Source organism: Candoia aspera, chromosome 1 (assembly GCF_035149785.1).
Source record: "Candoia aspera isolate rCanAsp1 chromosome 1, rCanAsp1.hap2, whole genome shotgun sequence".
In the NCBI taxonomy this organism is placed as follows: domain Eukaryota; kingdom Metazoa; phylum Chordata; class Lepidosauria; order Squamata; family Boidae; genus Candoia; species Candoia aspera.
Window position 1 is genome coordinate 238,335,786 of NC_086153.1, and position 68,658 is coordinate 238,404,443.

General features: G+C 42.2%; 1 protein-coding gene across 1 annotated transcript; it reads right to left on the reverse strand.

Moving 5' to 3' along the window:
- Positions 1–9,979: 9,979 nt before the first annotated feature.
- On the reverse strand, positions 9,980–37,945 carry CDHR5 (cadherin related family member 5). Its single transcript, XM_063317801.1, has 15 exons — positions 37,758–37,945; positions 36,766–36,956; positions 33,538–33,588; positions 32,345–32,437; positions 30,250–30,348; positions 29,383–29,493; positions 28,763–28,933; positions 27,847–27,937; positions 26,005–26,102; positions 25,123–25,332; positions 24,091–24,207; positions 23,463–23,571; positions 21,877–22,047; positions 10,884–11,020; positions 9,980–10,518 (listed from the first exon to the last, which is right to left on the reverse strand). Exons 1-15 carry the CDS (start codon positions 37,834–37,836, stop codon positions 10,012–10,014), a joined length of 2,235 nt encoding a protein of 744 aa, XP_063173871.1. The 5' UTR covers positions 37,837–37,945; the 3' UTR covers positions 9,980–10,011.
- Between the last annotated feature and the right edge of the window lie 30,713 nt (positions 37,946–68,658).

Consider the following 68,658-nt stretch of genomic DNA (forward strand, 5'->3'; position numbering starts at 1 on the left):
GTTTTATTTGCTTGGTTATATTTATATTGCTGTGATGTCTATAATTCTAGAAAAGGTGGAAGGAAAGGGAAGAAGAGGATGGCCAGCAGCAAGGTGGATGGACTCAATTATAGCAGCGATGGGTGCACCCCAACCTGTCAAGACCTGAAGGAACAGGCTGGGGACAGGTTGCCCAGGAGAAGGTTTATCTGTGCAATCACTAACAGGCAACACTGACTTGATGGTGCATAATCAAACTGCCTTGAGTTATTGGAAATAAGGTGGTATAAAAGTGATTGTGTAAATAAACAGCTGCTGTGGATTAAAGCCACATGCTGCCATATCTTCAGTTGGCAGATGAGTACATGTAAATATGTGAAGGCATACAAACACACAAACACAAACACAGAGGGAAAAACGTGTAAAATGATGAGTAGGGCAAAAAGATCATGACATTATCAGACATATCTGTACAGGCCTGGCTCTTCCCCCAGGCACTGGGGGCAGGATGTTAGTTTGAGAGCTCTGGCCTGGGCATGTGTGCCGGGCGGTTTGTTTTTACTGAGCCTCAGTGCAGTTTTAGTTGGTTTTTGTTTTAATGTAATTCTCTCTTTTGGTTTGTCCTCTGCCCAGAGTTTATTGGAGAGATGGGTGGCCATATAAATTGGATTAATAAATAAATAAACAATATTGTATTTCCTGGATTTCCACCATGTTGCCCAAGGATGGAAATGTGCCTGCCAGTATCTCCTCTGATGCTCAAAGGGGTTCCTGCCCCACATGATGTTTTATATTATTTATTTGTCTGTGTGTGTGTGTATAAATAAAAAAAAAAGGGACGGTGACATGCCACAAAGCAACCTGCGAGCCTTTTCCAAGGAGTCTTGGCCTGTCTTTTGTTTAAAATAAAAAAGTTTGGGAGCTGCAGCCTTCTGCTTTGTTTAAAGCAGTGCCCACCGGCTCAGAAAATGGACAAAGGTAAATTATTAAGAGTGTCTTTTGAGAGAAAGACTCTGGGAGTGACAGGTCATAATTGTCGAAATCAATGCTTTGCAGCTGGTCAGAGATGTCTGCAGGGTTGGGTCAAAAAGGTCAGTTGGCATCCACAACTGGGTCATTGAAGCTCCACCCATTTTAATGTCCATTGCAGAGCTTCAATCACACCATCATGGCCTCCATCTTGACTTTTTTGACCCAACCCTGTGGACACCCCTGTGACTGCTTATGTCATCCCTGGCTACCCTTTTGTGAATAGGAATGTTCTCCCCAGAGTCCATTTTGGAAAAGCATCCACAACAGGTATGTAAAATGCCAACGGTATCACCACTTCGTAAAAGGTTAGGGATCCCCATTGTAAACTAATAGCCATACTTTCACTGTTTTCAGCCAATAACCTGAGAAGAGAGTCATAGCATGCTTAGGAGAGTGCAACGAATCTAAAACACTTCAGCTAAATGCAGTGCAAATGTACAGCTTACCTTGAGGGCTGTGACTGAAAATCAGGTTCTGTTTGTTTGTTTGTTTGTTTGTTTATTAAATTTATATCATCGCCCATCTCCTCCAATGGGGGACTCTGGGCGGTCTCTTTGATCAAGGGCATGTTATATAGCACCTGTCCACACACTTCCTCCCATCACTTTACTTTACTTACACTTTACCTTGCCTTTTCTATAAATTATTAAAATGTTAAAAACCTACCAATTAATTTAGTATTCAGTTTGTGGGCATATATGGAAGTAATGTAAATCTGGCTTCTTACCATAGATCAGTGTTTCTCAACCTTGGCAACTTTAAATTCTGGGAGTTGAAGAACACACAGCTTAAAGTTGCCAAGGTTGAGAAATGCTGCCATAACTGAAGAATTTTCTTACCAAAAGTGGATGAGAACTGGAAATTTTATTGATTGATTGATTGATTGATTGCTCAAATTTAGCCACTGCCCATCTCCCCCAAAAGATTAAATGTTGAAGACAGGAAGAGAATTTTCTCTAGCATTTTTTGCCCAGGGAGAGGGGTGAGGGGGGAAAGAAACATGGGCTAAACTGAAATACTTTTTAGAGTACCATTTGCAGAGCTAAGGTCACCTTGTTACCATAGGAACATAATTTGTATAATGAAATATGTCATTTGCTCATAAAATGAAAAAAATTGCATACTAAATTTTAAAATGTGGTTAATTTGTACATTTTAAAAAAATGGTGATAGCCTGATTATATTGCCACACATTATCACAGCAGTCAGAGTTCCATTATTATTTACATACTGTAGACAGTATCCTGACTATAATCTGTTTCATTAAATAATATAAGGATTTTTCCTTCACCTGCTTTGTGCACTTCTGTTCTTTAGTGGATCTTATTCAACCCCTAAAATCTTTAGACTCCCTCCACCTCCTAGACAACTGAGGCGGTTCCTCATTTCTAACCTAATCTCTGCAAAAATCAGTGGACAACTTATCTGTCACAATATTGGCATAATTTGCATAGATAAAATACTAACTTTGATTTTATCGCTTTGAGTAAATATTATCAGAGGTTTTCTTCTTTTTCCTTTATGATGCTTTGCTCTTGAGGAGCTCTCAAGGGCACTTCCTTGAAATTGCAAAATCTTTAGGCTCCTAAACTTTCTGAGGCAGTTCCTCAATTTTTAATCTGATTTCGACAAGAATCAGTAGTAACAGTTCTTCTGAAGGCCCACCCTTTCTAGCTGATCAAGATGTTCCTGTGAGCACAGGGATGGGAAGCCGGCTTTTCCCCTGTTCTGTTAATAAATAGCTATTACATTGTCATCCTACACTGGGGAAATAACTCCTATTTATGTGTAGATCAACCAAAGTGGAACTACTAGCACTCAGGAAGGCATTCAAACTAGAAAGACAAAGCCACAACAGAGCCAGGGGTCATGATAATTCAATCTTAACCTTTGCTGGCCAATGACTGAAATAAAACAACTGTCTAAGTCTTAACTGTGGTCAAATTAGGGACCACTTGGACTTACTCTTTTGTTTTCAATGAGCAAGGATACTAGCAACTTCACAAGGGCCCTGAGTGTCACATGCTCATCTCCCCGCTCATAAAGTACTTCACATTCATCCCAGCTCTTGTGGGTTGTCAGTATCTTAGGACACAGGAGCCAAGCCATGTAGGCTTTATAGATAAAACCAGCACCTTGAATTGTACCTGGAAACCTATTAGACCAATGTTTCTCAACCTTGGCAGCCTTCAGATAGGTGGACTCCAACTCCCAGAATTCTCCAGCCAGCCAGGCTGGTTGGGGAATTCTGGGAGTTGGAGTCCACCCATCTGAAAGCTGCCAAGGTTGAGAAACACTGTATTAGACACACATATGCACATGTACACACACACGGCGGGGGCAGGCAGGGAGCACACACCCTGATTAGTTCCAGGAGAGAAAAAGCATGCGCTGCAAAGGTGGAACCACCAAAGAAAGTACAGATATACCCACTGGCCACTGCTAGTAAAGGAGTTAGCAACCATGCCCTTGCATGCTTTCTCAACCTTGTTTATTTATGGAATTGGGTTGCAAAGCCTCTCACAAACCTTTTATTGAACTATGTAAATCAATAATCAGTTCATGACTTATTATTTGCCATGATCATTTACCTGTTCTATAGACTCTGAGGTTTACATACTGTAATCTTTTATGGCCAAAGTTCCACAAAAATTTTCATATGCGGAAGTCATTCCATATTCAGTTCAATGTATGTTCCTCCTTCTCTCAGCAATTTTCCAAAGGAGGAAAAGCTGGCTTAAATGTGTATCATCTCTCTATCATCTATTTGATTGTCTGTCTGTCTGTCTATCATCTATTTCTGCAGCATTCCTGGCCTTCTTATTGCAACAGGAACCTCTGCTGCACTTCTGCAGCCTATGAGAGTGTTTGCTTTCCCCAGGAACAATTTCTCACCAGGCCTCCTGCCTCCATCCAGCTACATTTAGCCTTTTTCTCCCATCTGAAAAGAGCCATCTGCAATCAATCTTCTCCCCTCTCCCGCTGAGCTTCAGCATCTTCTGCATAGAGTTTCCAACACCAGCTGTTTTGTATGCATTGCTTACAGCTTATTTTCTTCACTCTCCCCCATCCCTCCCCCCACAAGGGTTTGTGTACTGAAGCCAAGCTTGGGCCAGTTGGAGGGGCTTCTCTACAAAGCTTTGTTACTGTGCCCTCATCGCTGCAGCCACTCAGAACGGTTACTGGAAGATTTCCTGCTTTATCATCACACCCAGAGTTGCTTCATCCAGGGAGTATTCATTTACTGTACTTGCTCTACCATCAGTCTGGATTACATGGGGCTACCTTTGAAGACCACATGGAGACTGCAACAAGTACAAAATGCAGCAGTTTATACTATATTAGTGCATCACAGTCATTACACTTATATAACTGTTTTACAATGATATAACAGTTGCTGTATTGGTTACCAATATGTTTCTGGGTGGAATTCAAAGTCCTGGTTTTTATGAAAACTTATATGGCTTGGCATTGAGGTACCTTCAAGACCATCTTCTCCTCCAAGAAGCAGTCCACCTGATATGTCCGCTGCACCCATATTGCTAATATCTTGCAATGGTCCCCTAAGCCCATGATGTGAATTGGATGGGGCTAACAGGCATTGTTTTTCAGTTGTGCCCTCATATTATGGAACAGCCTCCCTCTGGTAGGCTGGCACTCTCATTGTTGGCCTTCTGGAAGCTAATAAAGATCAAACTGTTCCAGAGGACTTTCAGGGAGTGAATGGTCACCCTTGTGCCTCCTATGTTATGGATTTGCTTCTGAGTCTTATGTTAGGTTTTTATTATATCTTGAGTTTTTTATGATGTAAACCACAAGGAATCACTCTGGAGTCTGGGACTATTAAAATACATCACACAATCAGCCAGTAGAAAATCTTCCCTCTCCACCAGTCCTCACTCCGTTGAAGGTAATTTTGTTCCATCTTCTTTTTCCCATTTGCCAGTCAAATTTAGATAAATGCAAGTATTGTAAATAAACTCATGGTCTGTGTAGGCAGAGCACTAGCAAGTTAATTAATTTCCTCTTTTTGAAAGAGGGATGAGAGCCAGTTTGGTCTAGTGGTTAAGCCTTCAGGTAGAAACCAGGAGACTGTGAGTTCTAGTCCTGCCTTAGGCATGAAAGCCGGCTGGGTGACTTTGGGCCAGTCAGCCCACAACATCAGGCTCAGGTGACAAGCTGGTCAGTCAATTCCTGTCAAAACCAACGGATCAACATTTGGTTGATCTGAAAAGCAGACCCTGCACCTGTGGGAAAAAGCTAGGAAGAAAAAAAGAAAGAAAGAAAGGGTATTTGTTAAATTTTCAATCCCCACAAAGTCAGATACAATGAGGCAGGGACCTATGGATATATACACAGGATCCCCAGCTATTTGCCAACTCAGAGGCAGCCAGGAGGAAGGCTGATTATTATGCCCTACAAGTTCTAGACTTGCAAGCATGTAGACTATAGCACACTGAAAGTCAGCTGAGATCAGAAAAAAGTAACGTTCTTAAAGATATTCCCATTTAATGTAAATGTGCATTGGAAAGGCTTGGGAAATGGATGGGCCGATGGCCTTGAAAGAGTATCTTGACTTCAAAGCAAAGGCTGAGCTACGCACTAACTGGAGTGGTAAACAGAAACACATGAAGAATGTGTTTTAGTAATGGTGATTTGGTCTGCTAACTACTATTTCAGAGGGTAAAAATAAGAATTCTTTATGGTGGAGCTGCATGTAAAAAACAAATAGCAGACATAGGATTTTCAGAAGTTGCAAGATGAAATTGCTGCTATTTTCTTATGCAAATGTGTGAAAGGCAAACTCCAGTAATCTTTTAATTTAATGGAATTTATTGTTGACATCCAAAACAATAATGCATTTTCACATTATTTCCCCAGGATGGTGGCAACAGCACATCCATTAACTATCCAGCATTGCCTTAACAAGTGATTAGCAGACTGAACTAATTGTCAAGGAATCACTGTCTCCCAGTAAATTCACAAGAATAATTTAGTATTATTATGTATTTATTACACTAATACTGCTGACTACTGGGGTCTGTTGGTGGTGTAGAGTGCTAGAATGACTGTTTTTGATCCAGTAAGTGCATCTCTTGATATTTTCACTGAGGCAATGACTTTGGAACTATTGTCATAGCTACCTGTTGCATTGTGTTTATGACCTCACTGGGAAAAAAAATCTTCTCTGTCACACTGTAGCATTTCAAGTCTTCATCAATTTCCTATTAGTTTGCTCTATTCCTTTGCTTGGAAACTAGGAGACTGATTGACACTGGTTAAATTAAATGAGAGCAGCAATCAGTTCCACTTCCCAGGAAAGGAATATCTTCAAGGAAATGTCTGCTCTCACATGACCTTTAGCTGATAGTGCACTTTGGAATAAATAATAGAAGGCTACTAACAAGAGAGCAAGTAAAGCATTCAAACTCTGAATTGAGAACTGTTTTGTGATCACTAAATGACTTCACAAGGAACCCAACAGTTACATGGAAAAAACAAAACAATGAAGTACACAGCTTGAGGATTATATGGTGCATTGAAACATTTTGTAACAATATCACAATTAATAGCACTTCCAGAAAATGGAAACACCAGCATGGTCACACTTAGATGTAAAATTTGACGAACTGCAAATTCTACAATATGCAAACCAACATTTCTTCTGAGTGTGAGAGGATTTTTTTGTTCATGCAGCTACAATGACAGCAATTATCTCGTCACTGCCTGTGCATTCATAAGGATCTATTTGTTTGATTCCCACCCGTATCTTAGTTGTGCCATGGAAACAAGAACAAGATAACATACACAGATTCCAAAGTACAGGACTATCCAGAAATACTGTTAAAGCAGAAGGAAGATAAAAATTATAACAATGTTCTGCTGGGATGTCTTACCTAATAATTTGCTTTTTCTCACCATTCCATGGGACTTCAACAAATGCAAGGACCATAAATTTCATGTGATAAAGGGGGTGCTAATAGGGAGCTGTGCGGCCCCTAAAACGTATTGGATCAAGGCCATTTCTTTTGCATGATTCCTATCCTGCTGACCCATGGAATTGTATAGCGTCTATCACAAATGGGACATCTGATATTCCCATTGTATCCCACCCACAGTACATCATACTTCCAAATGTGCAGGTTTTTCATCATTGCCCACTAAATAACAGGCTAGTTGTTCTGTAAAACCCAATCAAACAGCTACTTTGAATAGCTACAATGAATCTCTTCACCTTGAGAACCCTGAGGGACTAGCTGTTTGAGGAATATTTTGCTCTGTCTTGACACTATACCTTGCCCAGGAGAATTTGCAAGGCAAATCTATCCAAAACAGGCTATCTCATAAGCTATCTCCAACTGTCTTTTGATGACTTTCAGTTTCCATTACATCCCTAATATGGTTGTCAATGGGAGGTTGGGGAGAAGATTTCAAGCCAGTCATAACAAGGGGCACTACCACATGCCAGTTCAAACTGCTTTGAACTCTGTGCTTCCCCATAAGCAGAGTTTGACAACAGAGCCAATTGATTTCTGCCTCTGTTGCCATGTAACCCAAATCACCCTCCTCCTCCCAAAAAAGGTAAAATGGTTTTCAAAACTACAGTGGTAAAGATCTGCAGAACTTGTGGCATTTTATTTCTCCACTGGAGACAAGCCTTACCTCACTCCCCTCAGTGGGACTTTTAATATGGGAAGAATGATAGCTTTGTAGCCTGGCATCTGCATCTTGTTGCAAACACTGAAATAGATTTCTTGCAAGACATGTGCAGCAATTTATTTCATTTCCTTTTTGTGTGGAGTAGGATGCAGGGAATTTTTTGGCTGCTCCAGGAGCTGCAATAGCTTGTGTGGGGCACATATTGTTTCCGTGTTTTCCTATTGGTCAGTTGGAAGGAAAACTCTGATTGGGTCATGGTGTCCTCAGAATGCCAATGTCAGCATTCTTTGGAATAAGACTTTTGGCTTTGGAAAGATAAAGTGGAAATAAGTACTGTGTGTGTGTGCTTACAGTCTGGCTATGGAAGCTTTGTGTGTTCAAGCAAATAAGAAGTGGATGGGCAAAATGAAGAGAGAGAGGGAAAGAGAGAGAATAAGAGAGAAAAAAGACTCAATCTGCTTATTCCCAGTCATCCTTGCCTTCTCATTTCTTTTATTTGGGGCTGATAACCTATGACATTTAGCACTTCCTGTGTTGCCCCCAAAGTGATGGCTGAAACAGTATGAATGACAAGCATTGATTTATCAGGTTGTTCATAGAAATATGTGAAATATCATCATCATCATCATCATCATCATCATCAAGCTGTTTATTTTGCCATCATCAACCTTTAATTTCCTGGGGGACAAGAGAATCATTACCCAACTATCAAGAAGACATCCAGGAGTCTGGGATGCCTTGAAGCCATTGCATTTGGACTGTGCAGGTGGTCACAACATTTGCCAACATTTGCCAGCTGGCAAGAGTTCTAGAAGTCAAAGAAGAATTGTTGTTATTGCCATCATCTTCTCTAGATTCCTTGATGCTGCCATGATGAAACTCAGCGGATCAACTATTTCTCCAACTAACCACTGAGAACTATCCAGGATGCAGTTATGTTTTCATAAGTAGAATCTCGCAAGGGCACCGTGTCTTTCAGGGTAGGTTAAAAGAATAAACTACGTAGAGGTATGCATGTGTGCATGAACAAATAAATGAATGAGACCTCACAATTTAGACTGATGTTTATACTGCATGAGAAGACACCTAGTTCATCAAGTATAGGAGCTATATGTCATGACCAGCATCTGAAATCTTCCGCACCAATTTTACTTCCTATGTAAAGGACTTTAGTGTATTGCTGTAGATCTGAAATAGCGTTTCTTTAAAAAGGCTTTCAGGTTAATATATTAACATTTTCTCTATGTAATTAGCACAGAAAGTCTAAATAATTGACATGATTAAATGTTAATATATTTCCCTCACTGCATCTAACATCTGTGATCCATCTTACAGAGAATTTATTAGTCTTTTGCCAAGCTTCTTTATTCATTTTTTATAACTAGAGTCTTTCTTTGTCTACCGTATTTCTCATATTTTTCTTGCTGTTACATCATAAGAACAGATTCCAAATATTTCTTTTTTTTTTTAGATGTCTCTTAAATAAGCTGGGAAGAAAAGTGGGGAACTTATTCATCCATTTTTTTAAAAAGAATATTTCCTTTTATCAATAACTTACCTGAAGAACAATTATAAGGAAAATGTTTTTTCTTTTTGACATTTTCATAAGTTTGTGTTACATTTCTTACTTACATTATTTAACCATGGTTGGTTTAATACACATAGGCTCATCACAGCATATCATCATGTCATCCTCTGAAAGTTATTATTCTAAAGATGTGCCTGTTGAAGTGTCAATATGCTATTTTTCTCACTATGCTTTTTTAATGCCAGCATTGAGAACAGCTTAGTGTAACTGTTGATGTTAACCAAATCTAATGTGTGACTTTGGCTTTTTTAAAGTTGGGAAGATTTTGTATAATTTCCTTACAAGCCATTGTTCAGTAACAACAAAAGTTACAGTATGCATGAATTCAAAAAGAAAAAAGAATAGCATTAATTTAAATAGAAATCCTATGGCAATTCCATGTTGCTCAAAAATAAATCCCAATCCTAGATAGTTTCTTTTCCCCTGATGAATATACTTAGATATACTTAGAATCACTCCCTTACAAATCCTGTACTTATTTTTCTCAGAGTGATTCCCATTGGCTATGCTTGCTGGTGCTGACTGAAGATGGAATCCAACCCAATCTGGGAAATTATACATGCCCCAGTGGCTGTTCTGATGCAAACAAAAATCTGCAAAAAAAAAAGAACCCCAAAACTAATACTAGGTTTCTTTTGCTTTACAATAATGCTTTTGTTAAGCAAATAGCCATAGAACCCCAGCCAAAAAAATCCTTCCCAAAATCCAACCTTCTTACAATATCTTTGAAAAGCCACTTTATTTGGTTGGTTTTACAAAGCATCATCATTTTCTTCTGCTTCTTCAAGAGACTGGCTGGCAGAAGGATTAGTGTTGAGGAGCTGCGCTCTTCCTGGACTCACATTTATGTCGCTGTCACCTCTGCCGCTATCAGTATCATCACTGAAATCATCCTCAACAGCAGTACTATCATTCTCAGACCCAGTCCTGCTCTGTTCTAGGTCACTGTCATCTTCAATCATCACTATATCACTCTTAGCTTCTGGAACAACATCTTCTCTAAACCACACTGCCTTGTAGCCATCATCTTCCATTTTCCTTTCTTTTGTGAGGATGGATCTTACTTCCTTTTCACTGTCTCTATCCACAGTTTCTTCTTCTTGGATTGTTTCAGGAGCTGTCTGGGTTTGATTGCCTTCTGGTTCCTTCTCCTCTGCATAACTCTTGGACATAATGCTTGCTGGTGATTGATCATCTTTTCCACCTGAGTTAGATGTCTCATCATCCTGGAAGTTGGCATTGGAAAAGTCTTCTGTAATCTGCAAAAGAGAGACAAATGTCTGTACAGTTCTGCAAAGGCAAGGGGAAACTGATGTTCAGCTAGGACAACTAATGGCCTTAGAAATGATTAGATCTGCTCTCTTTATAGTTAGATAGCTATTTCTGAGGAAGAAGACTTGCCAGTGTCCCTTTCCCTTTCAGGATATGCTAGATTCATGCTCTCCTCAGTTAAAACTGCTTCTGCAATTCCCAGCTAATGTCTTCATCGGCAATGTGGTTTTGCCATAATTACAACTTTGCAAGTTGAAGACAACCTAAATATTCTTATAAATTCCCCAGCACTGTGGTTTTTTTTAAAGAAAAACCACTCCCTGAAACAAATAGAGGGAGAAGCCCAACTTACTTTCAGACTGTCTTTTTCAAGTTCTTTTTTTAATTTGTAATACTTGCAGGACATCAATGCAAGCAAGGCTAGTGCAATTGCGAGTAAGCTCCCCAGTGTGGCTCCCAGAGCAGCCATGTCTTCTACACTGTAGGGACCTGTAAAGAAAACAAACAGACCTCCTTATATACCCAAGCATCTCGTGCAATTATTTCACAACAGCTACAGAGGAATCTTTTGACTTTGAAGAAGCAGGGTAGAATGAGTATGGACCCTTTTGAACTTTAGCGTTGGAGAAGACTCCTGAGAATACCATGGACAGCCAAGAAAACAAACAAATGGATCATCAAACAAGTCAGCTTAGAGTTCTCACTCGGCAGAAATGACCAGGCTTCAATTATTTTACTTCAGACAGATTATGTGAAAACCCAGCTCTCTGGAGAAGGCTCTAATGCTGGGAAAGGTGGAAGGAAAGAGAAGAGGATGACCAGCAGCAAGGGGGATGGACTCAGATAAGTGGTGATGGGTGCGCTATTGGAAGATCTGAAGGACCAAGTTAGGGACAGAAAGTCACGGAGAAAGTCTATGTGGTCACTAAGAGTCAACACCAATTTGATGGCACATAATCAAAAAGGAGATTCAAACAGAGCCATCAACCCCTTGATTTGCCAGAATTTCTTGTGTCCTTTAAATTTCAGCATGATATATTAAGAGTAAACTGAGTGACATTTTTCCTGGCATGGAGATAAAACTATAGGGAAAAATACACACACTTAATTTCTCTGTCAGGCTACTGTTAAAGACATTGTAGAAAATGAACGCATGAAGAAATTGCTTTCTTGGCTTCTGTGCTAATTTTCTCAGTATAGTAAACCTAAAAACCTTTGCATTAAGGTAGTTTTTCCAGGTCTGCAGCCACCAGAATTCACCATTAGCATGGCCAACAGTTACATTGTCTAGGAATTTTGTGAGTTAAAATACTAACACATCTTAAGAGCACTGTTTTGGGAGGTTGAACTAAGACACTGAATGCTGAACTAGTCAGCAGCAAATGGCTGTGCTCCAGGTTTTCATCTTGCTGGAAGCAAAGGTCAGTGCTGTACTGGTATCGGTTGCTAGAGAGATTTGTACTTTCCCATATCACACTTCACAAAATTGTGCCATAATTACAAAGCAATTTCCCTGAAAGTTTTATGGTATTAATAACAATATGACTGTGATATCTTGCAAAGTGAACTCTGAAGTAAGTGCAAATTTCAGTTGCTCCTGAGAGTGTATCATTAACATGAGCTGAAATAATTGGTTCATAGATTCATATTCATTCCAGAAATAACATCAATCCCATAACGTCACAAAATAATTGTGATAATCACAAAACAACTGCTGCAGAAGTATTGGCAACAAGTTACAGCTCTGCTATTTTTTCCACTGAATTAAGAAAATGCAATGCAGTATATTGTATTAATTATTGCATTGACTTGCTTTCCGAGGCATTATGTCGGAAAACCTCTTGATAAATCAGCTGAAGAACATCGTCATAAGAATACAGACAGAGCTGGGTGGATTGTATTCTTCTGGCAGACTAGTATGGTTGGTGACCTGCTCTGGTTGCCTCTAACCACCTCTCTCACCATCTGCCTCTCTTCCCTTGGCGCTGCACCCTGGAAGAGGCTTGCCTTCTAGGATTATGCGACGGGAGAAAAGTTTCTCCTATCCCACTTTTCTATGCCTTGCACATTATTTTATTCAATTCCATCATGTTTCTCTTTACTTATAGCTCTTTTTTTTTTTGTCTAAAATAACAAGCCCAGATGTCAGAGACTCTCCTCACTGGGTAGCTGTTCCAGCCTTGTGGGTCTTTTGTATTATATTCTGTATGTTTAAATCCTCTTGGGGTGTTATTTGTTTCTTCTTATTTCATTTGTTTCTGTTTAGTAGTAGAATCTTCAGAGAGTCAAAGCCAGATGGTGTAAAGCAGAGGACCATGAGCTGAAACCCAGAGCTGGGATGTGTCTAGTTCAGAGGTAGAGAAGATACTTTTCAGGCTGGAGGTCCCAAAGTAAAGGCTAGGAGTCCAGGATCTAAAATACCCAGAAGCCAAGATGTACAGTGCCATGGCTAGTCAAAGAAAAGCAATAATAGATTAGATCAGGACTAAAGGCCCTGATGTTAATTAGTAGCATTCAGGAAAAACTACTGTTTACAGAATTTGACAGAAGACTCATTACTCTGATATGGCTGGAGCTGAATCTGGCTACATGCAGCCCAGAAAAGAAAGAAGAGGGTAAGTGAAACATTAAACATTGAAGGAAGTGTCTTCCTTTAAATGATGAAGCAAAGCCAGAGCACACTCAATCTGAACTAAGCCCATCAGAGTTCTTCCACAGGAAAATTCCTTGAAATAACTGCTGTAATAAGGAGAATTATTAGGCTCAAAACCATTCCAGGTGCCTTGTTCACCCTAAGTATCAAACTCAGACCAGCTCCCATCTGAAACAGGTCACAACATCCAGCTCCTTCCCCTGCCATCAAACATGCATCAAACCTGCCATTAAACATGCATGGCTCTGCATGGGAGTGGCAAAGGGGCATGGACATGGTAGCATTCTTCTTTCCTGCTTTGGAAAAGGAAGAAGGAAGGAAAGAAGTGGCATGGCGTTAAAAAGAGAAGGTGCCCCAAATTTAGAGAACCGTGCATACAAAGGAACCAGGAACCTGGTGTCTCCAACAGTATCTGGAGAGCTTCGGATGGTTAAGGTGTCACTTCTGAAATCTTGCCAAGAAAACTGCAAGGACTAGTTCAGGCAGTCGCCAGGAGTCAACATGGACTCAAAGGCACCAAAAAAAAAAAGTACAACTATTAGAAATAGATGTGTTATTGTTATTTGGAAAGCTCTTTTGAAATCAAGAGGTATACAATCATCTGGCAAGTAGGTAACCATAGAAAATGAATGAATGAATGAATGAATGAATGCAATAGAAGAAAGTAAAAAATTGGGTTTTTTGTAGATAGTAGGCTGTTTACCACCATCTGGTGCTGGGCTTGTACCTGCAATGGGAGTCTTGGTAATTGCAGTTTGGGAAGATGTCAGTGGCTGGACAGTCCCACCATTTGTTGTCACAAATCTACCTGTTGTGGGAGGCTCGGTGGCTCCAGGCTGAGGAGGTGCTTGAGTGGAGGCGCTTGAGGTCCTGACTGATCCCAGTGTTTGTTGGCTTGTCCCTGTTACAGGAGAACCAGTGGTCAGAAGCTGTGAAGAATTACCTGTGCTGACAGGAGGCTTTAGGGTAGTTACAAAAGGTGGAATAACTGTCATGATCACGGTTGCAATGCTTGTGACATCGCAACGGCTCACATAACAATACAAAGAAATGAGCACCGGGCAGATTAAGGAAAAAGGCAACTAGCTAACAAAAGAGAGCAACAGGTGCTGGCAACAAAGTATTGATTCTAGCTGGAGGCGCGGAAGGAAGAGATACAATGTTGCAAAGGAGGTAATTGACAACACCCGACCACGAGGCACGCCCGAACTGTCAGAAAGATTACAAGCCGGATTGCCCAGCAATGACCCATCATCGGCCGGGAAAAACAATTAAGAAAACACCTGAGGCACAGGAGGGGCTACACGACCCCTCACCTACCGGCAACAGAACCAACGGGGCTCGGGGCACACTCGGAGAAGGAGGGATGGAGCGCGGACCAGCGCGGGCTATTTAAATCCCGTTCCGGCGCGCTCCACTCACTCTCAGCTTTTCCAAGGGTATGCATTCTATACTCAAATAAAACCAGAACCTAAAGCCTACATAGTGTCTGTGTTTTACTGGGTAGTAGGCAGAGCCTGACATAAAGCTGAGAGTCACCAAACCAAAATCGCCAAGCTCCACCGGACGAAAATTTTTCCGCGGGAGAGACCAACTGGCGAAAAACGGAACCGGGGACAGCGATGGAGCCAGCACTTCGCACCAGAGGCGTGAAGGAAGGCCCGCAAGAGGCAGAGGCGACCCAACGGCGGCTGGAGGCAGCACACCCCAAAGGAAACGCGGACACCCTCCCTGCCCACACCGCCCCCCAGTTCCAGACCTGGAGCTCCAACCCAGACGGGAGAACCCCGACGGAAGATGAGGTCGGGGACCAGCAACTCCTCACTTGGGCCGACGGAGCAGGATCCCGGACGGGAACACCCTATTCCACCTGGAGGCTCCGCTACCCCCAAACGCTCGAGCAGGAAGGCGCAAGACTACATACTGGACAGCATCTGGCAGCACCGACGTCAGATGACCAGGGCACGCCAGACAGGGTCACAGCCCTGGAAGCCAGGGTACGATACCTTGAGCACCTGCTTCTGTCCCTGCCAGCAGCAGATGAGGACACGACCCTGAAAGCCAAGGTACGAAACCTGGAACATATGCTCCAGTCCCTGGCAACAATCGTCAGCGAGCGCTCCAAGACTGAGGCGGCACAGGGGGTAAGGGGATCGGGGCAACATACCCACCCCGTCAACAACCCGAAGCGGAAGGGGCCAAGCACGAGACTCTGTTGCAGGGATTCGCGGCCCCAGGCCAGTGGGAGCCATCCTTCAACACCCACAGGTAGGGGACCCGCAAATTGGGAGGTTCGCCAAAGACTTCACCATACAATTTGACGGGAACCCCACAAAACTGTCCTTCTTCTTAAACAATGCGAGGGACTACATGGCCCAATACGGCCATTGCTTCAACACAGAAGCCGCCAAAATCTCGGCGGTGGCCACCAGGCTCCAAGACAGGGCTGCGGACTGGTACGTACAGATGTACAAGTCCGGAGCCCCAGCTTTGGCCGACTTCCATGACTTCCTCGCCGAGCTGAAACATTACTTTGAGGACCCCCTGGCGAAGGAAAGGGCAAAGTGCACACTCCTAGCACTGCGGCAGGGAAAAAGAACGGTGGCCGACTACACCCTCGAATTCAAGGTCCTCGCGGGCAAAATCACGGAATGGTCGGAGGCCACCCTGATCGACATGTTCAAGCATGGCCTCAAACGGGAGGTGCTTCAATGGGCACTCTACAGGGATGACCCAGCCTCCCTTCACGGGTGGATTTGCCTAGCTGGTAAAGCAGAACACGCTCAGCGCACATTCCTGCTAGCAACCGCAGACGACAAAATCCTGCCCAGCACAAGAGGACCAGTCCCACAACCGGGTCCAACCTGGCACGCAGACCAACAATGGAGGCTTGCCCGTGGGCAGTGTACCAGGTGTGGGAAAATGGGGCACCGAGCAGCGGACTGTTTCATGAACAGACCAATGGATCGCCCGCCCAGACCCACACCGAAGATGCCGCACAAACCATCCAACCCCCCCAGATGGCTGACAGGAGCGTTAGCAACCCCGGAAGAGGACGCGGACGCCTACCTCGCAGGGGACGCCCAAGAACAGCCGGCGGAAAATGCTCCCCACCTGCTCTAAGCAGCGCCGCTGGGCAGGTGGTGAAGAAGGGGCGCAACAACCCCAGGGTGAGTGACGATTGCTCCATCCTGGCAGGGACAATTGAACTTGCTTACAGCCCTAGAGCCATTGCGGCCGAAGCTATGGTGGATTCTGGGTGCTCCAGAAATCTGATCCACCCCGATATTGTCGCTGCACTAAAACTGCCCTGTTTCCCCCTCCCCAAACCGCTGGTGTTCCAGCAACTAGATGGTTCTACAGCGGGGGGGAGACCGGCCACCCAGAGGACCGGAATGGTCACCCTGACAATGGGCACCCACAAGGAATCAATAAACTTTGTGGTGACCCAGATAGGGAATGCCATAATAGTGCTGGGGATCCCCTGGCTAGCACGCAACAACCCACATATAGACTGGAGGACACGCTCCATCAAGTTCAAAGACGGGGTCTACCAGGCACCAACACCAGACAAACCAGCAAACTCGCCGGTTGGAGCACCCATCCTATTTCGGGAAAAGAAGGACGTCACCCTGAGACTATGCACCGATTACCGCGGATTAAATTCCGCTTCCCTATCCAACAAATACCCACTACCCCTCGTAAAGGACATGCTAGCACACCTGTCAAAGGGCAGGGTGTTTTCCAAACTCGACCTCCGCGAAGCATATTATAGAATACGCATCAGGGAGGGGGACGAGTGGAAAACGGCATTCAACTGCCCCTTGGGCTCCTTCCAATACAAGGTACTACCATTTGGCCTCGCGGGGGCTCCGGGGGTCTTCATGCAACTCATCAACGAGGTGCTGCATGAGCACCTATTCAAGGGTGTACTGGTTTACCTGGATGATGTCCTCATCTACACGAGGATGCAGAGGGAACATGAGAGGTTGGTGAGGCAAGTCCTCACTAAGCTACGAAAAGCCAAACTCTACGCTAAGCTGTCCAAGTGCGAATTCCACAAATCACGCTTGGACTACCTAGGGTACAGAATCTCTAACAAAGGCGTAGAAATGGACCCCGTGAAGGTCCAGGCAGTTTTGAGCTGGGAATGCCCACGCACCAGGCGCCAGCTTCAAAGCTTCCTCGGGTTCGCGAATTTCTATAGGTCCTTCACAAGGGGGTTTGCGGAAATAGCCCTACCCTTAACCGATTTGCTCAAGACCAAGGGCGTTGGGGAGATGTGCAAGGTAAAAAACCCGGGGGCCATACTTAATTGGACTCCTGCCTGTCGAACTGCGTTTGACAGGCTGAAAGCACTGTTCACAGCGGAGCCAATCCTAGCTCACCTGGAACCCGAACAACCTTTTGTGGTGCAGGTGGCCGTCTCTGACTTCTCCATAGGCACCATCCTGTTGCAAAAGGATTCCATGGGAATCCTTAAGCCATGAGCCTACCTCTCGAGGAAATTCTCGGAGACAGAGAGGCGATGGCACGTATGGGAAAAGGAGGCATTTGCGGTTAAAGCAGCGCTGGTGGCTTGGCACCACCTTTTGGAAGGGACAACTTGCCTGTTTGAGGTCTGGACAGACCACCGCAACCTCGAGGCGCTCCGTACGCCCCGATGCCTCAGCCCCAAGCAAATACAATGGGCTCAGTTCTTCAGCCGGTTCAACTTCCAGCTGAAGTTCATACCAGGCAAAAGGAACTTCCTGGCAGACGCGCTCTCCCGACTGCCCCAGGATGCGGAGCCTATCTCCGACATTGTAGGGATGGTGCTTTCCGATTCCCAGCTGGGTATGGCAGTGGTCACCCGGGGTCGAGCTCGGGGACAGCCTGCCCCCCCTTGCAAACAACTACAATGCAACCTGCCCCCAGACGCAGGCAACCTCAATTACCAGGTGAGCTACAGGCAGACTTCATAACGGCATTGAAATCTGACCCCTGGCTCCTCGCCAACCCCAACAAGGTCACCATGGACCAGGACCTCGCATGGGCGGAGGGAAGGCTGTATGTACCCGACTCACAGCGGCAGGCGATCCTCAACAGATCACATGACAGCAAACAGGCTGGTCATTTCAGGTTCTTGAAAACCCTACACCTGACTCGGAGGCAGTTTTGGTGGCCCTCGCTGAGGAAGGACATCAAGACGTATGTGGCATCTTGCCCAGTGTGTGCTATGGCCAAGTGACTGGCTGGCAAACCCCAGGGGCTGCTGCAACCCGTAGCTGAACCCTCAATGGACTTTATAGTCGACTTACCGCCTAGCCAAAAGAAAACGGTCATTTGGGTGGTAAAAGACTACTTTTCAAAACAAGCGCATTTCATCCCCTGCGCCTCGATTCCGTCAGCCCAACAGCTGGCGAAACTGTTCCTAGTCCACGTGTACCGCCTACATGGATGCCCCTCCCATTTGATGACCGATAGGGGCACACAATTTACCTCGAGGTTTTGGTGGGCTTTTTAAAAACTGATAGGTACCCAGCAAGCCCTGTCAACCTCCTGGCATCCCCAGACAGACAGATCCACAGAGATCCTTAATGCCACACTGGAGCAATTCCTCCGCTCCTACATAAACTATCACCAAGACGACTGGGTAGACCTCCTCCCGTTTGCGGAGATCGCATACAACAACGCGATACACCAGAGCACCGGTAAAACCCCATTTGGGGTGGTGTCAGGCCGGGAGTTCGTCCCCATACCTGAACTACCTCAGCCCCCATCCCCAACAGTGGCCGCTTGTGATTGGGGTGAGAAAATCGCAGAATCCTAGCCGGTCATCAAGGACGCGCTTAAAGAGGTACAAACAGCGTACAAATCACAAGCGGACAAGCACTGGCGCCAGCAACCAACGTTTCAGGTGGGGGACATGGTCTATCTATCCACCAGATTCATAAAATCGCCGCAACCGTCAAAGAAGCTGGGCCCCAAGTTCATTGGACCATTCTGGGTGACACAAATAGTGAACCCAGTCATGGTGCGCTTAGACCTGCCCCATAATCTTAAGAGACTGCACCCGGTATTTCACTGCAGCTTACTCAAGCCAGCAAGTGATCCCTCCCGGTGGCACCCACGCACGCATGCCCCCCACCAGTGATGATAGACGGACAGCAACACTTTGAAGTAAAAGAGATGCTTGACTTCCGAAAGCAGCGGGGCTCCCTCCAATACCTCGTAAAGTGGAAACACTTTCCACACCCTGAGTGGGTCGCTGCCCGTGACGTCCAGGCACCCGACCTGATCCGCACCTACCACACCACCTACCCCTCCAAACCCACGGCTTAACCTTCCTGAAGGGGGGCAGTATGTCATGATCACCGTTGCAATGCTTGTGACATTGCAACGGCTCACATAACAATACAAAGAAATGAGCACTGGGCAGATTAAGGAAAAAGGCAACTAGCTAACAAAAGAGAGCAACGGGTGCTGGCAACAAAGTATTGATTCTAGCCGGAGGCGCGGAAGGAAGAGATACAATGTTGCAAAGGAGGTAATTGACAACACCCGACCATGAGGCACGCCCGAACTGTCAGAAAGATTACGAGCCGGATCGCCAACGGGGCTCGAGGCACACTCGGAGAAGGAGGGGTGGAGCGCTGACCGGCACGGGCTATTTAAATCCCGTTCCGGTGCGCTCCACTCACTCTCAGCTTTTCCAAGGGCATGCATTCTATACTCAAATAAAACCAGAACCTAAAGCCTACATAGTGTCTGTGTTTTACTGGGTAGCAGGCAGAGCCTGACAATAACTGAGCCAGGCATAGTAACAGTCACAGGATTTCCTGTAATCTTTGTAAGGTCAACATTCCCAGTTGTACTTGGTGGAGGTGACATGGACTTAGTGGATCCAGAAGAAGTGGCAGGTTGAGGACTACTTATCCCAGGTGGCAAAACTGACAGCTTTGAACTAGCGGTCCATTTCTCTGGGGTGGCAGGGGAGGTTTCAGTGGAGGCAGTGGTAGCTACAGGTGGAACAGCTGGAGCTGAAAAGGGACTGTTTAACGTAAAGGGACTGTTTAACGTAATGCTTCTATATCTAAGAGTCAAAGCCTTCATTTATTTATTTATTTACCCACTCAGGCAGAGAGGGCATGCTACGGACTCTGTCCATGAGGGGTTGCCAATTGGCAGGGTCCAGAAGGAGGGCCTTCTCTGCCACTGTGCCCGCCCTTTGGAATAAATTACCTCCGGAGGTAAGACAGGCCCCCACTCTCCTGGCCTTCAGGAAGGAAGTTAAAACCTGGTTATGCCACTTGGCTTGGAGTGGGAAGGGTGATAGCCATGCATGGAGGTGGTTGGCACCTTGATGGTGCCAACAGTAAGATCTAGATTGGCCATCTTGTATTTATACTTTATATTTGTATTTTTATATTTATATTATATGTATATATCTTTATATGTATATTGGATTTTAATGATATATTATTTTTATTATTGTAAACAGCCCAGAGTTTTTGCATATGAGTTGGGTGGTCAAGAAGTTCAATCAATCAATCAATAAAGTTTGACTACTTTCTTTCTTTCTTTCTCTCACTCTTTCTTTTTGTAGTTTTGAACACATAGTGGAGATTTTGGCCCTTAGCTCAGCGATTTAAATTCTTATCTATGTTGTTAAAACAATTTAATGTATTTAATGTATTTAAATGTAATTTAATGTTTCCCATGATTAATTTCTAATCAAAGATACACTGAGCACTAAAATAAAACATAAAAAATAGTAAGCCAAAGAAATTAAAGGCATGAGATAAGAAAAGGAAACAAAACTAAAACATACTCTCTCACCACTAAAGAATTCTACCTGATTTTGGTCAGTCTGTCCATCCATCCATCTGTCCATCCTCTATCTATTGGCTATAATTATTATATATTATGATGGGAACAAGCCTAGACTCCCTCCCCCCTCAGGCTTACACGCCCCTTCTCTCTTCCTGAAGCACAGCTACAACTATAAACAAGCATTAGGAAACTTTTGCCTTTAACAAACAATGATCTCTCTTCACCAAACAACTCTAAACCATAGGTTATGAAGTTGGCTTCATTCAACATCATATCATAGTAATCACAGTTTATACAGGCATAGTATATACAGGTTGCGATGATTCAAATTAACACTAGATGTCAACAGACAATTTTCTATATCTCTTTGCTGCCATCTAATGATTGTTTGAATATTTGTAGCCCAAACATAGTATGCCTAGTTCAGGACATACTTCCATTTTCTCCTTGTTTATGAACCAAGGAGAAGATGAGGGGTGTTCTTATTCCTATATGCATGATTTACCATGACTCAAGGGGACACGGTGGCACTGCGGGTTAAACCGCTGAGCTGCCGATCGGAAGGTCGGCGGTTCGAAACCGCGCGGCGGGGTGAGCTCCCGTTGCTCGTCCCAGCTCCTGCTCACCTAGCAGTTTGAAAGCATGCAAATGTGAGTAGATCAATAGGTACCGCTTCGGCGGGAAGGTAACGGCGTTCCGAGTTGTCATGCTGGCCACATGACCCGGAAGTGTCCTATGGACAACGCCGGCTCCAAGGCTTAGAAACGGAGATGAGCACCGCCCCCTAGAGTCGGACATGACTGGACTTTACGTCAAGGGAAACCTTTACCTCTCTTACCATGACTCATGAATGCAATCTTAATAACATAGACTCTACCTTCTGGACTAGTTGTAGAAGACATTGGAGGATTGCTAGGTTCCACTGTTTTATGAGATTCGTTTACTGATGGAGTTACTTTACCTTGGGTACTAGGCTTTTTAGATGATATAAAAGCTGCCTTTGAAGTTACATATGATATGGTAGTCCAGCTTGTTGCAGGGGAATTTGCTATGGAAGATGTGCTTCTTGCAGTTGTAGAGGGTAGTGAAGCAGAAGGAACACTTTTTGCTGTAGAAGTACCTTTTGTGGAGGGGTTAGTGATTCCAGGCAACGGTATTCCAGTAGTAGGGTGTTTACCACCATCTGGTGCTGGGCTTGTACCTGCAACGGGAGTCTTGGTAATTGCAGTTTGGGAAGATGTTAGTGGCTGGACAGTCCCACCATTTGTTGTCACAAATCTACCTGTTGTGGGAGGCTCGGTGGCTCCAGGCTGAGGAGGTGCTTGAGTGGAGGCGCTTGAGGTCCTGACTGATCCCAGTGTTTGTTGGCTTGTCCCTGTTACAGGAGAACCAGTGGTCAGAAGCTGTGAAGAATTACCTGTGCTGACAGGAGGCTTTAGGGTAGTTACAAAAGGTGAAATAACTGAGCCAGGCATAGTAACAGTCACAGGATTTCCTGTAATCTTTGTAAGGTCAACATTCCCAGTTGTACTTGGTGGAGGTGACATGGACTTAGTGGATCCAGAAGAAGTGGCAGGTTGAGGACTACTTATCCCAGGTGGCAAAACTGATGGCTTTGAACTAGCGGTCCATTTCTCTGGGGTGGCAGGGGAGGTTTCAGTGGAGGCAGTGGTAGCTACAGGTGGAACAGTTGAAGCTGAAAATGTAACAGGCAAAGGGACTATTTAACGTAATGCTTCTATATCTAAGAGTCAAACCCTTCATACATTCAAGGCATCGAGACTCAAGCACTATGAAGAGATAATAATACTGGAAGAGTTTCCCTATGGAAGAAGCTTCACGGGCCCTACATAGACTAAATCTCGTCAGCAGAATCTCTATTCCAGCTTCTACAACATCACTCTACGACAAAAGAGGGAATCGATCTAGTGCAAGGGCTGGATTGTTCTCTCACAAATCACCAGTGAATTGAGTAAAATCAGAGGCCAGTCTTTCTCTAACTCCTCCTCCCACACCACATTCCCATATCAGATTATCTTTATTGGTGAGAAACAATCATGCCTGGCCACCTTCTATAGAAAAATGAATTTCCCTTAACACCTGGAAATGCTCTGCTTCTCAGCACTGGGGTGGGGTGGGGGTAGGCGATAATTCTTCAAGGCTCAGAAACAGAGCATCTCTGAGCACTGATACCTTTGTCAATGATAATGGTAGATCATGTCCATGGCAAAAATTATATTAGGAGCAGGGGGGAAACATGCCTTTGAAATGGGAACAGCTAGATGCAACTTCCAGCTGCCTCAGCTGTAGTCAGGGGGTGAAACAGGCAATACCATGAAGACATAGTACATAAACCTGGTTACCAGGCCATGGTTGTGCTGCATAGAGGGATAGGGGGATAGGGCTTTTGCTTAATGTGCTTCAGCAATTTCTGTGATTCCTACATCTCTAAATTTCATCTGCACCATATAAGACATGAAGAGAGCATTCCCAACATACTTGCCAAAGGTGCGACATCAACTGAGATCAGTGTGCTTGCTTCTTCCAGAGTATTGGTGTCAGTAGCAATTGCCTGTGCCAACAGGAAAGGAGGTGTTAGCCTTTCACACACATGTGCTGATTCTATCAGTCCATTAAAAAAGACAACATACTAATTGGGATGGAATTACACCTGGCAGAGATGGTGGTTGTGCTGGCTGCCCCCTGCCCGTGTGCATGACCTGGGTTACAGATGAGACCTGCTCAAAGCATGTTTATGAGTGTGGAGGCCAGTGCTTCTCTCATTTATCCAGTCCCTGTTTTGCACACCCTACAATGTGAATCTACTGCCTGCAACAGAGCCAATGGGAATAGGACGTTCATGTCATGATTCAATCCACTGTGAAGATGGGCGTTTAAAATCAAAAGATGGTTCAGCACAATGGTTGAAAAAAAATATTATTTTCTGTCTTTTATCTATTTTAAATCTGATTATTTTGAAGTGACAAATGATAAGGAGAGAGACAGCAAGACAGCAACTCAAGATGACAGTGTTGTTTGGAAGCCTCAAGCTAAAGAGAGATGTACAACCATTTTAGGAAAAATTACCTACCGAAAGGGTAATATGAGATGATACATTCAGAACTACAGTGGTTTGGATAAATCCGTCTGCAGTGACTCTGAAATCTGAACTGTTTTGTATTCTGTATTTGATATCTGGGTTGATTTTCTGAAAGCAGTGAATAAAAATCTGCATTAGGCCTTTACCAAATAAATGGCTTCACTAAGTAAACTCTGTTTCTACGAATTTGTTATATACTGAGCATCCTATCTAATATCCTAGATATGATCTGGATTACTTATCTCACTTTTCTGCAGCCTGGTTCCCTCAGAAATACAGAAGTTCAACTCTCATAATCCCCCAGGCAGCATTCCCCAGCCTGGTTTATAGAACTGGCCCAGTTTTGATAATCTGAGAGCAGTTCCTTCCGGTTTCACAAAAGGGCCTTCCAGTGCAAGACTGTGCTGGGCTACGATTGGTGACACTTGCCCCCAACACCCCACAGTGCGGTGGAGTTTGCTTGAGAAGCTGAGCTGATTAACAATGAGTTCAGCTCTTGCTCCAAAGGAAATGTTGCAAAGCAGTTTCCCATTGCAGGAATGTTTGCCCTTTGGCTCCTGAATTTTTTCTTTGTCTCTTGAAAGGGGCCATGGTGCTTTTTCACCATCTCTCTCTCTTCTTGAGGTACAACTTATGTGTTCCCCTTGCTCTGTTACCAAGGTTAATTTTCTCCCTCACCCACCACAAAGCAAATACAGTGAGCAAACAGTCAGAGTGACTAGTGCTGCCACTTTTTCTGCTCCCACATTTCTGACCAGGATGGCCTTCCCATCCTCCCTCTTTTTCATCTTCCTAAGTGGCAGAGAGGACACTCAAAAAGGCAGCACAAAACTGCTCCAGAGGTTAAGAAGGTTTGACAAGTACAGGAAAAAAAATGCATCACTGGAAGGGATCTGAAAATAAGTACAACTCTCTACCCCAATATAGGTTTCTCACATCAACCTCACACAGAAACTGACTTCATAATTGCTATCTTAACAGCCTTTTCTCCTGTGATATTCAACAGATCTTGAAATGACTAACATCTGGCAAGAAGTCATCATCTGCTGCAAAGATCTGCAGGGGTTCTGAGGATGTGTTTGTTTTCATGATCAGAGTCTTTGCAGGCTGGTCCACAGACACTCTTCCTGTGTAAAAGGTTTTCTCAAAGTAGGGATGATTATCATTTTTCCGTACAACATCAATTTTCACTGTTGTCTGAGAATATCTGAATGGATTGTTGTCTTGGGAAGCCTGGAGAAAGAGAATAAGAAGCATAGATCTATTCTTCTTAAGGGGTGAAATGCAAAATTTTAATGGAAGGTTGATGGGGAGGTTTTCTGGAACAAGGGTGGGGGAAGGAGAATTTTTTTTTTTCCGTCAAAGAGTGGGTGGCGGCAGGAGGAATTGTGGGGAAGGGCTTAGGGACCCCCACTTCAGGGAGCCAGAGGGGCCAACCCACCATATCCCTTACACCCACCACACTCCATTACAATAATAATAAGTAACTGGTAATTAGCCCTTTATAAAAAAGACAAATTCAGTGATATCAGAGTAGGTTATAGCTTTAATAGGATAATCTTTAACTTGCTTCACGGTGTGTTATAGCAGAATGTGGCAAGGACTCAGAGCTGATGAGACTTCCAAATTTTGTTAATCTCAGTAGGAAACAGCAAGGTCTAAATTTTATTTCTCTTGGAACTAATTAATAGGCATAGCATCTATTTTTCAGTGCCTAGCTCAGCCTTGTCCAGTCTAGTGCCCTCTAGATGTGTTGGATTTTAACTCTCTTAATTCCTAACCAACACAACGCATGGCACCAGATTGGGAATTCTGGCCTTGCTAACTATGTCCTCCTGGCGAACGTATATTCAAGAGTCACATCTGATTAACAAGATACTAAACTTACTATATCAGGAGACTTACCACAATATACAACGTGAATGTTTTCAGAGTGTTTGCAGACTTGTTCATGGTGATGTTTCCAGAATCTCTGTTTATTAAGAATGTGTCATTATCATTTCCTAAGCACAATTGGGAAAAGAAAAACTTGGCATGCATGATTACCGCAAGAAGAGTAGGATGAAGCTTTCTGGCTGGTAAGATTATGGGACCGTACATTAGGTGTGCCCTTTGTGAGCACTGAACCCAGGGCAGTTCCAAAACAGGCAGAGTCCCCATTTTTCATGTTAGGATTTTGTATTTTATTTTGTAGCTACTTTATTCTTATATTTAAGGTACCTAAAAAACCTAATACTATAGAATGGCCTGGAGATCTCAATTACTTATTCCTCCAGAGATCTTTCTCAAAGCCTGACTTACTGCTACTGGATCCTGGCTTGGAAAAATGGTAACCATGCAAGGAAATTTCACTTGTATTTTATATTTTTAAATAGGACCTTCAACAATTTCTCTGTTAGTAAATGATTGGGGCAGCCTTGTTTAAAAGTGGGATGGCTCAGATGCTATCACATCCATGGCTGCATTCAGGGGCAAGTAACTCAGCTGTTACTTGTCCCTAAATGGAGGCCCAAGGTCACCCAGCTGGCTTCATGCCTAAGGCAGGACCAGAACTCATGGTCTCCCATTTTCTAGCCTGGTGCCTTCATCGCTGCACCAAACTGGCACCAGTTATATTCGGATCCTGAAAACAATTACACAGATTCTGCCAGCGTTTTTTGTGTCTTTGTGTGTTTAGGTCCTGGGAAAATTCACATTACTACCATTCCATTGGTGTGTGTACAGTAAAAAATAAGAAGTTCCAAACTGAAGAAAGAAAGGGGAACTAACATGCATATGTTCTAGAATGGCCTAGATGTATCTGAAAGTTAGAAGCTGCATAAATGTTTGCTTTACTCACTGCTTTATCGGCTTTGAGATTTCAACATCCATTGCGTTAATATTATTTCCTACATCTTTTGCTTAATCCATTCCAAGCACAGATTGAAATAAAGACTATGTAGAAGTTGCTTGAATTGAATGAAATAAATATATCCCTATGTATGTATGTATTATGTATGGATGCATGCATGCATGCATGCATGAATGAATGTATGTATGTGGTCCCCTTCCAACATCGCACTCCCAGCTATAATGTAATCTTTGATTTGCCAGGATTTATTAATAGCATGTTGTGAGAACTCAACCAGATATAGGTTATTCAACAAACCAGGTTAAATATTCCATGGATGAACACATTGTGCAAATGTAATGTATGTGGTATATTACAGGGGAGGGCAAACAATGGATCCCACTTGGCCCCCCTCACTCCATCAGCATGCCCACAGAGACACTGCTGCTGAAATTGGGTGCCAAAATGGGTTTGTCACTTTGGGTGTTTGGGAGGGCAGTTAGTTAAGAATAAGGGTGGAATGGGAGTGAGGCCTTTGGGGTCTGTTTCCAACCTCTAAAGCCCAAATCCTTCCAAAAGAATACTGAAATCATGCTGTGGAGTTCAATCATTTTGTCACTAAAGTTCAACAGCCCGAATTGGGGGCATTCTGAGGGGGGGATTTAAGAGTTGTCATGGGGATAGTCTGTCTCCAAGAAGTTGGATTACAAATCTTTCCCTATTTTATACTTGGGAAGCTCCATATAGCTCAGCTATATGGAGTATATATGTAGAATATATGTAGAAATGTGGCATTATTATTAAATAATTTCTTCACTAAGTCCCTGAATCTTGATTATACTTGGAAATATCAAGTCTAGAAAATCAGTAGCTAATGTAATTGTTTTAAAGGTGTTTTTTTAATCTACTGTACTCACCAGCAGCAATTTCATATACTACTTTTTCATTCAAACTTCTTTCTCCATCAATAGCATACAGGGGTCCTGGCTCCAAGATCAGTGGCCCACTCTGCAATGACAAGAAACTAAATCCTTTTCTGACAGTTCCAAGAATTTGTTCACCTAATGATGCATTATAAATTTGGCCTCAGACTGAGGTCTGTTGGAACCTATAGAATGATACATGAAATAAGACAGCCTCAGTTACATAATTTCACAATGAAAAAGTGGCAATATTTCCTGACTCTTTAGGAATATGTGGCCTTTGAGGAATGCTATGTTCAGCCCTGTTCTTTCATGTCAACTTCCCTGCCCGCTCCCAGTCCATGCATCCCTGCTTTCTGTCATGTCAAAGGGACACTCTCAGATATTTGCGTTGCCCTGAACCTGCTGGTCTGAATGCTATAACAAACCTCAAAGCAGTTATGGGCTTACAAGCAAAAATTCATCTGGGTCTCCCAATGAACTAATCCAGAGAGAGAGGAGTTGCTTATCTCCCCACTTTTCCTAGACATATATTATGTGGGACATTATTCAGACTGGCTACAAGAACCAAACAAGACGTTCGAGTCTCAGATGGGGTTCCATTAACTGGATTGTAAAAGATGGAAACATTCTATGTTCATAAGTTTAGCTATTTCAGCTACTTCTCTTACTAAAGGTGGTACAAGGGCTGTACATCAGCTACTTCTCATATTAAAGGTGGTACAAGAGCTGTTGTCCTCTGGGTTCAACCAGGCAAGCTGAGGCACCTGTGCCCAAGACATGGCATTGCTATACCTTGAATCCATGGAGGTCAAATGTAAAGAGCAACACAAGCCCAGGGAGAGGCAAACCAAAATTAAACAAGGCAAGTTTTGGGTGGGGGCCCAGTCCAAGAATCTTGTAAACATACCACATATTCTGAGAGATTGACTTTGCTAGTGTAGCCAAGGCTGATACACACTATGCGGCCTCCTAAGGCAGTACATGGCTGAAACCAGGGAGGTCTGAGGTCAGACTCTACAACCCGTATGGATATTGTGGCTGTGGCTGTGTGTGTCCCTGCTGCACCAGCGCTCCCATCCTATGCAAAAGAAAAATAAAGGAGAACACATGGGAGAAGTTTCATCAGCTAAAAAGTATCGTTGAAGTATCAGATCAGCCCCTTCTAGTACATTTGCAAAGTCCAGCAGGACAGATGATGATCTAAGAAGTGGCATTGCTTATACCACCTATTCGGTAAAACCAACGCTGAGTGATGAAGGGCCTCAGGTGATCCATGGTGTGGATGTGCAGTTCTGCAACAACCATCTTCCTCATTCTCCTCATTGAAAGGGGCAGCTCTCTAAGCTCATTCATTTACACATGGATCAGAGCTAGGCACCAAATGAATGGGGAAACTTTTGCTATCTCAAGACACCTAAGCCAGACCTCTGAGAATTGGCAGTTTCAGCTTTATCTGTGAAACCATAAAGGAAAATTAGACTAAAAGATTATAGAACATGCAAATATTTTGTTTGCAATAAAACTCACCATGGCACTTAAAGTAAACTCCATAAAATTAATGGCTTCATAATTCAGGGCTTTACGCAAGTAAATTTGTGGGTTGTTAATTCCTTGTATATTGAAATAATCCATTGCCTCCTATCAGTCAAGAAGAAAGAGAGAATGCCAGTTTTAATCACGGATACAGGAAATAACATATAACATATACAATTCTGAGCTAAGTATATGGTTTGTCATCTTACTTCCAACTCAAGGAAAGTGAATCGTGGAGATTCTATACTGTTTTTCTTCATTCTACAGAATAAATGTAATTGTCCATATGTTGATGGGTTCTTTTAATCTTTTTTTTTGTAATGACAGTTTCCATTTCTTCTGATGAGAGACATCATTAATTATATTGATTAACAGAAGGATACAACTGGCAGGGAATCCACTGAAAGGAGAAACTCTAACGCAAGTTCATTTTACGGTTGGACTTTTCTTAATTTATCAGGGGAAAATAACCCTCTCCCTTCCAAAGAAACATATTTCAAGGCTGAACTGTTCTTACTGTTATATTCTATGATTTATCTAACATGACCTTCCTGTAGATTAAACCTGCTGATTTCAGTCCAGAAACGCTTCTTTTCACCCCCACTCCAAAGAAAACACTCAGATGAATGTGTGGCACTGTTCTGTCTGATAACGGAATTACTCAGCCATTTGGTGTGAAGCAGGCTTTCAGGACTGATCCCTCTGCTCCCCAGTCTGGGCAGAAAAGGAAGCCATCTTCAGAGAAGAGAGAGACAATGTGTGTCCTGCTTTGCAAGATTGCTTGTCTGGAAGAAATTTAGCCCTTGATATAGTTGAAATTATATTCCACATCCCAAGAGTTCAGTTGAGCTATATACTGACTGGTGGGCTTCCTTTAAGGCGGTAGAACAGTACATCAAGGTCAACATCAGTAGCAGTTACGTTCGCCAGGGGTACGACGATTGTGTTCACTTTTGTATCCTGGGAAGGGAAAATGTATCTTTAGAGGTTTTTTTGTTCGATCCACAGAAATACACATACACACAACATTCCCAAAAGACCAAGCAGCTCCAAACCCAAAACTACAGCCCAGAAATGAATTCAGGACAAAATTAGGCTTGATCTTAATTTCATTAATGCAATCCACATGTGGTAAATAACACCCAGGAAGTGGCCTGAGCAACGTCAGAACAAAAGAGTGGGTGGTACAAAGGTGGGTCTCTATCCCAGAAAAAAAAATGTTGCTATACTGATTTGCATTTTAGGAAAGTTTCCATTAGCATCAATGAAAGCTGCTCAGGCTTCATCTTGCTGACTGGGACAATAAAATTAACATCAGATCCACTTTGCTTCTGTAAATTCAGTCTCTGAATCAATGAGAGCCAAAATTAAGTTTCTAAAACAGCTGAGTTCTATCTACAGTTTACTTTTTCCACACTAACATTATTTTAACCTCACAGAAATCTTATTCTGATCAGCAGAATAACTGGATGAGTTTTCAAATCCAGCGCAACTCCAGGCCTGCTCAATAACCAAGATAAAACATCAGCCTCTTAATACTCAGTACCAAAATAAACAAGTGTTAATTATTCATAATACATTAGAAATGCTAACAAAACTGGGACATAGGGCAGGGCATACAGTGTGATAATTTATTGTATGTAGGGGGGAATCTGAGCTGTGATTTAAGGTTGCAGTAAACATACTTGGCAATAGCATTTTAGAAGATAAAGTGTGTGAAGATCTGTTTGTCATATAGAAATAAATCTATAAACATTATTTAACACGTTAAAATTATTGTGTCCTCTTCAGTTAACACTGGAACTGGTTGCATTTCAGTACTGAGCTGATTTATAATAAGGGAAGGCATTTACCTTCTTTTATATGTTACTTAATTTGTTATAGAATTCTTTTAAAGGCCTTTTAAATGGTGTCCACCTTTCAGCTGAATGCATACTTTGGCAGAAGGATTTCTCCATCCTGACCCTGGCCACTCAGGAGCAGATTTGGAGGGTGGAGGAAGGAAGGAAGGAAGGAAGGAAGGAGAAGGAAGGAAGGAAGGAAGGAAGGAAGGAAGGAAGGAAGGAAGGAAGGAAGGAAGGAAGGAAGGAAGGAAGGAAGGAAGGAAGGAACAAGGGAGGGAGGGAGGGAGGAACGGGCATCTATACTGCAATAACTTGGATGTCACTCTGTGTTTCTGAAGTTCAAAATATAAATGAAAGGGATGAAACCTGACACTTTGCAGAGACAAAATCTTAACAGCAAAGGATATATATTTTACAAATAACCTCATACGAAGATGTGATGTTATCCTTTTGGAAATACTGATGAATAAAAGGAAATGAGCATACCGTATTAAAATAAAGAGATGCAGAAAATGCTTGGAAAGAATCACAGCTGCCCCAGAAATTTGAACTGTATTACAACAATTCACTGAGGAAGGCATGGGTTATAAATGTATTTGGTATCTTAAATGTTTTTTCCAAATTATTGCCATAATTTGTATCCAGCACACAACTGTATTTATTATTGTTTATGCATCAGTGGTAATTTTAATGGCACTTGGTAACAATGTTCTTTTGGAGGCTCCCAACATAAAACAATGAAATATGACATTAAAATGCACTCTCATAATGCAACTACTGCATAACAAGTAGTTTAACTCTGCATAAAGAGTTCTGGCAAAGAGAGCAATAAAACCAGCTTGTAGTTAAGATGGGCGATTAACAAGATTAAGAAGCACGTAGGTTCATCTCTCTTGCCAGAAAAAAGCTTCATAAATTTGGCGAGTTTGTTGTGTAAAGTAAGCATTTTCTTATTTAATTTTCTCTAACTCTTGTTGGTACTCATGGATTTTGTTTTGGAATTTTGGACCTTTCTTTGCTTCTTTACCTCTCTCAGGGTCGTTGACTCATCAGAACTGTAAGTATGACCTTATTACCACGTGCTAAAGAGACATATGAATCAAATGGTTTACCTCAGCAACATCAACAGTGATGTTAGTTTCCTTGAACACTGGAGCATTATCATTCTCATTTCCAATCGTTATAATAACAAGTAACTTTTTTACCTAGGAGCAAATAAAGCAGAAGAAGGTTATCTGTGGATTGACAGCTCAAAAACACTGAAAATCAAGAGCAGAGTATTTAGCCTTTTTTTCCTTTTCTTCTTCAAACTTTTGCCTCTGCCCCTGCTGAGGTCTTGACTGAAACCTATCTCTGCTATCTGTGCTATCTGCTCTTCACAGTCAGAAGAAACTGTTGGGATCTGTTACTACTGAATTGTGTCAAAACTACTTTGGCCAGATGTGTCTGTGAAAACAGGTATTCTGTGACCCGAAAGAGGCACAGCCTTGCATTCTAATATACACCTCTCATTCAAAAGCTTGAAGATGATGATTTCATCATCATATCCATAATATATTTATGAGAGCCAGTTTGGTCTTGTAGAAACCGGGAGACTGAGAGTTCTAGTCCCACCTTCAGCATGAAAGCCGGCTGGGTGACTTTGGGCCAGTCACTCTCCCTCAGCCCAACTCACCTCACAGGGTTGCTGTTGTGGAGAAAATAGGAGGAGGAAGGGGTATTAGGTATGTTCCCTGCCTTGAGTTACTTGTAAAAATAATAAAGGTGGGATAGAAAATAATAAAAGTAAAGTAAAGTAAAGTAAAATAAAATAAATAAATACCCACTATTAGCCCCTTTCCTTTGCTGCTCTGAATTCTCAGCCAACGTATATATGCACATATATATCCACATTCTTTTGGCAAAGACTCCACAGAGGTATTAGGGAGAGGAACTCACAAACACCCTTTTTTTTCTGTGCTTCTTGCATATTCTACTTACGATCCGTCCCTCTTTTCTTAGGAGAAAAAAAATTCATAAGGGTCTTCTTGACACCGCAAGAGACATGTATGTGTCTTGCTGTGTGTGTAACTCCTGACATAAGAGTCTTCTGGGTGTGCTAGACTTCAGCTCCCATAATCCTCAGCCATATAGCTGTTGGAAATTGTGGATCATCATTGCTGAGGGATTATAGGAGCTGAAGTCCAGCCGACCTGAAGAAGGGTGTTCTACAGGACCACTATCGAACTTGCAAAGAGGTTTCTTCCAATGTATTATACACTGGCAGAATGTAATAACACAAAGAGAAATTTGAAATATTACTCACTTCCTCATTCCCTTTCCAGCATATCAGATCCAGCTGAATCACTGATATACTCTGCATTAAAAACAAATATTTTAATATAAAGCAGCCCTTTGTGGCACAACTGTTTTTTACACATACAGTTCCTGGCAAATGTGGTTCCCCTGGGCACTGCAATGGGATCGTCCTTCTTTGCAACCACATAGCCATTTCACTGGGCTCAGAGTACATGAAAGCAGTAGAGTCATAGTGATAAAGTGCATGCTAATAAACAGCACCCTGACACTCTAAAGAGCCTCATATCTGATATTTCCAAAATCCCTGGATCCCTTGAAGTCAGATGGACGTCCTTGAGAGCCAGTATGCTGTGCAGCTCGTTCGGCACTGAATACCCTTCTGTCATCTGGCCCCAAACAGCTTCCAATGGGAAGATGCTGGCCTCGGGCTTGGGAAAATGTTCCCCAGCTGCTTTTATGAAAAATACATAAAACCCAGCCATGCTTCAGATCTCTCTCTCCCCCCTAGTGTTTGTGAAGTTAAGTAAAACCCATCCCTCAGGGGCAGGGCAGTGTTTCTCAACCTTGGTAAAATGAAGCATGGCTGGCTGGGGAATTCTGGGAGTTGAAGTCCACCCATCTTCAGGTTGTCAAGGCTGAGAAACACTGCCTTGGGGAGACTGGCTGTTGTTCTGGTGCAACAGAAGTGGAGAGGTTGCTTGACAATTTTACATGCATCTGGAATATCTCAGAGGGGAGGTGATTCATTCACAGGCAATCCTGAGTTGAAGATTTGATTAAAGTTACTTTTACTATAAGATTTTGGAAATAATTAAAATAAACAACATCTTGTGGGAACCAGAATGTTTTGTCTATCAAGTCAAAACAGAACCTTGAGACTTTATGATTTCAGAAATTGGACACTAGATGGGAGTAAAGATTCCTGGAAGAAAAGGAACATGAGAAGAAGAAGAAAAAGTAAATGCTCTCAATTTTTGGTTAATGTGGGGATTTACAAAATGACACAAAATGCTATAATATTAGAGATACTTCAGGAGATTTTCAAAGAATGGAGCCAGACATTAGCCACAGTAGCTACAATATCACAATTGTCAGCGATTATGTCTGGTTCTATGGATAGACTATGTCCAAAAGATGTTAAATCTGATGCAGAAATACTAGAACCAGAAATATGGAATAATAAAAAAGTGTGGATTACAAGATAGAGAAGGCAGTTAAAGTAGAATTACAAATGATAAGCCAAGAGAATGACCTTGATAAGGACTTTTTACTGGATATACAAAAGAAGCTAGTTAAAGCTTTGAGGATACAAATGACAAACCAAAACAATGACCTGGATGATGACTTTTCACATGATTTACAAAGGAGATTTGTCAAAAGCTTGAAGAAGCCTCTGTGATTGGAAAAAGAAAAATTGAAAAGAAACCAAATCCTATGACCTGAATGAATTAAAGATCAAGATTGTTCGAAGTAAAAGAAAGGAAAATAAAGATGGTTTGTTTGATCAAGACATATTTTTACAAAGCCCTGGTAACCCTTTATCAACTTTTTGCTGACACCAGGACTGAAAAGTTGATGACTTATGGTTTTGCATATAGTAGGGATGGGTTATGGGAAGAAGAGATATTTGTAACTTTATGGGGGTGAAGAGTTATCAAATTTGTTTTTACTTGGGATGAAGATTGGAAGTCATTTCTTATCTTCTTTTTCTTTTTTCTTTTTCTTTCTTTGCACTTTTTATTCTTTCTCCCTATTCCTTTTTCTGAGTTTAATTTGTACTCACCTTTACAACTCCTCCTCTTTTGGGGGAGATGGGTGGTAATTAAATTTGAATAATAAATAATAAAAATAATAAAAATAATAAAAATTATGAAACAAAAAAGGTAATTGTATTCTAATGGCATTGCATACAATAAAATAGCTTAGGTTTCTTTATTACTGTTCTTTAAGGACTTGTACTCGTCTATGGAAGGGTGCAGTCCATCCAGCAATTACTCCAGGTTTCCGTGTCTCTTAATCTCTGCTCTTATTCTGTGCCCCTATTGGAGGGCCTGTTGACGCAAGGGAGAAAGATTTCCATAGGGTGCTCCCAGCACACTGGAGGCACTGAAAACAGCTGCTCAGAGGCTGAGCCAGTAAAAATAAGCAGGCTCATGAATTACAATACCAAGCATGGATAATGTTTAACTCTGAGAGGGGTAAAAGAGCTTTCATGCAGCTTAGTCTCTAATTCTCATATTTCTATGGGCTCACACACACCTAACAAGTACATGGGACACTATTGGTATGCCAAATGGGTTTCATTGGACTCAGACAGCAAAGAGGATGAGAGATGAGAGATAATGAGCATCTTTGAGACCTTCCACTGAAAAGATTGGCTCCTTCCCACTGATAGGTTGTGTTCATAGAGCACCCTAAAACAGATTACTGAATTAACTCATCTTTTGAGCTCACACAGATTTTTCACCCAGAAATTGATAGATGGATTGGGCTCACAAAACAAGCTAAGCCACAAAAAGCTCAGCCCGAATTATTGCTAGCTAAACTTAGCATGCTGTGAAAATGGAGCCTCTTGATTTTTAACCATCCTAGCTAAGTGTAATAGGTGATCCCACACCACCCCTGCTTTACAACACTGGAATCGCCTCAGGAGGGATTCCCTTGCACGTAGTCACGGAAGAAGTCTTAGGAAGACAGAGGCCCCTTCAGATTTTAGGCAGGTGAGGCTCAGGGATGCCACATGTCATCCAGAAGAGCTCCCTACTTCCTTTAAACTTGGTAGCTGGTGTACCTGTACAAAGAGGAGGGAACATTGGGAGTTTTCAACTATCTTACCAAGATACATTGACATTTGTCTACCAATCTTTGGGCCAGGAAGAAATAGCTTTAGGATAACTGATAAGCACAAAACATGTACTGCATTTACTAATACTATGTATTAATGACATCTTACTATTGAATAGTTTTACTATGTGTCCCTTGTGTTAATTCCCTTGCATTTTACACAGTCTTTACACACATACCCTAGATCCCATCATGTGATCTCCCTGGATAGAGGCCACTCTGGCTGCTCCTAGACCAGCCTCTCCCAAGCTTGCATCCCCTATAGGAGTTGGCGTACGGTTCCCAACATGGGAGTTAGAGGTCCAGTGCATCTGGAGAGGGCCGGGTTGGAGAGGCTTCACTGTCACCTGTTTCCTGCTGGATTTAAGGCTTTCCCCCCCTATTCTATTACCTCAAAATCCACACGCTCATTCAGGATGAGTTGCGAGCCCTTTATTTCAAACCATTCAGAAGTAGGAGAGCCTGCTGCTGTAGAAGGTTTAATTGTGACGGTAATGCCAGGATCAGCATTAATGTTAGTAATCACCAACCCTGGATGGTTGTTCTCCTTTATTTCAACAAACCTGTTGTCTACCGAACACTCTGGTAAAACAAAAGAAAATAAGTTATATCAGCAACAGCATTAATTTAATAAACAGAGTCATAAGAATTCACACTCTGAATATAGCTAGAGTTTTACTAGGGCTATTAGATCCAGATGGCAGTAAAAAGAATGTTATATCTACTGGATTTTTTAGAGCCTTGCTCTGGAAGCCCTAATTTTGCTACATTCCAGTGTCTCCTCTCTGATGAGTTTGTGCCAAATCTCACAGCAACAGGAAAGTTGGTAGAATAGTTGCCTAATAATCATTTTATCCAATCTGAGATCCAAGTACATGCATGTCAAAGCTTATGTAGTGTCAGAGAACAGTTAGCTTGTCAACATCCTTGTGAAATCATCTACTACCTTACAACTCAGGCAATCTAAAATAATACTTGTTAAGTAAACATGAAACATAGTCTCCTATGAAATGGAGTTGTTGTTTTAAAATTTTGATCTAGACTCTTGAAAACTTTTATTACACTATTAATCGAACCATTCAAATGTCTACTAAAATATTTACAGTATTAGAAATAATATATATGTTCTTCCCTTGACAAAGTAGAACACGCTAACTTCCCAGGCAGTAAACTCCGGTGAACATGACCAGCCTTGCTTCCAAGTAAGCCCAGGTGAATGTGTGTGCGTGCTTGTGTATATATCACATCCAGACTTGCACAGCACATTAAGAGTCCTGATTACTTCTTTTGTGTGGTGCTATAACTTAACTTAAGCAATTCCCAATCACCATTTTTTAAAAAATTGCCCCATAGAGAAGGCTTTGCCCATACTTAGCAACTTACCTGCATTCTGTGTCTGAACATGTGTTACTGATACCAAGAGGAAGAGCACAAAAGAACAAAGGGGGTTGAGAAAAGCCATCAAGCGGATGAGAGGCAAATCCAAGAATTAGGGGGAAACAGTCCATCTACTTTTCTTCATGGGTTGTCACAACTCATCTTCCTTTCACTGTTCTATGAGGAAATAAGGTTGCAAATTACACCGAACTGACATGGTAGTTTAACCTTTGTACCCCAGTTTATTGATTCACTTATTTATGACTTATTCACTGCCATCAGTTGCTGAAAGCATTTGACAGTTTGCCCTGCCTTGCAGGCCGGATTATTGCTGCCATCTCTGGCGACCTGCTCAGTAGGCAAATCTTCCAATTTCATTGGTTACAAGTTCAGGGTTTCTGTCTTCAAGATCTTCTGCATATGAGCAAAGCTGTCTTTGGTTGTCTGGAGTTTCGCAGCCCAGACCCAGTAGCTCTACTTAAAAATAAGAAGGTGTAACTATCTCTGGAAGGTATGTGTAATGATTGCCTATCCTAAAACACCATCAGACTCATGAACAGGTTCATACAGATATCTGATTTATTAGAGAATAGTATGCAGGACCACAAAGAAAGCTGAGAATGGAAAAAGCACTCCAAATGCAAACTAAAAACCCCTCGGTACAAACAAGATCCCTCCCCTGGTAGAATCTTCCCAGGCTCACAATCCCAGGTGCTCCTAATGGTCCGCGGGAAAAGTCCTTGAGTAGACCATATAACCCAAACACATTCCACAGATACAGAGCTTGGCACAAGGTTAGACAGCAGCTCCCTCCCACCAAAAACGCGCGTCAGCGCCATGGCATGTGAAACCTTACAATGTACATTGCACATTGAAACAGTGTACATGACATACCGCCCCCCCAAAAGAAAGAAAAGTCTAAGCGGCAGGCTTCAAAGGGTAAGCTAAGTGGAAACGGTTAACTAAATCAGGAGCGTTAACGTGGCGAGCAGGCACCCATTCAGGATGAGGAAAGTGTTTCCAGCGAATCAGGTACTGGAGGGAGCCTCGAAGCTTGCGAGAATCAACGACCTCCTTGACTTCAAAGTGTTGTTGCCCATCAATCATGATCGGAGCAGGAGGAGGAGGTTGGGGATGCCATTGGGAAGATTGGTGGACAGGCTGGAGCAGGCTGCAATGGAAAACAGGGTGCAAACGTTTTAAATTGTGAGGCAAATCCAACTTCACAGTAACCGGATTGACAACGCCCACAACAGGGAAAGGACCAATGAATTTGGGAGCAAGCTTTTTTGATGGCTGTGGGGACTTTATGAATTTGGTAGAGAGATAAACCTGATCCCCAATTTTGAAATCGTGTTGCAGAGAACGGCGTTTATCAGCTTGGAATTTGTAAGCAGACTGGGCATCAGCCAAAGCCTGCTGAATCACTGGCCAGGAATCAGCCAGCTGAGCAGCCCAGTCAGTGGCAGAACAAGGCTGGGGAGAGGTTTGTGGCAGCTCAGGGATGGGAACAAAGTCGTGCCCAGAAACCACACAAAAAGGGGTCTGTCCAGTGCTCTGATGGACAGCATTGTTGTAAGCCACCTAAGCAAAGGGCAACAAGTCAACCCAGTTGTCTTGATGGTAATTTATGTATGCCCTTAGGAATTGTTGAAGGGTAGAGTTCAAAACCTCCGTAGATCCGTCAGTCTCAGGATGCGATGATGTGGACAACGCCTGTTTGGTGCCAATCAATTTTAAAAATGATTTCCAAAACTGGGAAGTAAACTGTGTCCCGCGGTCGCTGACCAAATGGGAGGGGCTACCGTGGAGATGGTAGTTGTGGATGAGAAAGGGGCGGGCCAATTGCGGGGCCAACGGGATGGACGCACATGGAATGAAATGGGCTTGTTTGGAGAAAAAATCCTTTACAACCCAGATGACAGTTTTTTTCTGACTGGGAGGCAGGTCTACAATAAAGTCCATAGAAATCTCCTCCCAGGGATGAGATGGGCTGGCTACTGGCTGAAGGAGCCCCTGTGGCTTACCCCCTTTCCGCTTTGACATGGCACAAACAGGACAGGAAGAAACATAGTCTTTTACATCACGCCTTAGAGTTGGCCACCAAAATTGACGGCAAACCAAATGCAAGGTTTTGACAAAACCAAAGTGTCCAGCAAGTTTATCATCATGGGAACGCTGCAAAACATCAGCTCTTAAAGTTTCAGGCACATAAAGGTGGTGTTCCACCCATGCCAGACCATTTTCAAAGGAAACATTGTCTCTATTAGCTAGCAACCAAGTGTCAGATTTCAGTGCCTGGAGAAAGTCCTTTTGTAACTGACAAGAAACTTGCATTTTCTGCTTCCCAGACAGAGCTGGGGGTGGGGTTGCCTGCGCACGGGTCTGGCTCCGGGTGACGGCAACCAAGCCTAGTTGTGGTTCAGTGAGAACAGTCCCAACTATATCTGTCACATGGTCAGAGTCCTGAGGCAAATGTGACAAAGCATCAGCTAGAAAGTTTTTCTTTCCTGGAATAAATTTTAACTGGAAGTCAAAGTGACTGAAAATTGAGCCCAGCAAATTTGTTTAGAACTAAGACGCCGGGGTATGTGGAGGGCTTCCAAATTCCTGTGATCGGTCCAAACCTTGAAAGGGCATTTAGCGCCTTCCAGGAGGTGACGCCAGGCTTCCAAAGCGGCTTTTACAGCAAAAGCCTCCTTTTCCCAAACATGCCACCGGCGTTCCGTTTCAGAAAATTTTCTGGACAGATAAGTGCAGGGTTTTAAGTGATTTTCAGAATCTTTCTGTAACAATATAGCCCCAATTGAGAAGTCAGAAGCATCAACCTGGACCACAAAGGGGCGGTCAGGATCGGGGTGCTGTAAAATAGGCTCAGCAGTGAAAAGGGTTTTTAACTTTTTGAATGCTGCCTGGCATTCAGGTGTCCAATTCAGCACTGCCCCAGGATTTTTCACCTTGCATGTCTCTCCCAACCCCTTGGTACGTAGTAAGTCAGTAAGGGGCAAAGCAATCTCAGCCAATCCCTGGATAAACTGTCGATAGTAATTACTGAACCCTAAAAAACTTTGTAATTGCCTCTGGGTGCGGGGGCGTTCCCAACTTAAAATCACCTGAATTTTTTCAGGGTCCATTTCAATGCCTTTGTCAGATACCCTATAGCCTAGATAGTCAAGTTGGGTTTTGTGAAATTCACATTTGGAAAGCTTGGCATAGAGTTTGGCATCTCTAAGCTTACTTAACACCTGTTTGAGGAGGCGTTCGTGTTCCTCCTTGGTTTCAGTGTAAATTAGAACATCGTCTAAATAGACCAGGACCCCTTTAAACAAATGATCATGTAACACTTCATTAATCAATTGCATGAAGACCCCGGGTGCCCCTGCTAACCCAAAAGGGAGGACTTTGTACTGAAACAATTAAAATGGGCAATTAAATGGGCAATTAAAAGCAGTTTTCCATTCGTCTCCATCTCGTTTGCGAAAATAGGCTTCACAAAGGTTGAGCTTGGAAAAAATCTTGCCCTTAGACAAATGGGCTAACATGTCTTTCATTAGAGGTAGAGGATATTTGTTGCAGACCGTGACAGTATTTAACCCCCAATAGACTGTACAAAGTCTAAGCGTGCCATCTTTCTTTTCCCGGAAAAGCACAGGGGCCCCAACTGGGGAATTTGCAGGTTCAATAAACCCCCTTGACAGGTTTTTGTCAATAAAGTCCCGCAATGCCTCAAGCTCTTTCTGAGTCATTGGAGAAATTTTTGGCTTGGGCAATTGGGCGTTGGAAACCAACTCTATTGCACAGTCAGTTTTTCAGTGGGGGGGTAGCTGATCCACTTCCATTTCCCCAAAGACGTCTGCAAAGCCTTGGTATCAATCTGGCAAGCCTTCTAAATGTGTCAAGCTAGAGCGCAGCGTGGCAATTGCAGCCCTTCCAACCCCCACACATGAAGCTCTGTCCGCTGTAGGGTCTTGGTAAAACCGATCCTTAAAAGTCACAGTTCTGTGTTCCCAGTTTATATATGGGTTTCGATAGGTCAACCAGGGAATCCTTAAAATTACCAAGGGATTGCCAACAGGGGCCACTACAAATTTTAAAGATTCACGGTGGCTGCCCATTTGCATCGCGACAGTTCCAGTGAAATGGGTTGCCGCTGCACCCCCCCCCCCCCATTGAGCCATCCAACTGTGTGAAGAGGCTGCTGGAGGGGGAAGCTAGGCAGGTCCAGAGCAGCAACCAGATCAGGGTGAATCAGACACCTGGAGACACTGACCCCTCGCATAGCGCTGATCTCTCTCCTCTTCCCAGGCTCTGTAGCCTGGCTGGGCAGCAGTTGCGCCACTTTGGGGTCCCCTCATGGTAGCTGGTGGCTTTTCAGGTCATTTAGTTTGCATGTAGGTATGCTGGGCATGCTCAGTCTTGCCGGCTAGACAGATCCATTCGTACAATGTCTCTGGGTCGTCTCTGCACAACGCCCACTGCAGGACATCCCTATTGAGGCCCTCTTTAAATCGTTCTATTAAGGTAGACTGGGACCAGTCAGGGATTTTCCCAGCTAAAGCCTTAAACTCCAGGGCATAATCAGCTACAGACAGTTGGCCCTGGCTAAGATCCTTCAGTGCCCTTTTAGCTCTTGCTTTGGCTAGCGGACCTTCAAAGTGCAGCTTTAATGCCCACATAAATTCCTCAAAATCCTCAAGCTCAGGGGAGCTAGCCTCGCTTAATTGAACATACCGATCAGCCGCTCGTCCCTTCAGCTTGGTGGCAATGGCACTTCTTCGGAAGGGAAACAGGGTCCGAACTGTTTCATATAATTTTTTGCATTAGTGAAGAAGAAAGACAACTTTTTTGGATCCCCATCAAACTTGACAGAAAAGTCTTTCACCCCCGCTCCTGTTGGAGCTGAATTAGCGGCTGTTTGAGTGGTTGGGCCCCAGGTTACAGTAGTTCTCCCTCCTCGGGGTGGGGACACTGATGGTTGAACTCTGCGGGGTGGAGATTCATCCCGGCTTCATCTCCAGCCCCGCTCCGCCGGTGGTCCGGGTGAGGGGTTGGCAGATGATTGCGCGGAGCTGGAATCTCCTTTGTGCCTCAACTGCCCCCCCCCCCATGACAAAGACAGGGCTTTTAGCATGAACTCCATCGATTCTAATTTGGCCTCTACCACTCTTAGCCTTTCAGGGGTTTGAGATACCTCCTTCCAGGATACCTGAGACATCCCTGGCTGGGGTTCTCCCATTTCATCCCAGGAGATTAACTCTGCGGCCGATTCGCGGGGTGCCGGTTGCTTTGGTGCTCTCTCCTCTTCGAATCCCTCTCCCTCCGAGCTGGAACTCGAATGCTGCCATGAAGCTGAAGGCTCTGGGGTGAGGCTCCATTCTTTGCTCCTGACTGTTGACTCAGGCATCAAGCTAGTCGGCTCCTCGAGTCTCCCGGTCGTGGGTTTTGCTTTGGCCATCGTTAACTGTTTTCCCTCACAAGAAACTAATCTTGGCAGGAACTAACAGTAAAACTTTGGGCATTCTCAGCTTTATGTAATGATTGCCTATCCTAAAACACCATCAGACTCATGAACAGGTTCATACAAATATCTGATTTATTAGAGAATAGTATGCAGGATCACAAAGAAAGCTGAGAATGGAAAAAGTGCACCAAATGCAAACTAAAAACCCCTCGGTACAAACAAGATCCCTCCCCTGGTAGAATCTTCCCAGGCTCACAATCCCAGGTGGTCCTAACGGTCCATGGGAAAAGTCCTTGAGTAGACCACATAACCCAAACACATTCCACAGATACAGAGCTTGGCACAAGGTTAGACAGCAGCTCCCTCCCACCATAAATGCATGTCAGCACCATGGCATGTGAAAGGTTACAATGTACATTGCACATTGAAACAGTGAACATGACAGTATGACCTCCAAAAAGACTGCTGTTTCTCTATCTATTAAAACTGAAATTACTGATTTCAGAAAAGGCTACCTCACTAAGAAATAGCTGGTTGGAGCAGTGAGAATTTTGGGATGACGTGACCATGTCCTTTTGGGGTTTGAGATACTGCAGAAAGAGAAATTGGGGCATTGTCATACATGCACATTTGATTTCAGGAGAACCAACATCAAGAAGCTTCGAGCAGTACTGTGAGATCCCATGGACAGAAATCCTCAAGTCAAAGAAAGCCAAGGAAGATGAAAACTTCTCAAAAATAAGATACTGGAAATACTACGCCCCAACACTATCATACACCATCCCAGTGAGAAAAAAATGGAGTGGGGGGAGCTTAGGAAATTATTGTAGATTTATAGGGAGCTCTTGACCAAACTAAGAGTTAAAAGGACATAGGACATATATAGGACATAGAAGAAAGTTAAAAATGCTAGAGTGCAAATAGAACTAAAGCTTATAAGGCTTATAAAGACTAGGAACTCATCCTCACATACTGCTTAGCCCAACATGATAAGGGACATGTCTTGCTTCCTGCTCATTTCCAGCCTGCTACAGAAGCAGCCTGTTATCTTTAGTTGTACCACTGTTAAAGTGATGTTTTCCTTCTTCTCCTGATACAAATCTTGAACAAACACTCCAAGGCACTCATTTCACTAAGAGACCAGATACCTAACTTATGCAGGGTGTTTCTTTGCTTGTTTCGACATGGTAATATTGATTTCCTGGAAGACCAGAGCTTCCCAAAGGAATGTAGGTCTTCCAGGAGATCAATATACCTATAGCTATCTCCACCCTCCACAAACAGCCCTCCATAAAATCTTCAGAATTAGAGAGTGGAGAAAGGTGGTACATAGTGGACAACAAGCAAGTTTGCTTCCATGATAATTTCCATACCTCCCCAACCAGTCACTTAGGAAAACTTTTTGTCTGTTTGTTTCTTTGACATAGGTACTGTATAGAATCTTTCTGTTTCTTCTGACATAGATTTATCAACCTCTTTTCTTTGTTGGAAGGAAATCTTGCCAGGTCCATTCCAAGCCTGGAATGAAAGTTCTTAGGCGATTGCTTGCACTGGGGAAGAATGTTCACCTGAATGGGCTCTGCTAAGAAGGGGCAGTCATTTGTGCGACAAGGTCTCTGATTAAGTCTGAAGGGAATCTTTTGTCTAAACAGGCTTCCTGTCACATTTTAACCTCTTGCATCCTCTCTGTATGAACCCATACTATTTTGTAGCTTTTAACCTTTTACCTTGCTCAAGGAGGGGAAGCAATGGCAGGAAGACAGCGTTCTGGGGGGAGATAACATGGCAGGCAGGGAGAGATATTAATTTCTTCCCACATCTTTGACAAGACTAGTCCTTTGAAAAAAATGCCATAGATGCTGCCATATAGAAGTCATCTAGATTCCTGCAGCCCAGCTCATATGTGGGGAGGCTTTACTGGAAAGTAAATACAGGATTGTAGTCTAAAATGGGGAAAGGCAGAAGGATATTTAATTCCAGCCAGCAGAAAACAGCAGATTCTTCTGAAGTGTTAATGTTCAGTAAATGGAGGGGAAAAGGTCACTCTTCTTAGAAGGAAGACAGGGCAGAGATTGGTGGCATTGCTAGCCAAAAAGGCTGGAGCGCAGCTGTGTCTTCTCCTTGATGCTCATCCCACAGGGTACGATCAAGGACACAAGAATCGCACAGACTTCAGTCACTTTAATGCAAGAATTAGGGGTAAGGGACAGAATCTTAGAAACACTTTTATTAGTGAGTTCATTTAGGCAAAAACTCTTTGAATGTTTTGAAGTTCTTCCTGAATTGTTTGCACCCCAGACTGAGCTGCAGTTTATGAGATAAGCTACTAAAGGCCTCTTCTCCCAGCTGTTGGTTGTTGATATCCCATTTCTTTCTCAGGTTCTTCACAATCTCTCACACACACCTGATTTCAGACAATTTTCTGCAACTCTCCCTCCCTCCTCTTCACCTAATTTTCTCATACCCACTAGCATCTGCACCCAAGTCCACGCTTTCTTGCTCCTTCTCACCCCACCTGCTTGGAAACTGGAAAGTGGCTAGGAGACAGAAACGTTCTTGTTCATCTCCCAGCAAAAAGCCAATACACAAACTGTCTAGACACAAGCCGTGCAAACAGTGGAGATTGATAGTCCTATGGAAAGCTTTTTTTTCCAGCTGATCTGTTAGCAGGATGCTTGAGATGAGTGGAAGTGAGCATGACAGTGCCCAGTTCTGATTGAGAGATCACTTTTTTGGCATGGGGGAGGGAGAAGTGTAGGTGTATTTTTGTTTTCCTATTGGACTCTCAGTCTCCAAGGACTGATATTCCTATGCCCCCCCCCCCAGTGTTGACTGGCACCCAGAGCCCCCGATCCCACTCCATCACATGTTCTGGATGAAGTGATGCAGATCTTATGCAAGGACAGTGCTTCCCTCCTTTCATTAAAACAGCCAATTTTTTTCCTGGGCTCCACACAAGCCTAGAAAGTTGTTACTTTTTAATGAACCAAATCATTAAAGCAATATGTCTGTATTGCACCTCTTAAAGCAGCTGCATCTTTTTTCAGGCTGCCTAATTGAACCACAGACAGGTGCTGTGCTCATGTGAGCTGTGAAGCAATTCATCTGAATAATTTGAAATGGGCACAGCCCTATAAGGGAACTTTTTATCAGCAAATGGCAGGGAAAGTGCTTAGCAACCCTGGCTGGCAGAATATTGGTCCTGTAGAAATTAGCTCAGTAAAGTAGCTTCCATAATTAACAGAATGAACTATGCCCACTGCAAGGGGTTTCCCAGATTTTCCACTCTTCCCACTCAACGGTAATAAGTGACTGATGTGGAAAGTATTTTCAGTCATCCCACAGCATTTCCATGCTAAGATTCTGCTCCAGTTGAAGAAAGTTCAGGACAGAAGCAGTCATAAAAAGCATGATGGCAGCAACGGGACAGTACATATCAGGACATCATCCTGCAAAGGAGACAGCATAGCACTTGCATCATGATATCTGACACAAATATTTGAATTGCATTATTTGCATCAAGATGAAATGATGCATGTGTTGTCATCTGCCCACTTCCTCTGCCTCTCACAGACATTGTGACTCAGAACCTCAGTGATTCGACAATGTTAGCTCTGCTTGATAGCTGAGCTGATTTATTTTGGATTTGACTGGTGGATTTGCGACCACAATAAAAGAAAACTAGTGTTTTCTTTGAAACGCTCCATTCCTGTGGAGCTTGAAGGCAGTCTACTTCCCCATTTACAAAAATTCTTATTTTGCCAGATTTTATCTCTTGGCACCTGGGCTGCATGTCTTTTGTGGGGAAAGGTATCTTGACAGCTTTTCATCTCCTGCTCATAAGAACCACTGAATTTTTTTTGCACATGGCCAGATGCATGTGTCCAGGCTGACATAAAGACATGTATAGGGGAGTGCAAGCAACTGATTTTATTACTGTTTTGCATGGAGTTGGAACAAGGGGAAGGTGACAGGATTTTAGATACTATGGGATTTGCAGAATCTTGGTGTAAGGCAGCAGGTTTTTTGGACCTTGATTTTAGTATTGCAATGTTGGGAGTGCAAGGCCATCACAGATGATCACACTCTTTGAGAGATGGGTAATGAAAGTCATGGTGATGGTGTGGAAATACCCACAAAGGCAAGCAGTTGCAGATTAGGTTGGTGAATGCAAAATTTCTGGATCCTTGCTATGACATAGAAATCATCTAGAGGTATGTTGCTACTTGGTTTTGGGAAGTGAGCTGAAACTCAGACTAATATTCTTTTTGCAGCACACAGATCAGCATAATATAAAGATATTTTGATGCTTTTTCAAGGTAGATTAGAATTACTTAGCTTATTCATTTTGCCAGGTTTTATTTTTTATGCCAGGCTATATCTAGAAGTTGAACAAACTGGAATCCAGAAGCCACCCAGAGCTGTCTGCCCGCCTTTATTTTGTCTCCCTTGAAGTATTTGCCCCAAGACCATCTTTTAAATGCCTAATTTATGGAGAATGCATTTAGATTACAAACTAGCTTGTTTTCTCTAGATTTGATTACCGAGTATCACATACAAAATAATAATAGAGACTGTTATTTTTGTTTCTTGCCATAATTCTTTTATTGGATTTTGGAGAAGTTGAAAGGAGATGAAAGAATTCTGCCCTTTGACTTCTTCTAAAGCCTTAATCTATTTCTTTCTATGTCCCATTCCCCTTAATTTACAGTGTCTAGACAGCATTATTTAAAACAATTTCAAGAGTTTAGCTATTTGTCTCTTCTGAAACTACCTTCTTTTACACACGAAAAACAGAAGTGGCAATTTTCTTGCATGAGAATTCTCCCAGTTATTGGATACTTCATTCTTGACTTCCATCAAGTGCTGCTCCAGATGCTACTTCATTCATTTCTGCAATCAATTGGCAAACAGAATGTATAAAGGTCTGAACTGCATCATTGGCTGCTTTGTCTGAAAAGCTGTTCCCAGACAAAGGCAGATAAAATAGAACACAACTGAAATTGGTCAACATGCAGTACTGGCCTCTGCCTCCCCATCTTTACTAAATCTAGGTCCTCCTAAACTGGACAGCCTCACACCCATCTGCCTTTTCTCAGGGGCTCAGCCCACGCAAGCCCAGCATGGATAGCTATATGCCTAGGTTCCCACAGTGTTACGGATCTTGGGAAAATGATCCGATTACTCAGCTCTGCTCCAAAAACAAAACTGTAAAGACAGATCTGTAGTGTTTCTGCATGCTGTGGGGCTGGTGTCCACATGGTAGAAATTCCCACCTCATCCTGCCTGTCAGCCCCTGAGACTCCCCCCCACCTTGTGCAAAGGGCTTGCGGCACCTTGACATCACTGCTGTACGCTCCCCAGTGGCTACAACAGGCAGTTTTGCCACTCCCCTGTACCATGGCCAATTGAAGGTGGTTGTTTTCTCAGGGCCATGAGGAAATTCAGTGAGAGCATGGGGCAAGGTGGGGCAGGGCTTTGGCTGGGGAAGGGAGTGCTGGCTGACTCATTGGAAGATGGAACATAACAGAGAAGACAATTCCATGTTGATATAAAGCTAAAGGTCAGTGGCTGAGGGGAAGTGTTAGTGGCAGACAGACATTCCCAATGTTGCTGCCTCTGTCAGCCTTTCTAAATAATCTCTGGCTTCACCTTCACATCTAGAAGCAGCAGATCAGATAGCCAGCTCCTCATCCTTTTTTCAGCATTTTCTCCTCCTTTGTAACATCAGCTTCTCCATTCCTCCTCCACTCCTAGTTCCTGACTTGAACCCCTGCATGAGACCTACACTTCTTTGCCACTCCAGGCCAAATTTAGAGAAATGGCAAGATGGGACAGGATAATAATGGGTTTTTATTATTTATTATTATTTTTATTTTTATAATTATATAATTATAATTATATAATAATAATAATTATTATTATTATTATTTATAAAAGAGCCAGTTTTTTCTAGTGGTTAAGGCTCCGGGCTAGAAACCAGGAGGCTGTGAGTTCTAGTCCCGCCTTAGGCATGGAAGCCGGCCAGGTGACCTTGGGCCAGTCGCTCTCCCTCAGCCCAACCCACCTCACAGGGTGGTTGCTCTGGGGATAATAGTAGGAGGAAGGAGTAGTAAGTATGTTCGCCGCCTTGAGTTATTTATAAAAATAATAAAGGTGGGATAGAAAATAAATAAATAATAAATAAATAAATAACGGGTTCTTTGCACAGGAGAGTAGCCAAGCGATGCCCCATGCTGCTTAATACACAACTGGTAGCTGAAGGTGCAAGTTATTTATGCCCTTACTTGGTTGCCTTTCTTGCAATGTTCAGAGGGGACTTTTTCATTACATTGCAATGAACCTAGAAGTTCAAGAAGCCCCAGTGTTGAAGAGTGGAGGGACAGGGAGAGGGAGAGGGGCAACTTAGTTCTTTCCATACCAGCTATTTGTTCCAATTCCAGAGCCCAGCACCTTCCTCCTTTGGGATCATGCATGAGACTTCAGTGCATTCTGTCCTGAGACACTACAGTATGCACTGGCTTTGATGCCAGTAAAGTTGTTGAATCAATTGAGTTGATTCAGTTTTTGCATCTTCCCCTTTGGCAGGAAAAGGAGAGACATTGTTTGTTGACCCCAATATTACTGGTTAGAGATGTTACTAAGAAGGCCTGGGAATAGACAGTGTAGACCAGCACAGAGAGATGATATGCTTGGGGGTTGGGGAGGGAGGACACAAGGGGATGGAGGGTCACCTTTTTAATTCCATGATTCTATTGTGCCGACAAAAGTAATATAAGTATACTGTGGCAAGTGAAAATTCTAAGCTGGTTACATAGAATGAAAAACATACTTATGCTAACTCAGAAAATATGTCAGCCAAAGAGCAAATACTTGTAGTCCTCACTTAGTGACTCCAATTGGGATCGGTAACTCAGTTGTTAAGTGAAGTTGTCACTAAGTGAAACCACAACTGTGCTTATGGTCTTACTTCAGCTTTCCTTTGCTTTACAGATCTGCAAAGGTTGTAAATGCAAGGATTGGTCACAAAGTTACTTTTTCATCACCGTCGTAACTGCAAATGGTCACTGTACAAGGCAGTTGCTAAATGAGAACTACCTGTATGGTTCAGTTGCAGCTGCTTCCATGGATGTTTGATAACAATAGGGCAATTACATATAAGTTTAGTGGCTGGGTTTCTAAATAAAAAAGTCATGCACTTTATACTCAGATCTGACCTTCCTAACATTACGAAAGCATTCAGTCTCATGATTCTGGTTTTTTCCTTCCTACTTCTCAGTATTTTCAACTGGAAAATTAGAAGTTGGCAAAGACCTTCTGCTGCTCTTACCTTGCATCAGTATTCTTTATATATTGCAAACAAGTTTTCAGCTTAAGGAGTCTGTCTTCTGAACTCCATGAATCTCTGGTGTCTTTATCAAAGAAGTCAGAGTCATCCTTTGCTCCAGATGTATTTGGGGTGCTTGTGTACAAGGAAAGAGCCATATGCGTATCGTTAAGGCTAAGAAAACCCACTATGTACCCACGTATGTTGTGATTCTTCTCTCTTCTATAAAAACTCACATCCCACCCACCCAAAATCAAGGTGTAAATTGTAAACTGATTCACATCATAGAAATAATTCCTAGAAAATTATTTAATTAAACTTGTAATTTCCCCATTCCTCAAAGCTAAGGATGCTCCTGACTTCCTGAAGCAGATTTCCCCAGCTTACTATCCTCCAAAGTATTAGGACTAAACCTCCCAGAATTTCTGGCATTCCCTGTGTTAATAAATTCATCTGCTATTGTTTGCAGAGTTCCTGCTCAAGAAGAGCGGGAGAAAGAGGGAGAGATCCATCTATCACTATCTTCTGAAAGAATTGTAACTATGATCCAAAAATTTGGGAATGTTACGTTTGAGATCCATCAGATCTGTCAAGTAAATAAAAACTACCTGTCTATAATTATAAATAGTTCAGCAAGTTTTTATGTATCATCATTATTTTTACCTGCGCTTGTAATTCATCAGTGTTTGAAGTAACTTGGCAGCTTTTTCATATTCTCTTCTCATTCCTGCATCATGCATCAATTTGAGTTCAACTTGCCGCTGGTGTCTGGGATTGACAAATAATAACTCTAAATTATACTTTATACTTGCAATTTTTACTATCTCGGTGATAACAAAATATTATATATCATTCCTCTGCTATATAAAAACTAGTTCACTAATGTTTGGACTTCTGTTGTCCTCCAGATTTTTAAAAAAAGAGGGGAAAGGGGGTTTAATGGTGACACTATGCAGCTGAAGAGTTGGAGTTATGAGGCTCATATACTGTATGACCTCTCCTTCAATTTGTATTATTTTTTCTTAAACCAAGTTCCCCAGAGTTTAGCAACTGAACATTTGCAAGTGGATCTATTTTAAGTGTGTCTGGAGAAGGACACCATGGGTGCTTTGTTCTCTGAGAGTGGGAGAATGAGCTGTCAATTTGGAAGATGGACTGTTGCTCATATCTTTATCATGACACTTTCAGTTCTGCAGGCTTTTTTAACTTTGAAAAACTTGTAGAACTAAGAAGTAAGTAATACTTCAACTCATTTTTATTTCTCTGATGAAGTATTGTCTTTCTTCAACCACCTATATTTTGAATTAACTGTCCTGCAATGCATACTAATTAAATGTTATAGTGGCTCAAATACAGCAGCCTTCTTCCTGGACTTTTAGCTATGCAGAAAAAAGACTTCTGTTAATCAGCAGCTGGTTTGGATTAATTGGCTGCTGGTCTGTGTGATGCACAGGAGAGAGTTAGAATAAGTGACTAACACAACTAGCCCAATATATAATCCGAATATTCAACTGTTTTAAAATGGTGAACAGATGCTGAATATTCCAAATGAATCAGATTGCCAGTGTTGGTGGGGGTGTGGTTTTCTCCTTGGTAGTTCCTTGATTAGGGTATTGTTTTCTACCTGAGCAATACTCAAGCAATAATCAAAAATATTCAAGCAGAAAACAATACCCTAATCAAGGAACTACCAAGGAGAAAACCACACCCCCACCAATACTGGCAGGGCAAGGTACTGTATATAAACAAAGAGCAAACCCCACACTCACTAGCACTGATGATGTTACCTAGTCGGGTAATGAAACATCTGTAAGCAAACAGCCAAGCTCAGAGACCACCAAGGACTCCACAGTTCAACCCTGAGCTACATATATTCCCTTCTATTGTAATCAGATTTTCAATGTGTCTCATATCAGTAAAATCATCTAGGATGCCTTTTCTCTCCTTCTGCCCTCTTTTTGCAAATTTACAGAGATGAGATGGCTGATCAATCAAGCATTTATCGGTTGTCCAAGTGCACCACAAACAATGGAACATATCCCCATGACTGCCAACATTGTTTGATGTTCCTCTGTGGAACCAAGACAGCCCCCAGAGTATTTATTTATTTACTTATTTCTCACATTTCTGCACTGCCCATCTCACCAAGTGACTCTATTTGGGAAAATGTTACCTATCACTTTCTGTCTAAAATCAGATAATCTTTGAACTGTTAAGCAAATCATAAAATCAGAAACCTGGTTGGAGGAGCTATAGAAGGGAGTCATAAAAAGGAGTCATTACCTTTCCAGTGAAGGAAACGATGCAGAGATGTGAGCCAAGATCATCACTGCCACAGCTAGCTGCCAAAGTCCAGTCACCACCGATGTCATGATGCTTCATAAAAATCCAAACCAAAATTTATGAGTAATCAAAAGACTATGAATACTGCCTTTTGTGTCAGTGCAGCTTCCATAAATAAATAAAACCATTAATCTTGATACATAAGCAAAGAACTGCTGGGAGAAAACACATGATGCTTCCAGATATATTGGTCTGTCTTCCCACAAATCTCAGCCAGAATTTTGGGAGTTGGAGTCCAACACATATGCAGGGAACCTGACTGGTATAAATTCACCTTATGTCTGCCTACCCAATGTCCATAGCTGTTCCTGGATGAGATGAGCAGGGAGAGCAAAGAATTGGTTCTGGATGGGGTTGCACTGCCCCACACAGACCCAGTGCATAACTTGGGGGTCCTCCTGGACTCACAGCTCCTGCTCGAAGAGCAGGTGGCAGCCGTGGCCAGGAGAGCCTTTGCACAGCTACATGAGGTGCACCAGTTTATTTATTTATTTATCTATTTATCAAATTTGTCACCTCCCATCTCCTCCAACTGTAAGTTATGCCCCTTCCTGGATCGGGAGGCCCTTCGAACAGTCACTCATGCCCTTGTTATCTCTCACATAGACTATTGCAATGTGCTCTACATGGGGCTACCCTTGAAAAGTATCCAGAAGCTTCAGCTGATCCAGAATGCGGCCATGGGGGCTGTTTTTGGTGCCCCTAGAGGGTCCCACCCGATCATGCAGAGAGGGCATGTTATGGACCCCGTCTGTAAGAGAACTCCATTCGGCGGGGTCCAGGAAGCGGGCCTTCTCTGCAGTAGCTCCCGCCCTGTGGAACATGCTGCCCCCGGAGGTGAGATTGGCCCCATCGCTCCTGGCTTTCTGGAGGAGCCTGAAGACCTGGCTCTGCTGCCTTGCTTGGGGCAGAGAGGGGAATAGTTCCACAGGGGGATGGCTGGTATGTTAGACTATTCCTCCCACGTACAGGCTGTATCGGATTCTTCTGCCACTTGGACTGTATTCTCATTCTTATTTTTACTCTCATTTTTATATTTATTAATTAAGAGTAATTGTCCTAACAATCAGGAATCACGCTGAGACGAGGAGTAGGTCTCTAGTGTTTATTACTGCTACATAAGACAGAATCCTAACAAACTGAAGAAGCATGGGAAAGACCCAGACAGATAAACCCCAAAAGTTAAGGCGGGTCTGATCTGTGTCTCTTTGAATGGCTGCTTAATTCCTCAGTACTACCCACGTGTTTTCCCCCCTGGATAGGGGCCCCCTCCTGCTCGCCATCAGTACTCATGACAGTAATGCTATATTTATATATCATATTTATACTGTAGGGTTGTTGTTTTAATCGATTATTTTATTGTAAACTGCCCAGAGTCCCCCCAGTGGGAGGAGATGGGCGGGGACAAATCAATCAATCAATCAAATAAATAAATAAACAAATAAACAAATAAATAAATAAATGGTATAATAATCAGCTGAGTTATTCTGCAAGCCACCTTGAAAAATAATGGCACCCAAAGATCTCACAGGCTGCTGGTGGCCCAGGTTTGAAAACCTTTCCCCAGAGAGGCAGTCATACTTGGCTGCCATCTGACTGTTCCATTTCCCCAAGCTTCAGAATTTTGGTGACACATTTTATTCTTTATCATTTTTTTTTAAGTGGTTTGTATATGTGTGCTGTTTTTCATGTTCTGTCAAAACTTGTGTTTGGCATAGTTTGTTTGCAGTGCTAATGGGATCGAAGGATGATGGGAGTCCTGCTGCTAGTGGTAATACCACTAAATAATAATAATAATAATAATAATAATAATAATAAAAACAGAAAAGACAAACAGAGCAGTGTTCAAATTATCTTGGAAACATCATGAATAAAACTAAGCATCAGCCCTATTAACTATCATGTCTTTTCATTTCAATTGCAAGAACCTCTGGTATGGCTCCCTCCCATGGAGATGAAGAAAGATTACAGAATAGAAGGTGCATAAAATAAGAAGTCCCTAAGCTGGGTGGGCGGGGGGAAAAAAGGCAGAAACTATGCAGAAACGCAGAGGAATAGAAATCCACAGGTTGGAATTGTGATTGCAGCCCTGCATACAAAGAATGTTTGCTTGCATGCCTGCTAACGCCTCTTTCAGATGCCATCATAATTTGAATATTTGCATCATGCTGATTTTCCCCAGGAATAATCCAGTGTTACTTAGAGGCTTGATTTATAGTCACAGGAGAATGAGATGATAAAATATTTAGACAGCACTACTTCAGACAGCAAATGTGGGATGGCTTGAAAATAGGGAACCTTCACAGCAGGGAGAAAAATGTATTGTTTAACACAATCCTTTTCTGTTTCCAGGGAGCTTTTAACTCAAGGACGCATTTAAAAAGATGACCAACCAGCTATTGCCTAAGATTTGCTATGGGGTTCCCAAGTTTCTCTCTATTCTATTGTTGGGAGTCATACATTATGAAATAGGTGAGAAGGGGCTTTTTCAATTGTGACCTCCGAGCTATGTTTGCCTTCTTGCGCAAGGCAGAAGTGGCATATAATTTTTTTTTAAGATTTCTTTGGTCTATGACTGTAAATTGTGTGTGTATGTATATGTATATGTAAACATATATATATTAAAGCTTGGCTATTCTGCCAAAGTTTGTGGTTTTACTGATTGTACACTATGTGTTGCTTGACTTTATGCTTTATTGTTGTTTTATGTTTTTATGTTGATTTGTATTTTTTTTTCTCACCCATATATTGTTGCCAGCCTAGCAATATCTTAATAAGTGATAGAATTCATTGCATTATTTCAGTGGTCCTACAGCATTTAATTCTCCAAGATTAAGAAAGGCTGAGGAAATCTGTCCTAATTTACATCAGGTCAGACCTATGGTTTCAAGCATCATATTAAATGATGAACTTGCTCCCAATGGAGGTAGTTGCACTGCTTCTTCTGTATCCCACCCCTGATAAGAGATGCTCTATAGAATAAGAAAGGGGAAATTTGGGTTTTAAATCAATCAAACTAACAAGAAGAAAAAGCAGCACGTGATGTCAGCCAGAAACATGGCAATGAAAGATCTGCTGCAAAACACACACAGCCCTTTTGTAGAATTTTGGAATATTTTTGGCACTCTCAAGTGAAGAGAGAAGAATATGACTATTTTTGCCTCAGCAACTACAATGTGGGTTCCTCTAGCTGATAGACTTTGAGTAAAATTAAACCTGCAGCAATTTAAAAAATATATCAAATTAACATCACTGGAGCTTTAAAAAAAAACAAAGAATCAAATGACCTTAGAAATATCATGCATAAAATTAGACTTCAGCCTACAGCACAATGGCAAAATTCATACTTCCTACTGTGATCTGAAGGTTACCAGAAAATGTTGCTACAGCCTATCCCCTGGTCAGCTTCACCTCATCACTGCTGTGAATTGGCACATCAACAGAGTCCCAACGATGATGAGATGTTGAGGCTCAGTGTCACCAGTCAAGGTCCCAAGAGGTGATGAGGGCTGCTTATGCTTTCAGTGTCCCCCCTTTCCCACTGCTGGAGTGGGGGTGGGGGAGTTAGGGATGTTTTGGTCTCTGAGTTACCACTCCAAAGGCAGCGTAAAATCTCTGGATCAGCATTTCTGTAGGGCAGTGTTTCTCAGCCTCGGCAACTTTAAGATGGGCGGACTTCAACTCCCAGAATTCCCCAGCCAGCAGTTCTGGGAGTTGAAGTCCACCCATCTTAAAGTTGCTGAGGCTGAGAAACACGGCTGTAGGGGGAAGAAAATAGCTACCAGCTCTGCATGTGTGGTATGCTGGGCTCTTCCTAACTGCGGCACAAACCAATTGATCCTCTGTCGGATCCTCCTAGCATTACTTTCACCTCATCCCCGGCCCCAAAGCTGAGGCTGCTTAAAGTTGTTCTGAGCTGCTCTGGCTTGTTTTAACCGAATCTGAGGTCAATCCTCTGCCCCAGCTGTCAGTCATGTGACAAAGGTGTCTTTTCTGTTACTGCGGGTTTTTAAAACTTTTTAAAACTGTGTTTTAATGGTTTTGTTTTAATTATGTTGATCGTTTAGCTTTGTGCCCAGTCACCAGCGTGAGATGTGCGGCTATAGAAATAAGAGAAGGGAAGAGAAAAGTTTCTTAAAATAATGAGTGGGTCCACACACTGGGTTGCCTTCATTTTCCCATTCTGGAGAGTCAACATCCGGTTTACAAAGCCTCCCCTCCCCTGCGTGCATGCACCTATCCTGTAAGTAGGCAATGAAGGTCCCCTAGTACCTGCATTGCCTCCTAATTTCCCTTTTGCTCATCTTCCCCACCTTTTCCTCACAAGTGCACAAGCTGTTGCAGAACCAGCTACTTCATCTCTGAGGTCCAGACTAGCAGCGAGGCAGATTAGGAGAATTGGTGCACTAAACACATGGTTGAAATTATCAGGAGGCATTCGGACTGGATCCCAGCCCTAGCTAGAAGTCCTATTTCCTAACCGGACAGCTTCAGTTAAGAACTTATCAGGAATTGTATGGATGAAACAAGATGTTTTTATCCCATGTGGGCCCAACCGTTCCTGCAGTTTTTACATGGCATCTCCCTCCAGCCCCAATCCCTGCAACTGGAAGGTTGTAAGTCCTCAGATATGTGGCCTTTGCAGAATGTCTTCAAAGCAAATTAAACCAAAATAAATTAGCTATTTCTTCATACAACTGTCTAGGATGAATTTAGTGCCGAGGTCCACAAGCATCCCACCTGAATAATACACCAATAAAGATCCCCAAATACTTACGCTTTTCAAAGTTGCTGCTCTGGGCCAAGCAAAAGTTCTCGCCCTCTGTACCTGCAGTGCCACAACGCAGCTTTTGTTACAGCTCCTATAAATACCCTACCCTTATCAGCAACCATTAATTAGGTAAAGATTGAAATAAGGGTAGTGTTTAATTACAGTATGGCAAATAAGCTAGAATGACTTTTTAATTTCCTAATTTACCTGGCAAACATCCTTGGAATGATAGCAAGTGTAATTAAAGTTATTGATTTTGGGGAATGTCAGTGCTCTCATTCCTTTCAACTTTAAATTACCATTTGATAGGATATATATCCAAAGATATATATATTTGTTTGCTTAGGTCTTATTTACCAGGGAAATAGGTGTGCGTTTTTGGTATGTTCTTGGTTCATTTCGAATGATGGGTGTATCACAGAAATTATGACGGAAACATTGGATTTCTCATCCTTTCCTAGATTGTTCACAACTATCTGACAATCCTGGCTTGATCTTAAGCATAAGCAGCTCCAATTAATTGTATGTAGAAGGAAGGCAGTCCCAAGACAACTCCCCACAGAGTCCAGTTGCACACATATTTCTAAGTTATGCTTGAATCCCAAACAGGAGGGGCCCTACGAAGCAGGTTGAATTTCCACATCATGATTAAGACTTAGATGGCCCTAGGTATGGGTGTTGAAGGCCACTCTTTACAAAATTGTACAAGAGGAACTTTTAGTAGATTTTGAATGAAAAACTATGAAACAATGGAGGGGAAAAAAGTCTACTAGTATTGATTTGACTGGAAAGACCCATTTTATGAACTACTTAAACCTTCAAAGGTCACCTTTCTATCATGTATAGTTTCCCAGTTTTCTTGGAAACAGTTTGGAGGCTATTTCTGTGAATAAAGCTACCTCCTTCAAGTTGAATTTAACTCCTGCTGAGTACATTGCCATGCCCCTGTTGTTTCCTTGGCAGCAATATAGAAGTTATTTATTGTTGCTTTCTTCTTGTTATGGTCCATCGAGTCAATCCTGACTCCTGGTGACTACAGAGGTGGGTTCCTCCAGTTCTCTTGGCAACATTTTCAGAGGTGGCTTGCCACTACCTTCTTCCTAAGGCTGAGAGAAGTAACCAGCCCAAAGTCACACAGCTGCCTTCTGTGCCTAAAGCAACACTTGAACTCATGGTCTTCTGACTTCTAATCCAGAACCTTAACTACTAGACCACCCTGGCTTTGCCTTCTTACAGGATTTTCTCCCCACCTTTCTACTCTAGCCTACAGCTCTTGGGATGTCCTGATGATCCATCCAAGCCCAACCTGGCTTAGCTTCTTTTGTCATCATTTCAATGAATAGAAATGCTTAAACCTCCTCCTAATCCCTTTATGCCACTGCATAAGTTGTCCTGGGAATGTTCAGTTGCCAAGAACCAGTGCTATGCCTTAAACCCTCACCCTAATAGTGATATTAATATCACACTGTTTGTTCAGATACAACTAGCAAAGATGTGTATTTCCTGACAACAAGGCAACAATGCTATTTTTTTCCATCTGTTTCCTCATCAATTTTTTAATTAAAATCTGTTGGAAAAGTAATCTTGTGAAAAAAAACTTTTGTCTTGATACATTAACAGCCTGGTAACAACAGGAAATTTTCATCAGGGAATTCAAGAAAAAAAAAAAGATCACGTTTGTTTGCATGCTTTTGGGCTGGAAGAGATTGGAGATGATCTGATCTCTAGTCTTGGAGATCTTCGTGTTCATTTGTGGGAAAGTTGGTTAAGAATATACAGTAAATATATGGTGGGGGGAGGGAAGACTGGAGAAAGAAAAATAAAGTTTAAAAATATGGGGGTCAAATTTGGAAATTGACAAATTATGCTATTTGGTTCTACACTTGTTCAGTATATGCTTTCAGTAAGCTATTTCAACTTGTTTCTATATTGTTCTGTAATTTTAAAAAATGCACAAGCATTTTAATTTTAACATCCCTTCATCTACTCTTTTTTGTTTGTTGTTTTTAGGTGTCTTACAGTTTCAATGTTTTTAAGAATTAATAATGATAATGGTTTTAGGTATTTATTGATCATTTTAGCTGTGTTGTATGCCATCCAGAATCACTTGCTTTGTGAGATGGATGGCTATATAAATAGGATAAATAAATAAATAAACATCTAAATATCATTTCTGTAAATTATATACTTTTTGCAAAAAAATGTTTTCTGAGCTAGGAAAGCTTTTGGAAGTGCAAAATCCAGTGGATACCTTGCCAACCCAAATATCAATAGAACAGGAACAGATGAGGTTGCTTTGTACTTTTATTTTTTATAAGAATTTTATTAAGTTTTAGACAAAGATAAAAGCTACAGAAAAAAACAAAAAACTACAAAGAAAAAGAAAAAAGAAAAACTAAAAACTAAAAAGTGTGAAAACACAAGAGATTTTTTAAAAACTTACAAATAGAGGTGACTTCTGACTTTTAACAGCAAAGATATACAATTTTCCCTAATCAATCCCTTACTCCATATTAAACCAAAATCATATTATTTCTATAAATCACTCCATTGGCACATTATAAAAATCACTAAATACAGTTGCTCCATCCCCTTATATTAAAAGAGAGAAAAGAGAAGAGAGAGAGGGAGAGAGGGAGAGAGAGAGAGAGAGAGAGAGAGAAATGTTATCCTGGAGGAGGTAGTTTGATTAGGATGGATGGATGGATGGATATATATATATATATATAATCAACTACCCGCTCCAGGATAACATTTATTTATTTCCTTCCTACTACTATTCTATGCATTCCTGTCTATTATTAGAAAGATCAAACTAGAAAGCATATTGTCTACCATTATACTTAATAATACAACAATTTTAATAATCTTAATCATATTGAACCCAAACCAAATAATAATTTTTATACCTTAGTGATCTTAACCCAAATCATTAAAGATAAATGAAATCAGCCAAACCCTAAAAACAATCCAGATAGATATTCTTAAACCCTTATCCCACTTCAAAATAGACCAAAGCATTTACATGTCCCCACAACGTGCACAAAGCTTTTTTCTTACAGAAATCAAACAGCCCAGCTGCCCCCCTCAAAAACTCTGACTTCTCCTAAGGAGACCTCCCATACATAATAACCCCTTCTTTTCCATGGCATTCCATCAGAAGATCAATTTCACTTATGGCTTGCAACTTGATCTGTCTCTTTAATTTCTTCTACTCGACTATCCAATCTTCATGCAGTGTTTCAGCAGAAGCCGAAGAGACATTTCTGTCGCTGCTAAATTCTTCAGTTCCATCCATGACATCCACATCCAAGTAACACATTTTAAAACTCATATTTTCCACAATGTCCTGAATACCTGGCATAAAAACTTGGTAAGAATCAGAAACAATCTGTTTGAAATCTTGGTGGAAATCAAAGGAAGTTTGCTTAAGATCCTCCAGGCCTCATGATTATGGCGCCCCCTAGGAGCTTAACCAGCGAAAGTTGAAGATATGAAGGAGTGACAGAATATGTTTATTATACAAGTGAAAGTAATAAGCAGACAGTTCCCCAGGGAAAATAGAAGCAGGAAATTGAAAGTTCAAAACAGCCAATTCAATGTGTAGGAAAATGCTAATATCTTCAAATTTAGTACAAACATAATAACAGGGAGACAATTATTTACTCACAATCCTTCTTAATATTTGGATGGAAAACAAGCCAAAACTTAAAAAGATTTTTTTAAAAAAAATATCCCAAAAATAACGATAAGCACCAAGAGAACCAGCTTCTCTTTGCAGTAGAAAGCCTCTGTTAGGGTACATATACTTTAAAATATGTATAAATTGGGTGCTTTAGAAATGGGGTGGCCGGTCTTATTGTCCCTTTAAAGCTACAACATGGCTTGGAAAATGGTGATGTCCCAGCCTCCCAGCAGCTCTTACCAGTCGACCACTAACACTGTTTACGATCTCCTGGCTACAAGCTGCCATCCGGGAGGACAAATGGGGGATTCCAAGCATTTTCCTTAGCTGGTAAAATGCTCCTGCACTTCAGGAACAGCCTGCCTGAGCCCACAAAAAACCTGCCGCATTTTATTTATTTATTCATTCATTCATTCATTCATTCATTCATTCATTCATCCAATTTCTATAGCCGCCCATCTCAGCAAGTGACTCTGGGCGGCTTACAACAATAAAAACCATAAAACAATTAAACAATTACAATTAAAATGGTTACAGTACAAAATAAATATACATAGCTGCCAAGTAAGCAATGTAAGATGTTAATATAGCCAAGAAATGGGACCATTACCACACTCGGGGCCCCAGGCCCGGCCAAATAACCTGGCCTTCACAGCCTTACAAAAGGCCAACAGGGTCAGGGACATCCTGATCTCTGAGGGGAGAATATTCCAGAGGACAGAGGGCATTGTCAGTTCTGCCCGCGGAGCCAGCAAGCACAGCTGTTCAGTCCACCATGTCCCCATCGGAAGTCATGAGGTTGCTTTGTACTGATGCTGGCAGAGACTGAATTCCGTAAGTGTTTCTGCCTGCATTCAAAATATACTTGGTCCTGGATCATCTGGTCAGTCCCAGCAGTGGGCTCTTGTGCTAAATCACATAGAGGCAGAGGGGAACCATGCAGAAATAGATATGGTTTGCACGATTATATATTTCTGTATCATTGTTCATATAATCTGAAGATATAATACATTATTGGATGTTTAAAAATGTTTTTAAGAAGGTATGCAAGTAGATTAATTTTTTAAAATCCCCATTACTTTGCTTTTACTGATGTTCTTTCCTTTGCCCTCTTCTGTCGGGCAATTATGCTGTGCAAGGAATAGACAAACCACAGGATTGCCCAAAGGGCAAAAGAAAAAGCATCAGCAAAAAACCAAAATAACAGGTTTTTAGTTAATGTGCTTCTAAGAAAACACAGGGTTTGTTTAAAATTCAGTAGCAGTACTAGATGATTTCATGATGGGGAAAGCTGCCCCCTAGTGTTTCCTCATCTGAAGCAGGTCTGAGTTATTAGATACTCACCATCTTTTTCTGCTAGTTTTTGAAAATATCATTCATGCATGCAAGTAAAGCTGGAAATTATTTGAATTTGTGGCAGTGATAAAATCAGCTTATTTGGCTTATTTGAATGCATGCCCATCAGGACAGCCTTTGGAAAAGCATGTACAGGTAGTTCTCAGTTAACGACTGCCTCAGACAGCGACTGTTTGCAGTTACAACAGTGATGAAAAGGTAACTTTGCAACCAATCTTCGCATTTATGACCTTCGCAGGTCTGTAAGGCAAAGGAAAACTGAAACAAGATCATGAGCACAGTTGTGGTTTCACTTAGTGATTGCTTTGCATAATGACCAAGTTGTCAGTCCAAATTGTGGTCACTAAACGAGGACTATCTGTATAGTTTTTCCAAAACATATTAACCAAGGTAACAGTATCTAAAGGGGTGGCTGTCATGGGCTTCTAAAGCAATAGCATCAGAAGAAGGGGCAGGGGCAGGGCTACTTTTGTGAGTTTTTCTCAGGTTTTTAAGGTGAGGAGGATAGGAGAAAGGCCTTGAACTCTCTCCCAAATGTCCAACTCCCACTGCACCTTCCATATGTTCACTGGTCAGAGCTTGCTCAGTGCTTCAGCCTCGCCTCCCCCAAGTACAACTGGTTTGTGATAATAGATCCACAGCTGCAATCTGATTTATCATGACAATAGTGAACAGGAGTGAGGTATACAGTAGTTACTGCCTGTGAATCAGATACGCTATGATAAGTGGAACTGTGATCTCACACAAGCCACCCCAAAGTAAAAATGTGCATCAGAAATACTATGATCAATATCTAGAGATAGAATTTCATTTGGCCTGGAGATCTACTTGTCCCCAGGCCCTTGTAATCAAAGACTGCTACTATATATTAAAGAACATTCTTGAACAGCACATTTGTGCTAAGATCTATTGTTACTACGGCACAAAGTACGTGAAATAATTCAAATAGTAAATAGATACTTAACTGTGAATAAATTCTTTTGATACAAAATTTAATTTAGAAACCAGTTTAGAATGAAGGGGATGGGAAGTCATATATATCTGCAACCCTAATCATTGTTCACACGTGAACTCCCATGCTGCTAAAGACAAAAATATATGAGGGGGATGTTTGTTTAACTGGGTGGCCTCAGCATTTCCTGAATATTTAGTGAACCACGATGGTATAGTTTTTGAGAAACACTGTACTAAATAAATGGCACTTGCAAAGGTAAATTGTTGAACAAGAGGAGCAGCCTAACATCTACTTACCAGCTCTCTCCAAATACTTAAAAGGCATTTCTAGCTCATTTTCCTTAGCTAAATTCCATACCAAAGGCAGGCCCCAATGTACATGGGCATTGGTAGAACCAATTTTACAAACACCATTGTTGTTTTTATTTCTGAAGAACCATCTGCGGCCTCCTTAAATGTGAGGAGAGCCCCCCCCTCCCCAGGCTTCCTTGAGGGGACAGTTTTTGTGGAGGTTGGGATGCCTTTTCGTAAACTTACAACCCATATAAAACTTTGCACAATGTTGCTGATCTTCACAGCATCTTTTTGGAGCACTCCTGTGAATGATGCAGGGAAATGGCAGAAGATTCCTTATGATGATGATTGATGGGCTGATGATGGCAGAATAGAGAATGAAGCTCTGACTCTCCTACTAGCAATTCCCCAAGCACAAGCAGGGATGTCTTTTTCCCGTGGCAGATCTAATGGTAGTTTTGAGAAGGTGATTTTTCAAGAAAATCAGTCCAGAAAAAATGATTTAATGCCCATTATCTTTCATGGGAAAAAAATAAACAAGTCAGGACATCCAAAATTGGCATGTTTATTTTGGGCCATGGTCACTTTAGAGTATAGCAAACAATTCTTTGATCTACTCCTTGCTTTGCTGTGGCTAAATTAATAGACTCATTTCTGCTACCGAATACATTGATGTGCCCTATTTCTGCTACAGATTCATAATAAATCAATCACTTCTGTATCTGCTTATTTTCTTTCTCTTTAAAGATATCTGTAAGTGATCGGGTAGAAGCCAAAGGCAGGGTGAAGTAAATAAAAATGCAAAGAAAGGAAAAAAAAGATACATAAATGAGTTATGTTTAGCAACTTGGCTTAATTTTTCTTGAAGAACTCTCCCCAGAATACTAATATTGCAATGAAGAATTGAGTGGGAAGAGCATGCAAGGCAGAGTGATAGGGATGGTGCAATACAGCCTTACCAGAAAGGATTCAAAGGTCCAGGATATTCCTAAACAAAGACTGAGGCAGGTGTAGCACTCTTGTGAATGATGCACAGAGAGAATGTAAAGAACCTCTAATACAATGTTTCTCAACCTTGGCAACTTTAAGATACGTGGACTTCAACTCCCAGAATTCCCCAGTCAGCCATGCGGGCTGGGGAATTCTGGGAGTTAAAGTCCACGTATCTTAAAGTTGCCAAGGTTGAGAAACACTGCTCTAATATTTTTTACTATTAACCATTTGTTGGGGAAAGGCAGCGACAACTGAGTAACATAAACACAGTAAAGCTATGGTTCCATCAGTCTCCAGAGGGCAGTGAATTCCACCCTTCACCACTGTCAAACCTGATAATGTAATGATCTGTTCAGGACAAGGGAGTTATTTCTGGTTCCAGTATCCAGAAATCATACTTGTGTAACTTCCAAAATACTCTTGAAATCCAGCAACCCGATTAAGGGTTTGGGATCCTCAATACCAAACCTAAGATCGCCTCCAGAAGTATGACTAAGGAGTTGCTGGCAGCAACATGGACAATAGGCTAGCAATACCCTTACACCAGATACCAGATGCAGGGACTCAGATCCAATAGAGAGCTAAAGAAGATATCTAAGTTGAAGCACAGAAGGTGGCAGACCACACCTATTCTTCTCAACCTCCAAGTCTTGATTAGTGCTAATATGTAAAGGAAGTGGCCACATCTGAAAGGGGTTTGGAACCTTCCTAATTTCTGCTATGCAAGCAAGAACCTCACATTCAGCTTTAATATGTGTTTGCAATTATAGGTTCTTATTAATCAACCTGGCATTCATTAATAGTGTTTTCAGGCTCAAAGGCTCTGCAGAGCAATCGCTAGTGTCATCGCAGCTGAAAGGAAGGAGATTAGAAAATGAGATTGAAATTCACCCTCTGACTAGAGGATTATGAGAATTATCTGAAGGGTACCAAACTGGGAAAGGTTGGAATAGTATTAAACTAGCTGAAACGATAATTTTTCTTGGTAGGGAACAGCAGCATAAATTAATTCTTTTGTTTTAATGCAGTTTAACAGCTGATAGGCATTTTATTGCACAACTGCTATACTCTATAATCATACTTCTGAATCATTAGAACTAGTAGAATACCAGCTGGAGACAATCGTTTTAAGAGAACTGAAAATGATATGATGGAGGATTCATTATTCTTACTCCACAGAGCCTGGGTTTGTCTTACTCCTCAGAGACTTTGCTTTACCTTTTTAAAGCTGTCAGTAGCAGCCATGGCCTGTTCTGGAAGACAGCTAATGCTTCCCATCATCTTCTCCCTCCCCAAGCAAAGTGCCAACTCAGTCACTGTATAAGGAGAACACTCCAAGCAGCCTTCAGTTCTTAAAGTGATTTTGCATAAGATCAAACTGGGAAGCAGGTGGGATATCTAAACCGGACTCTGGAAGCATTTGAGGGTGCAAATCTCCCTTAGAAAGCAAATAGCATTAAATTAATATAATGCTATGAACTTCTTTACAACTGTAACCATGCACACCTACCTACCTAGATGTCTGCAGGGTGTTTATGTCAAAAAGTCAAGATGGCAGAAGTGCAACAGTGCAATCAAAGCCCACGTTTTGCACGTGTCAAGCTGAAACACCACATGTAGAAAAGGGGCAGGGCTTTGAACGTGTGGTCACAGGTACCATTTTGACTGTTTGGACACATACACCTCTTGGATGACTTTGCATGCATACTAGGAATGCGCAGTGCTTCAGATCCAGAAGAGAGAAGTTTCTTCTTAGGGGGCAAGAACCCTGCACCTATCAGTGCTTTCTTAAAGAAGAAGTGTCTGTTCCTGGTCTTGTACAGTAGCTGTGCAAGCCCAGGAAAATATGCTCTGGGGATAAAGAGATGCCACCTTCAGCCTGCTCTTTACTTACCTCAAATCTGTCTTGTCCTGGAATTGTGCAGTCGTGTGCAACCTCAAAGATAGGCACATCTTCTTTCAAGAAATGCAGACAGGAATGCTTGGTGTGCCCAAAACCAATCCAAAGTCCTTTTACTGCATTGGCTCCAAAGTGCAGTAAATCCATAACACATATCCATCATGGTATGCCCTTTCAAGATACACACATTTTGGCCAGTATGCAACAAGTATAAGCAAAGCCCAGTTTTATCCTAAGTTTGCCCCCACTGCTGTATTCCCACTAAGATCTCTAATCTAGAGATGACCTTGAAAGTTTACACACAACTGGCCACAACCCATCAGTTTGCAGGAATGGGCAGCATTCTGGCCTACACTGAAGATACATATCAAAATACTTGTGTAAATAAGGCATCTACATCCAAAAACAAGAGTCTAATTCAAAAGAAATTAAAGCCTTGGATCAATACGTGTTCTCCTGAAATTCTCAGTAATATGTGAATAGAGGTGCAAGAATGAAACAATAAACTGTAGAGGTGTTTCCTGGCTGCTCAGCCACATATACAATGTTAACAAGCACATAAAACAATATATGCTGAATTTTTCCTATCTCCGTTGGAGGGTTGTTCTAATGATGTGCAGTTAAGAACTAATTTAAATTGTCCATACAGTACCCTGCTGTCCTCTGTTCTTTGAAAGCCTAAGCCCTTTCAAAACAGGGAGCAAACTACGTAATTCATGGTTGTTCCCTATTGGCTTCAACTGAGTGTCTCACTGAATTCTGGGCTCATAAAACGCTTTGTGAACTGGAGGATCGTCAAAGGAAATGTTGCATATTATTTAATGAAGTAAAGTTCACTTGAGAACCCAGCTGGGGAAATTAATGATCCATTATGTCCGTACCTGCAGTGGTGCACTTCCAAATGCAGCCATACGTCAAGTGGGTAACAAGAAGCCTCTCCCAGGCAGAATGAATATTCTGGAAGATTTTACTTGACGAAAGTCCGTCCAGAAAGACATCAGTTGCCTTCTGTTTGGGAGTTGGAAGAGGCAGAGCAAATAGAAACCAAATCCTGGAAAAGGCACCGTGGCTGATTTTTAAGTTAACAACTCTGCACACTTCCAGGAGACCCAGATTTAATAAATGTTCAGGTGAGACATTCATCATCCAAGCCAAAAGGCAACGTATTAATGCAACCCATTCCTTAATACACTGGAAAGGCTGTAAAGCGATCAGTATTATCTACTCCTCCTGGTTAACATCTTCAGGGCAACTGTTATATTTAACATTTAAATATTTTTTAAATATTGAACATTGAGTGTACATCAGCACACTACATGTACCTGCGAACTGGTGAGTTGTGGGCAGCATGTTCTTCTTCTGGATCTTTTGATCAAGGGGAAACAAGATTTTTCCTTGGATAGTTATGTGAAATCATCAACAGCTGCAGACCGGCTTACTCATTCCTGTTTACTTCTACTTCACATTTGGCACCCTTTGAAATTAATTTCTGAATAGTTCCAAGGCAAACTCCATGACCAATCAATGCTGCAGGCTTAGATGGAGAAAGGCAATTATCAGCTGAAAAAGTGCTGGTGAAAAGGGTCAGGTTTTGGTTTCCTAATTAGTACAGTCTTGTGTAACTACATATGCGAAGGGCATGGCTGCATTTACAAGGTCACCCGTCAGACTCAGATATAAGCCTGGCTTTGGTTTAAGGGCCAGCTGCGTTCAGGAGGCATGGATGGCTTGTTAACATTAACCAGGCATCTATAAAAACCTGTAAAAAGGGTTCCTACAGCAAATGGAGAACCTGGGTTGACAAGAACAAAAAAAAGCCCAGG

What these genes read in the sequence shown, in the direction of transcription:
- CDHR5 (XM_063317801.1), bottom strand. Translation starts at nt 37,836, where the DNA reads ATGGCTTTTCTCAACCCCCTTTGTTCTTTTGTGCTCTTCCTCTTGGTA. An exon ending in TCACTGTTGATGTTGCTGAG is followed by an intron (nt 30,349 to 32,344) that starts GTAAACCATTTG and finishes TTCCCTTCCCAG; the next exon opens with GATACAAAAGTGAACACAAT. An exon ending in AGTATATGAAATTGCTGCTG is followed by an intron (nt 26,103 to 27,846) that starts GTGAGTACAGTA and finishes AATTGTGCTTAG; the next exon opens with GAAATGATAATGACACATTC.